Genomic DNA, 72089 nt, shown 5'->3' on the forward strand with positions numbered 1-72089 from the left:
CCCCTTCATACCCAATATCCCACCCCCCGAAGAGGCACAGCCACAACAACCGCAGGTGGAAGGAGAACTCGAAAATGAGACTCCCCCGCGACGGTCCAGCCGATTAAGGAAAACACCGGCTTACTTACAGGACTATGAATGGGGAGGAAGCAACAAACAAACACACGGGGGTGGAAACGATCCAGGGGAAGGGTAAGGGGTGTATTATATGTATATAGTTCATTTAAGTGGTTCGTAACATAAGGTAAAGCGTTTGACAGCCGGCCATGAGGTAAAGCGCTTGACAGCCGAACACGACTTACGCAGGCGCACTAGTTGACAGCTCTCAGCTGTCAAAGCAACACATGCCGCCAGCACGAGGAACCGAACTGTCAGGCGTTCCGCGGAGCTGATTGGAGCGGAAGCAAAGCGGGAAAAAGACCGGCCGGTGATTGGACCAGACGACCGGCGCCAGACTATAAAAAGCCGAAAGGCTCCTGTTATTATTTGCTCTGTTCTAATAAATCTGTTAAGGTTACCAGCTGTCTTGAGTGGTCTGTTCCAGCCACTTCACAGGGCAAACTGATACACAAACTGAAGCTGTTCAAAGGATAAAAGGCCCACCTAGGTAAGATTTCTATCTGATTTTCTAACAGAAGCCATAAATCCAGAAGCATACTCAGATGGTATGTCTGATTTCTGCAGAGGAGTTGAAACCTGTCTAATGTCATAGATAAGCTTACTCTGGAATCTGAAGGCTTCTTTATCAAAGCCACTCCATTTTGCTACGATAATAAAGATGGGAAATAGTCTATTTCTCCCCATTCAGATTCTAACGGCATCTAGCAATGGGTTATAACTTTGATGAGATATTCTATTCAACCTAGAATGAAGATAAATAACTGGGTATCTTCAACATATTTCCGATTCCTCATCTCATGAGGAAAAATAATATACACTCCAACCATTTTATGTATTGTGTAAATGGTAAGAATGACCTTGCAGTGGGGTGCCCAACAGTTTGGTCTTACCTGGCCACATCCCTACCAATTAGAACTGCCCACTCATAAAGGAAGAGAATCACTGAGGGAAAAGAAAAATTCTCACTTATTGATCAGGATACCAATATTAATGGGAGTGAAGGCAGCTTAGATGTCCAGCAAGTTTAAGCAGCTCACATCCCCCCAAACCAGGTCCTACTACAAGGCATCTTCAAGAGTGACCAGTGCTCCCCCATGCTCAGACCTAAATCTTTATTGAAAAGAATCCATATAATCAACTTCAACATTTTCTGTAGCTGCTGGCACATCACCTCAACAACTTTCCTTAAAGAAGGAAAGTTGGGGACAGGCTAAGAGTTATCCAAAACAGCTGGATCAAGGAATGAATGCTTTAATCCCTTTTTGTATTCCTTAAAACAAAAGGGCATCACCTTCTCCAAAGAGGCATTTACCACAGTGCATAAAGGACCTTAGGTTTGCCTGTGTCCATGTGTTCTTAGGCAGGGCAGGGCAGGGCAGGGCAAGGCAGGGCAAGGCAGGGTAGGGCAGGGAGAAAGAAAGAAAGAAAGAAAGAAAGAAAGAGAGAGAGAGAGAGAGAGAGAGAGAGAGAGAGAGAGAGAGAGAGAGAGAGAGAGAGAGAGAAAGAAAGAAAGAAAGAAAGAAAGAAAGAAAGAAAGAAAGAAAGAAAGAAAGAAAGAAAGAAAGAAAGATCTTGAACAGCCATTTAAACACTGGAAGTGGAGACCAGGTACAGAAGGAAATACTCACAAGGTAAATATTCAGTCAATGGGAAGGATCCTCCATGTGGATTATTTGCCTTAGCTGAGCATCAGCTTAGAAATAAAATAATAAACAAAATCAGATGACTTGTTCAAGGATAAGAATCTTTCCTTGTGCCCTGAAGGATGCCTGATCCCTTCAAGCCCTATGGCTGGGTTTTCTGATATAAGTGGTACAGATTCCTTCTCTGAAAGTCATAACTCTGCAGATGCTTTGCTTCCTGCCTATCTTTCAATACGCTAGAAGTACCAGTTTACACCTCAGCTGCATTCACACTAGAAACACTGCTCTCCTATAAGTGGTTTGCTTTTAGCTCAGTTGGTCAAGTGATTCCAGGCTTCATATTCATCTCCATCCATCCTGAATAAAATCTCAATGGTGAATAGTGGCCAGGCTGAATCACTCCTTTCCATTGGCTGCATCTTTCTATCTTGCCTTCCCAGGACTTACAAGCTCTGCGGATGTTGAGCATACTCCTCGCCCACATCCTCTACCCATCCAGAAATATGTGAATCCCCTTAAGTCAGGGGTGTCAAACCGCTAGCCTGCGGGCCGGATGCATCATAGCAAAACCGTGCCCACCCATGGCAAAAAAGTCCTGCTTGAACTATAATTGTGAAGCCCAGGGAATTGCAAGCCACAGTTTGAGAACTCCAGCATAATCAAATTTTCTGCTGATGTAAAAATGGGGTGGATCACATTTACTTAAGCAGGGCTTTTTTCCTCATAGAACGCTCAGAACGGAGTTCCGGCACCTTTTTTGGATGGAACCTTGTAGGGTAGGCAAGGTGGGTTGTATGACATGTGTGAGTTCCGGCACCTTTTTCTTTTACAAAAAAAGCACTGTAGTTAAGTAATGGCAAAAGGTCTTTAGCCTTTCTTTTTAGGACAAAGCTACAGCCTCTATGGATTTAGGGTTTTCGTTTTTCCCCCTTTTTCCTCATCTCTGCAGTTTCCACAAAATAACACAGCAAAATCCTCGTTTTTCCATAAAATACTTTTTAAAATACAAATAAGGGTAGGTAGTAGGTTGTTTCCACAATATAAAATTCTTTCAAACTTTCCAAAGCAGCTTTGCAGGGAAAAAACAGTGGATGGTTAATTTACAGTAGTATAAAAAGGAAAAAAATGTACTATTGCTCAAAAGCAGTATCAGAGGAAGCTTGCTTAATCAATCAACCAACAGACTTTAACGCTTCACAGAAGGGAAATAGTTGCAATTTCCTTTAAGATTTTCTAAAGGATTCACGCCAAATTATTTCCGAAGCCTGGCCAAGATTTTTGGTCTCTTAAAAAATATATATCTAAAAATGCTTACCCAAAATAAGGCAAGCTGGCACAAATCAGTATATCCTAGTATTTTGTTTTTCTTAACCGATAAACAGGAAATTCCAGAATTTTCCACTGTATCTCCTTCCTCAGATTTCTCATACATATCGCTGTAGCAAAATTATTTCTTATAAAACAAGCACAGGATTTTACCAGTAGAAATTCATCCCCACCTTGTATCAATATTAGCTTTGTTTCTCCCCCTCAATTCCACATTATTGGCTGGAGAAGTGCATGTAATGAATTACCACATAAAACTGACCAATGCTTTGATCTCCTGACAATCGTAGTTCCAGCTAGAAATGGTATAAATATGCCTGGGAACATCTTTTGGTCTGCCATGTTGCCATGAACTGGCCTCCATCTCATCCTCAGTCCATGAATAAGAGAGGCTTCAGTTGTTCTTTGTGTTGAACTGGTGCCTCCCTCATTCTAACACCAGTCAAGGATAGCCTCAACATGTGCAAAATCTATTAGATTTTACCACTCGTTACAGCTTATAGGGAAACCAATGTCTCAGAAAAGAGGCAGTAAAAGCAGGCGAGGGACCTTTGTTTCATGCTGGTATCATTTTCTGCAATTCAAATCTGGGTGGAGAGCACTTTAATTCAGGGAAAGGCTTAGTGAGTCAAACTGCTGTATTTATATTTACTGAATCACCTCCAAAACTCAAGACATGTTTGTGTGTGTGTGTGTGTGTGTGTGTGTGTGTGTATACACACACACACACACACACACACACACACACACATATATGGACCTTTGGTCATTCAGGTTTTTTCCCGCGTAGAAATGAAGGTGTAGGCGCAATTATTCAAATTATTCAAATTGCTAATAAAGGATTTTGGGAGGCTGAGATGATCATTTCGAACTCTTTATGTTCTCATCAGTCAGTCATACCCTTTATCTGAGATTCGAACCTGGGCTGATTATATATTAGGCAGTTGTTTTAACTTCCTGAGCCACAGGTTCTTTCTCTCTTTTATTAGCTAGAATACACACACACACACACACACACACACACACACGGAGGTGATTCAGTTATATATATATATATATATATATATATATATATATATATATATATATATATATATATATATATATATATATAATGTTTGTTAAGCATTCAGAATGCACTTGCTTAGTCCCAGACACGGGACAAATCTTATTTCCTGTTTCAGCCTAGCCCAAGGCCATCTACAGGCAGTAGCCACAGCAGTGGCAGCTCATATTTGTTTAAATTTTTTGGCTTGCTAACAAAGAATAAAGGGAGACCAATATGATCATTTCAAACTTATTTGTTCTCATCAGTCAGCCATACCCTTCTGAGATTCAAACCTGGGCCGACTGCGTCTTTAGCAGTTGTTTTAACCCCTAGGCCACAGGCTCTCTCTCTCTTTGTTAGCTGAGAAGCAAGGAAGATATGTGTTAAATGTTTGTTAAGCATTCAGAATACACTTGCTTAGTCCCAGACACGGGACTAATATATTTTGGGGGGGGGTGTTTTAGGATAATACAGGATTTTTTTTCTTAGCACATCACACACAAACCCTGATTATCACACAACAGACTGAAAGAGTAAGTTTTACATAGGTTTCCCTCTGCCAATCCTGTCTGATAAAAAAATATCCATATGGAAGGAGAAATCCCAGTATAGGTAATTCTTAAGTTTCTCCTGAGATCTCCCTCCTTGTCCTTTGTTTCACTGGTGGCAGCATCTTTCAGACATGTTTCTTTTTCATTTGTCAAAATTATTTTTTTAAATCGTGAGGAATGATGTCACAGCACCTTCCCCCCACCCCTCCACCTAGTAACCAGTCTCTCTGTGCTTAAAAATTTCCAAAGAAGCAGACACAGTGTTTGAGAAGGGTTGGCTCAAGTATCTTTTTCCGCTCCCCAATTGGTGAACTTTTGGTTGGCTTCTGAAGGGTTCTCAGTGTTTCAAGGTCAGCAGTAATGACAACGATGATGATGATGATGGACTGGATGTGTCAAAGCCTAAGTAATAATGAGGGAGTGGAGAACAGTGTTTAATGTTCACTCATCTGACCTGAAAGGTCTGTCACTCTGTGGTGTTTGGTGGTGTTTGGGAGATCTCTAAAGAATTCACAAAAGGGCAGCAGCAAGAAGGCCAAAGATACAGCTGCTGATTCAGAGTTTTGGAAAGGGTAGTTATTGAAATCCAACACAAACAACACATGATTATAGCAATCAGCATCTGCCTACAAGGCTCACACAACAAAGAGCTATCAGGAGTTACTGGAAGGCAGGTGAAGCTCCTAGCAAAGTGGATGGGGGAAGGAATGAGAAAGTCACAGGTATCTTATAATCCGGTTGTAGGTTTTTTTTAATGTAAGAAATAATTTAGAATGTAGGGAAAAGGGGATATGAGGAAGCCTATATTAGGTGCATTTCCCACTCTTTCCAGACTTCTTGTTCTGTCTTTATGAAAGAAGAGAAGAATACATTTTTTTTAAATTTGATCCAGTTCAGAAAACCCTGTTTCTTCATGAACACATTCTAAACTTGTTTTATGTCCACCCCTTTTTTTTAAAGATACCTCAGGATAGCATCAAAAACTTGGCTTTTAATAACTACAGTTTAAGAATAAAATCAGATCTGAAGCCAGGATTTGATCTTGGCTAGTTCTTGCTATTTATAATGAAAGATGCCACTGTGGGAATTGCAATGCCTTATAATTCACATAGTGCTAACATAAAACCAAATAGTTAAGATTCTTTCCCCTTTTTGAAGTATGTATGGGAAATAGGTGAGCCTGGGACATATTCAGTTTGTTTAGGATAGCACCAGAGCTGTTATTTCTGAAATGAGTCTGACTGTAATGGAAATCAGTCCAACAGCACTTTAAAATATGAAGATGATTTTGAGAAGTTTCCAAAGAGCATGTTTATTAACACAGTTTAGCACTGCCTCATCTCAGGCTGAATTCATACAACATGCTGATTCAAAGCCAAAAATCATGGTGTATCAACATGATACGGGAAGCCATTCATTGTGGTTTCTAAATAGAATCAAGATCACATGAAGTATTAGTACGGCTTTATAAAACCCTAGTAAGACCACACCTGGAATACTGCAGCCAATTTTGGTAACCATTATCACAAAAAAGATGTTGAGAGTTTGGAAAAAATTCAGAGAACAGCAACTAAGATGGTCAAAGGCCTAGAGACTAAAACATACGAAGAATGGCTGTGGGACTTGGGTTTGGCTAGTCTAAAGAAAAGAAAAAAATAGGGAAAACATGATAGCAGTATTCCAGTATTTGAGGGGCTGCCACAAAGAAGCACATTATTCACCAAAGCACCAGAGGGAAGGACGAGAAACAATGGTTGGAAACTGATCAAAGAGAGAAGCAACCTGGAATTAAGGAGAAACTTCCTGACAGTGAGGAGAATTAACTGGTGAAACAGCTTGCCTCCAGAAATCATGAGCGCTCCATCACTGGAGGTTTTTAAGAAGAGACTAGACCAGAGGTCTTCAAACTCAGCCCTTTTATGACTCATGGACTTCAACTCCCAGAATTCCTCAGCCAGGAATTCTGGGAATTGAAGTCCATGAGTCATAAAAGGGCTGAGTTTGAAGACCCCTGGACTAGGCAGTCACTTGTCTGAGATGGTACAGGTTCTCCTGCTTGAGCAGGGGGCTGGACTAGAAGACCTCCAAGGTTCTATTCTATTCTATTCTATTCTATTCTATTCTATTCTATTCTATTCTATTCTATTCTATTCTATTCTATTCTATTCTATAGTTTGAATAAATAGGGTAAAGTGTGATTATACTATAAACCATGATTAAGGAATATGTATTTTACCCCAAACATAATTTCAGTCATTGAAATATCCAGAAAGGGATTTTTCCTTCTCTTCATTAGAAATCTAATATAAAATTTAATGAATTTCTCTCACATTTTTCTCCATTCTTTTTTTTATCCTATCTAACTGCTGACATTTACACTTAATAAAACTTTTAAAAAGCATGGGTAGTGTCCTAATCCTCATTCTTCTGTATTAATCATAATGTGCAATGATTTTTTGGACAAATAAATACTGCCAAGCCCCGAAGCTCTCACACTTCAAATTTCAGTTAACAACTTGGTCAAAGTCAAAATTGTCAGTCTAAATCTCTGACCCATCCATTTTCAGAGTGATTCATTTCATTTTTGGACACAAGTGACCTTTTTTCTTTTTCAGTCAGAAAATGAATGCTGATGTGCTTGTCAAAAGGCATTAGCACATTAGAATGAAGCATAAGTAAAAGAAATGGGGGGAAAACTGAATACAAGTCTTGCTCATCCAAATGAAGTGTGTTTGCTCAATTATTCCAGTTTCTGAGCTGGCATAATACATGGAATCATTAATGAACCAATTTCTGTGTTTGCACAACATGCTACGTTAAAATAGTCTTCATGCAAAAACAGCCATAAGTAAAATATTTCCACTTCTCAATAGTAAATAGTCTCCTGGCACCTCAGAATTCCCTGTCCAAATTCATAGAGACAACCTGGCAAACAAGAGCACAGAACTGAAATAGCTTTGGAAGAAAGGAAATCTATTTACAGCGTTTTCCCCAAAATAAGACCCAGCCTTATAAAAAATTTTTGCCTCCAAAAGAGGTATTAGGTCTTATTTTCAGGGGATGTCTTTTCCACCGTCTTGCCACGTGGTGGCAGCACCAACAACCCCATCTAGCAGGAGCCTACGTGGCTGCTGGCCCACTTCTGTGGTCGCTCGTGCATCGCCCCCAGCCTCTGTTTCACCAGCAGAGGCCTTTAACTCGGGGCTCCATTCTCAAAATGGAGGCCGGAGGTGATGCGCACAAGTGGCAGCAAGCGGCCACAGAAGAAGTGGGTGGACTGCTGGACCGGACTGTCGGTGCTGCCGCCATGAGGCGAGGCAGGTGTCGGGTCCTGGGAGGCTGGATGCAGCAGTCCTGAGGTAAACGGGTGTGGGGCAGGTGGGGCAGCTCCACACCCCACCCCTACCCTAGCTTGATTTTTATGCATGCGCCTCACCCCACCTCATGCAACCAGATGGTGGGATGGAGTGGGCGGGGGTCTTAACGAGGGCTTATTTTGGCAATAGGGCTTATATTAGGCACACATGTAAAAATCAAACTAGGGCTTATTTTTGGGATAGGTTTTATTTTCAGTGAAACACGGTAGTACAATTTTAGTAACAAGTTACAGTTTTAAAAGATAGCCATATGTTATCAGCCTTTTGTGGGCTAGGAATTTTGACATGTCATAGACAGAATAGCTGTCCCAGAGAGCACACCCAATCACTCATTTACCAGGAATCTTCTCTCACCAAAACTTAGCAGTTCTGTTTTGCAACATGCTAGTTCTCTGTTCATTTTAATTAAAGAAGAAATGAAAATCAAGTGGCTATGGAGAGAGCCAACCTAGTGTAGTGGTTAAGGCACCAGGCTAGTAACTGGGAGATTATGACTTCTAGTCCCATTTTAGGCACAACACCAGCTGGGTGACCTTGAGCCAGTCACTCCTGCTCAGCCCAAAGAAGTAGGCAAGAGCAAACCACTTCCAAACCACCTTCCAAGAAAACTGCAAGGACTAGGCCAGGCAATTGCCAGGAGTCCACACTGACTCAAAAACACAATAATGAAAATAAATAAAGATTGCCAGATGCCAAGAGAAGATTTATTGGTCATACTGATGTGCAGGAATGCTACAATACAAACTTCAGGTTTAATAATAGCACATTAAAAAGGAATCTTTTCTAATATGGAGTTATTTTACTATTGCTGACATCTCAGCCAATGAACACTCATCTTGATTTTTACAAACTGATACAACTCATACTGGTAATGTAATAATAATTTACTCAAGTTATTTTGGTTCATACAACACAATGAACTACAGACTAATTGCATAACATGCTAGATTAAAATGTGGTTGGTTATTTTGTGCTTGGAATATCATCAAACACTTCTATTTATGCAGAAATCTGAAAGATTTCAAGGGAACTTTTAATCTGATAGTTTAATTACAGCATTGCATTCCAATAAACTGTGGTTAGTTTAACCATGTTTTGCTAAGTAAAACATATGTTTGGTTTCATACATACTGAATCACAAGCCACTGGTTACAAGCCATAATGGCTGGTTTCACAGAGCATGCTATGCCAAATCACATTATTGTTTAATGCAATGTTTGAAAGCAGTCAGCAGCTCAACAAAGTTACATCTCAGGTCTAGACAGAATCGTAGCTTTCAAGGCCTATTTTTATTCATTTCAAACCAAAATCCAGCAAATGACATTCAGCAACATCACAGATTTGAAAATGGCCCTATAGTAGAAACATCCACAAGGGAAGTATTGTAGCTCTCGCAGGGGTATCAAACCGCCGGCCCGTGGGCCGATTACATTATGCGGAAGCCATGCCCACCCCAGCTACGGCCATGTGAAAAAGGTCATTATACGTCACGATACATCACGTGATGCAGCGAATTTGACATCCCTGCTCTAGAGCCTTTAAAAAATGCCCCATTAAGAAATCTTGTTAATTGAAAGCCTGAAGAAGACCACTACACACTGTGTACGCTAGAGCTTTACTACTGACATAGTTAACTGCTTAGCATTTCGGCTTCTGATGAAAAGATAATTTTAAAACCACTGACAAGTTTCTGCCAGCTATGACTGATTAAGATAAAAGAGCTGATGTGTAATAGGTGTGAAGATGAAACACTATTTCTAAGTATCGAAGAGCAGCCTGGCTATAAAAGTTTAATATATAAGGAAAACCCACGTAATGAAAGTTTCATATCAAGCTGCAGCAACGCTCCCCTTTAGCGGGCCAATCCAGTAGAAGAGAAATATAAAACGAGATAAAAGCACAGCTAAAGCAACAGAAGGAAAATATGCACAACTGAAACACAAGCAAAAATCCGATACTAGCATTACCCTTAAACCCAATTCAAAAGGCCACGTTGAAAAAGAGCATCTTTTGTCTCTTTGTCGAAACACGAAGAGAGCACGAACAATATTATTAAGAGGGTCATTAAGGTTAACCACTAGCCCAGGGGTAGGCAACCTCGGCTCTTTTATGACTCATGGACTTCAACTCCCAGAATTCCTGAGTCAGCATAGCTGACTCAGGAATTCTGGGAGTTGAAGTCCATGAGTCATAAAAGAGCCGAGGTTGCCTACCCCTGCACTAGCCAGACCTTCCCCACCCCTGACTGCTACATGCACACGACCCTCAATTTCCTTCCTCGACCACCCGTTCTGTAGTCCATTCTCTTTCAACTAATCATCTTTCTTTTCGCCTCCAATTGGACCAGAGAGGGTCACATGCTTGCGACGCACGCTTTCCCCCACCCCCACCCCCACCTCGTCGGACGCTTCTGGATCCAGGAGGCGACTCGTAAAGAAGCGCCCGGGAGGTGGGCGGGAGCCCAGAGAAGGGGCGGAGCGAATGCAAAAGAAACAAAGACGCTGCGTCTGCTTTCACCCGCGACGTCGTCGAGCGCGCCACGTCGGTCATTTAAAAAAAAAAAAAAAAAAGGAAGCCGCTGCGCGCGCAAGTCGAGAACCTGAAGGGAATCGGAAGCGTGCGCACGTACGGGCTTTCCTTCATCGGGGCGGTAACGAGCGCGTGCAGGCGCGCGCGCGCGCGGCGGCGGTGGTGGCGCTGCTGCTGCTGCTGGTGCTGCCGCTGCTATCCGCCTCCCTAAAAGCAAAGCTAGCGGCGCTAAGGGCGACCGGCCTCGGGCAGGGAAACCTCGCTTTTCCTCGGGAAGCCTCAAGTCAACAAATACCCAGACCCCCGCCCTCCCCAACTAGAAGGTAAATGCCACCCTTTCTCGGTGTTTTTTTTCCGGGGAAGCCGAGAGCGAGGAAAGAGGCAAGAAAGAAGGGCTCTCCTAGTTCAGCCTTTTTTTTTTTTTTAAAAGGCGAGCCAGGCTTGCAGCTCTGGAAGAGGGAAGAAAAGGGGAAGCGAACGCGGCGGGACCGCTTTGGGGTTGGGCGTTTGCTTTTCCATTTTGTGGCATTGCAGTTGGGAACGGAAAAATAAAAATAAATACCCCTCCCTCCCTCTCTCCCTCCGGTGGTGGACCTGGAAGAAGCCCGCAGGCAAACGAAAGTACTTTGTTGGTGTAACTAATCCATTCGAGGGGACGTTGGGGTATCGTTTCCCTCTTTCCCTCCCAATCCATTCTTACCCTGTAATGGCGGCGGAACTTTTACGTGGTTCGGATGCCTTTTTTCCCCCTCCTCCTGGATACGGATGGCTTTCGCCTTGGTTTCTTTTTGGGGGTGGGGTGGGGGGGCGGAAAGAGAAGGGAAAGCCTTTTGTGTACCTTTCGCGGCAAGCCGCTGCTCGTTCGAGGGGCTGCGAGAGTGTGTGTGTGTGTGTGTGTGTCCGTAAGGGCAACGCCACTGGCGATCCCTTGGCTTAAAAGAGAATTTTTCTCGTAAAAGGCTGGGAGACGTGGGTGTTTTTATTGATCGGAGGTAAGAAATAGTGGGAGTAGTCGTGCATTATTAGGCAAAAGACGAGTTGCCGTGCGGGGAGAAATGTCGCTTTTTAAGTATCGCTTTGGAGGAAGGAGCAAACGATCTGCAAAAAAAGCTTTGACTTGGGTTATAGAGAACTAGTCCAGCATAAAAGTGGGGTGGGTGGGTTTGGATTTCTAGCAGACCTCCCACGTCAAATCTCGTTTCCACTTTTAGTGTGTTAGGACGTTGTAGCAAATTAGCATCAGTTCCCTTCCTTTTCCTTAAGGGTGGACAACGATACCGTGTTACTATTTTCTGTCCTTAACCTAAGGGAGATAATATTAACCCCCTGCGAGAATCTGAGGTGACGATGGGTAAATTCTTTATGGAAGTGTCAACAGATCGTATATTTGTTGCTCTCCCGATTCCTTTCTGGATCCCCTTGAAAAAGGCTCGCCTTTCTGAACTGTCTTGCTGTATTTTCCGTATTAAGCTGGATTGATTTAAAGGCCTTGTTAGAATATAGAGCATGGTTGTGCGATATATTTATAGAAGGAATTGTTCATTTTTTTTTAATTAATATAGCCGCCTAGGTTCAAATAGCTCTAATCTGCCAAAAAACATTTCTGACTTGTTCATTTTATATTGTCCAATTCTTGGAGATCAAATTTGGATAAATACAGTGCTTGAATTGGAATTCCTTGGTTGTGTTACTCTTATTTAAACAAAAAGTAGATCTCTGTTAATCTCAGTACAGATTCCTAGGGAAAGGCACTATTTGCATTCTTTCCTTTTTTTGTTCTCTAATAGATATCTATCTATATAATGCCCTCTCTTATTTTATGACTACTAATTATACACTAAAGAATGTTGTCGTCAAGGGATGCTGGACCTTTTTTTTTGGAAGACCAATAAAACATTGTATAAGATTATACCTCTACTTGTGAAATTTAAAAAGAAAAAGGGTAGCAAGACAAGGTTTTTCTTTGCAGAAATCATGTTAATATCTGCTCAGTAAATGCTCCACTAATTTTGGTAGAAAAAGTTAAGATAATCAACCTTTAATTTCCTAAATCCTTCTAGGTTCTACATCAGTGTTAAATATGCCACTTTTTGGTAGAGATTTTGGGCATATATTTTTATTAGGGCTTTTTTCCCCTAATTAGAATTCTCAGGTCAATGCCATCTAGGTCAAGTATTTATTTTGTTTTCCCCACTCAGTTTCTTACTGTTATTTGTTTCAGCTATTCAGGCTTCCTTGAAGGTAGCATTTCAAGCATGGATATCTGCCATTTATCTTCAGCAGTGAAGACAGATACAAATCATTCCTGCATTTTCTCTGCAGTCTCCTTATCCTTCTTCAATAATATTTGAATTCCCTGGTTTTCCAGAGGTTCAGCTGTCTTTCTGGCCAGTTTCCTAATTCTGACATACAGTATTTAAAGGGCTATTAATATATGCCTCAATATTTTTTTAGCTCTTTTACTTTTTTCTTACGTTCTTTTGTGCCATGAAGTAACATTTTCTTTCATTTATTTTGTGCCATTTCTAGTTGGAATACCCCCTTCATACTCCTCATTATAGATCCTGCAAAACACAGACTTCATCATTATGACTTGTTTCTTGTATGTGCTGAGACATGTTAGCTAATGTTACACAGATGCTTAATGTTGATCTACAGTAAGTTGAGAACACAAAAATGCTAGATAAGCAAAAGATAGGGAAGGCTAGATCAGGGACTCTCTTGCCATTTAGAAATAAAGAAGGGATCTATTAGATGAGGTTCTAATGTTTCACTGAAGAAAAATATGGAAATCTGAGGTTTGGTATATTGACTACAATCTTGTTTTGTCAATTTTTGTCTGTTTAGGAAAGCAGGGTATAATAGATTTGATTGAGCATATAGGAGACATGGTACTACTAACTGATATCTTGGTATATATAAATGTTTTGCAGTTATATATGTAACCATGGAATATTTAATGCTACTGTGGTTTTTCTTTCAGAAATTACTGTTTGGAACTTAAGAGAATGACAGCGTTTATCTACTTTTCATGTACTAGAGATTTGTAGTGTAATTTATTTTGTGTGATTGTGGTTTAGCTCAGCCAGTAAATGACAGACACCGCAACCATCATAAATAAAAGACAGTTTTGATCATGTGACCCTGGGGATGCTGCAACAGTCATGTGAAACAGTCATAAGTCACATTTTTAGTGACTTATGCTGTTGTAAACTTTGGTCACTAAATGAACTGTCTTAAGTTGAGGACTACTTGTCTGGAGGTAACATTTTCTTTCATTTGTTTTGAAAGAAAATACCATCCCTATCACCACTATTTTTTTTCTAGTTCATTCCAAGTGGGTTTATAACCCATTAATATTGATCTGGTTCAGTGATAATGCTAAAACAAAATGTTGGTGGTTGTGGAAAAAAAAACAGTATTTTTTTCAGATCACTAAGAATGGGTTTGTATCGCGTGCACAAACACAAATCTCAGCAATCTTGCAATTTTCTACCTCTGGAATAATTCTCCATATTTCCAAGTATTTAATAGCATTCTGGAAAACTACATTTCTACTTACAGTCATTTTGGGTTTAGCTACAGTTCAGTTTGTAAGATGTGACATTAGTAACTTATATTGTGCCTCAGAATTATTGCACTTATAGGATAAAGGTAAAGGTTCCCCCGCACATGCGTGCTAGTCGTTTCCAACTCTAGGGGCCGGTGCTCATCTCCGTTTCTTATAGGATAGATTCATTTAAATGTAATATCCTATTTAAAATTCATATTTCATAAGGAATCATGCATATTAGAAAAATTATTAGAAAATTTTGTCATTATAAAATAGGCTTGTTATAAAAGAATCCATATACGTTCAACACTTTAGAACTTTTAGCTGCAATTATTTTATATTGAAAATGATCCTCTTAGAAATAAGAAACAGACTGTTATATTCTCAAGCTCTAACCCTGGGGTATATTTCAGGCTTTTCTTGAGGTTCTCCTCAAATGTTTTGAGCTTTTATCTTGCTTAAAGACATGAAAGAAGCAAATTTCATTGCTATTACTTGAATCCAGGATGATGAGATACTTTATTCAACATTTAGGTTCATTATGTGCAAAGTGCCAAGGCAGCTTCTCTCAACATGGTAACTTTCAGCTGTTTTAGGACTATGATTTAATTCAGTTTGGGAATTTGGGTAGTTATTTTCTGAATGCATCTTGAGAATATCTGATTGAGGAAGACAGATTCTTGTTGCTTTAGATGCAAATCAGTATATTATTTTATGTGGAAGAGTAAGAAAATATTCAGTAAGAACGTGTTATAGGTATTGCAATTTTCTTCCCAAAACTTGTTTTCTGTAAAATCCATTCTTTATAAATTAAAAAAGTCTTGCCGTTCAGAAGTTCATTTTTATGGTAGGACAAAGAAGTTAATATGCTTTTTCTATCATGGTGTTATTCTCTGTGTGATTTACTAGGATCTTCCAGTTTTCCCCACATGTTTAAAACTAGTAGAATCCAGAGGAAATTTATTTTCAATTATTTCAGTAGAGATAAATAATATTTGCCACACTTGGCATTCTTGTACAAATTTGTATTATAGTCTGATGTTGGGGGGAATGTTGAAATCTTATAAGATTAGAATGAGAATTTGGTAATTTTAAATGTTCTATGGCAGGGGTATCAAACTGCCGGCCTGCAGGCCGGATGCGTCATGCCAAAACCACGCCCATCCCATTGCTGGTAATGGGAAAAAAAGTTACGATGCAACACGTCACGTGACGTTACGAGTTTGACACCTCTGTTCTATGGGGATGGAGGGACAAGAGTATTTTGTTATCCAACATTGCCTATTGCTGGCAACCTATGATCTAAAATTCTGAAGTCTCTAGATTTGTATTGAGTCATTTTTAGATTGTAATTATTTACCATGTGTCCCCATCACGAAGATGTCAAGACTGAGTGATTGATGGATAGAAACCTGAAAATATGGTTACATTAACACAAAGTGTTACTTGATTATTTGAGGCTGGTTTTGTGGATGTCAGTTTTTAAGTTCTTGTGATGTTGATGGTGCTTAAGCATGTAAGCTTGTTTTTCCTCTTCAGTGTGCCAATTCTGATTACATCGCTAATGAGTTGTGAACCTGTATCTCATTACACTTTTGGGTTTGGTCACTGAATAGGCTTAGCCAGGGGTAGGCAACCTTGGCTCTTTTATGACTCGTGGACTTCAACTCCCAGAATTCCTGAGCCAGCTGCTGGCTCAGGAATTCTGGGAGTTGATGTCCACGAGTCATAAAAGAGCCAAGGTTGCCTACCTCTGGGCTTGGCTGTTAATGCCTATACACAAAAAGGCAGTATGTGTCTTCAGTTTTGCTGAATAGCATTACGGTTGTAAACTCAAGGCAAAATGACAGCATGTAGCCATGGCAACATTTGTGTGTAGGTTTTTAAATGTGGAAGCATGCAGGTACTCTTGATTATTGCTCATCATTTTTATCTCTCAACGAGGAAATTTGCATTTAAAGCAACTTAAACTTTGAGAAAGAATTGAGGTATTATGTTCTTATATCAAAGATGCAGCAAAATCAGGCAGAAATTGGATTTGGATTGTATAAAAAGGATTTCTTTATATTGAACGGAGTTCTAAAGGAAGATACCGTATTTCTGTAGCATGAAATATAGTACAAGAATAGAGTTGCCTTGATGCGTTTAATTTATTTCATGAATGCATTCTGGTACATAAAGTATTACTGTTATTAATGTTCTGAGCTATTCAAGATTAAGTGATATGGGGAGAGAAGCAAAAATAGCTCTGCATAACTTATTTAGATATATTGAGCACAAAAGAAAAATTGAAGTACTACTTCCACAAAATTAAGTAACCAATCATTATATAAATAGCAATCACATGACTTAAATTTAATGGTTTGGGACCAGCAGCATGACCTAAATTGTATAGTTTTCTTCAAATGGATCACTTTAATAAATGCAGTGCAACTATATATACATGTGAGACTGTGAACTCTTGCTAATGCAAATTATATTGCTTTGGAAATAATGGTCACAATAAACTATTAATAACCATAGCCAGAACTGATGTTGTCAGTTGCATACAGTCACATGACTTTTCACTTTATATTCATAGCATTAACAATGGAATGTCTTGTCCCAATTGTGCTAAGTAAATGGGGACTACCTGTAGTATGCTTGGTCACTGGTAAAGCTACAGTAATGTTAAGCTAACTAGTTACCAAAAATCTCAAAATTAAACTACTTGTATACCTATCACTGGACACCTTTGGATTGATTAGCCAGTTGTTTTTGACCATTTGCTGATTCTTATCCCTCCTCAAAACTCATGGTAGCCTGTTGGTCACATTTCCTCATGGTTTTCAAGTAATCTGCATAAAGAGAATGCAAAATTTGGGTTTAAACTCTACATTAAAAAAAAACTTAAGATCATGGCATCTGGTCACTCCCTGGCAAATAGAAGGGGAAGAAATGGAAATAGTGACTTATTTTATTTTTTGAACTCTAAGATCACTGTAGGTGATGACTGCAGCCATGAAATTACAGATAGTACTCAATTACAACAATTCATTTAGTGACCAAGCAGCGCGGTGGCCTAGAGGTAGAGCTCTCGCCTCACAATCAGTTGTGAGTTTGATCCTAGGTAATAGCTGATATTTCTATCTTTGGGCACAATGAGTAATTATTTGCTGCAAACTCTGATAGGTGTCAGGAAGGGCATCCAGCCAGTAAACGCTTGAGCTCCATTCTGTCACCCTGACTCCACAAGGGATTAAGGTAAAGGTAAAGGTTCCCCCGCACATGCGTGCTAGTCGTTTCCGACTCTAGGGGCCGGTGCTCATCTCCGTTTCATAGCCAAAGAGCCAGCGCTTGTCCGAGGACGTCTCCGTGGTCATGTGGCCAGCATGACTAGACGCCAAAGGCGCACGGAACACTGTTACCTTCCCACCGTAGTGGTCCCTATTTTTCTACTTGCATTTTTACGTGCTTTCGAACTGCTAGGTGGGCAGAAGCTGGGACGAGTAACAGGCGCTCACTCTGCTACGCGGCACTCGGGATTCGACCCGCCAAACTGCCGACCTTCCAATCAACAAGTTCAGCGTCCTAACCCACTGAGCCACCGCGTCCCTTCTCCACAAGGGATTACAGGGTCGTTAATAGAAAAAAAAGTGACCGAAGTTACAATGGTACTGTGAAAAAAGTCTTATGCCTGTTTTCACACTTACAAACGCTGCAGCATCCCCATAATCATGTGATCAAGACTCAGATGCTTGGCAACTGACTCATATTTATGATGGTTGCAGTAACTCAGGGTCATGTGATCATCTTTTGCAAGCAAAGGCAATGGAAAAGTCTGATTCACTTAACTGTGTTACTAACTTAACTGCAGTGATTGACTTAACAACTGCGGCAAGAAAGGTTGTAAAATGGGGCAATATTCACTTAACAACTATCTCGCTTAGCAACAGAACTTTTGGGCTCAATAGTGATCGTACGTTGAGGACTACCTGTAAAAGATAGCAAACCTAGGCAGCATATTAAAAAGCAGAGACGCCATTTTGCTGACAAAGGTCCGTATAGTAAGAGCTATAGCTGTGAGAGTTGGACCATAAGGAAGGCTGAGTGCCAAAGAAATGATGCTTTCCAATTGTGGTGCTGGAGAAGACTCTTGAGAGAGGGGATGAAATCAGTCAATCTTGAAGGAAATCAACCCTGACTGGTTTTTGCAAGAACAAATATTGAAGCTGGAGTTCAAAATACTTTGGCCACCAAATGAGAAGAGAGGATTCCTTGGAAAAGACCCTGATACTGGGGAAGATTGAAGGCAAAAGGAGAAGGGAACGGCTGAGGATGAGCTGATTATATAGTGTCAATGAACATGTATTTAAGCAAACTCCGGGAGATAGTGGAGGACGGGGGAATCTGGCATGCTATGGTCCATGGGGTTGTGAAGAGTTGTTCATGACTTAGCGACTGAAAACAACATTAACAAGAAGGTGTAACACTAGGCAACACTGAATATGAAAAACATCCTTGCTGTTTTCTGACTGCAAGGAAAGTTTAGAGTAGACACGTCAAAGACAAGGCCTGGGGGCCGGATCCAGCCTGCGAAGTTGTTTCATGTGGCCCGCGAAGCCATCCTGGAAACAGTGAGGGAACGGCCCTCGCTGCCTTGGTCTCGGCCCCGGCTGGCTGGGAGCCAATGTACAATTTTGTGGTGGCCATCTATACTGAAATACATTCAGTCTTAGCTCCACAAGGCCATTTGGAAACAGCGAGGGACTGGCCTCTGCCACGTGGGCACTGACCTCTTTGTAAGGAATTAAATGCACTATCGGCTGGAAGTGGTCAGCGCATGGCCCTGTTTACTTAGGGCAGGCTAGGAGCTGGGCAGCGTTGCGCTTCTCTTCAGATTCATGCCACCCGGCTCAGCCTCTCGGCACTGGGAGAAGAGCACCCCGCTGCCTGCCAAAACTGGGCAGGCTGGGCAGCATTGCGCAGGTAACATTGACTCTCACGCTGCTCATGGCATCCCCTCCCCCAGAGTCCACCAAGCCGCATATGTGAAGTAGGCAAGGGCCATGTGCTTGCCACTTCCAGCCGATGGTGCATTTCTTCATTCCTCACGAAGGATGACACTTCCCCAGCTGTGTTTCTTGCCTGTTTTTCTTCCTCCCTCATCTCAAATATTTTCCCACCACTCTGTTGAAGGAAGGAAGAAGGGAGGAAGGAAGGAAGGAAGGAAGGAAGGAAGGAAGGAAGGAAGGAAGGAAGAAAGGGGTCTGAGGGAAGTCCTGCCTTAGTTCTGCCCTGCTGCCCTTTCACCATCCCCTTGCCCCCTCCTCCTGGCCCATCCTGGGGCGTCTCCAATCCTATTGCTAAGGGAAGCTTCGGATATAAAGCCAGGTCTCCTCACATGGAGAGGGAGTGGGCCTCCCTCTTGACTTTGCCCTCGTCCCCATCATGAGCAACCTGGCTAAGGAGAGCAAGTACAGCAGCAGCAGCCTTGAGGAGGAGGTAAGTGCAGCTGGGCACCCCCTTGGGAAAGTGGGGCTGGGCTTAGTGCCGCTGGGCTGGGTATTTGACCTCAGCACCACCCTCCAGCCCCCCCCCCCCCGCATGGCCTGGTCCTCCAGTGGACAATGCCTTGGCACTTGCCCCGGTCCCATCTCCTTCTGCCAGAGACCCTCAGATCTGTCCCACTCCTGCCCAGGCCCCCATAGGCACCCTTGACGCGAACGATGTAGAGCTGGCCACGCCCACCCAGCAGGCCATATGCACTCCAGCTACGCCCACCCAGTAGGCCACGCCCACCCGGGCCACATCCACCCGGCCCCCCAAGGGCAACTGCAATGCTGATGCGGCCCTCAATGAAATTGAGTTTGACACCCCTGGTTTAGAGGGAAGGGGCAAGAAGAGATTTACTATTCTTGTGCTAATAGAAAAGGTTTTGAATTGCCACAATCATGTCTTAAAGTTTAATATCTCAGTATAATTCTGAATATAAGATAAACTCTGAATCATTATGATGCCTATAATTGAGTTATCTAAAATATTATAATCCATTTGGCTTCATACTTTTATCAGATATATATTATGAGAAAATAGAATTCATATTTTAGTTTTGCAGTTTCTGATTTCATGTTAACCGTTAAATCAGACTTAGAAATGGAGTACTAGAAGGCTTTTACAAAAGCGTTCTGTCTGTATATAAATCAGTGGCCCAGACTCTGTTCTTAAAGAATGACCGCTTTCAGTTGCAGTCTAGCTGGACAAATCGTGGAATGCCAGCTGCATGGCAAGTAAAAGGAGAAAAATTGTATCTGCTTGCTTGATTAGAGTCAATAATAATAAAAGTAGAATTTTAGAAAAGTTCTGAGCAAATCTGAGGAAGGAATCAAATTTGAAAGCTATTAAATATTTTATATCTATATATCTTCTATGATATTAATTTAAAACTGTATCGTGGTTATTTCATTATTTAAACAAACATAGAAGCCACACTGTTCCAGACAAATGTAGCTAACCTATACTCTAAAAAATAAAATAAAAATAAAAGGGGGGGAGGAATTATGTTTGGGAAAAACCATCCACAACAAATCTACACTACTGCAAGGACTGGGAAAGCAGTCAGGTTTGACAAGGATTTTTGGAATGTAAAGTAAAATAGGAATGGTATGGATCTCTAAAGAAATGCTATTCTAGTAGACAGGCATCACAATTTTCTCTGTTGTGGTGCCTGACCATGCTGTATAGGCAAAAACAATATATTGATTATCCACTCTGAGCTTTACATGGCAATTCCTAAAAATCTAAGGTATCTCAGGGAGATTTCTATTAATTGAAGAAAATATTCAAATCTGAATAAATAGTAATAGCACTTAGACTTATATACCGCTTCATAGTGCTTTACAGCCCTCTCTAAGCGATTTACAGAGTCAGCCTATTGCCCCCCAACAATCTGAGTCCTCATTTTACCGACCTCGGAAGGACGGAAGGCTGAATCAACCTTGAGCCGGTCAGAATCGAACTCCTGGAGTGAGCAGTGAATTAGTCTGAAATACTGCATTCTAACTACTGTGCCACCACGGCTCTAAATGTGGAGACAATTCTAAGAATTTCAAAAGTATTTTGCTATTCCTGGGTATCAGATAGGCCTGAGAAGACTTGATAGTCTTGCAGTCTGAAAGAGAACACTTGACCTGTCTGTATATAATACTGTATGGCTAATTTTGGTGTTAAGATTTCTTTCAATTAACGAGCCTCACAGAAGATAAATACATTGTACGAGTAGTTGAGTCTAGAATGATGGGCTTAAGTCATGCCAGTCATTGCGTGGGTCGCCATGTGACCATACCTGACTTTACAATTTTTGTTGTGGCTGTTGTTAGGTGAACCTGGCAATCGTTAAGCAGATTCATTGTCCTCTGGGTATTACTATTTTTTTTGCCAGAAACTGGAAATAAAGGCCAGTTTCTGGCAAAATGCATCATAAATTGCAGTTACATGACAAACAGCTGTAAATGTGGGCTGGTTGCCAAGCATCCAAAATGTTATTGGAACTTCAAATCTGGGTCATCTCTAGCCCTGAGAAATCTGACATAACTTTAGTTTAGTGACTGGCCATATGTTGAGAACTACCTTTACATAGACGAGAGCATCAAACCTCTAGTATAACCCCTCTTCTGTTCCTCTTGTAATACACATTATGTTAATATTTGGTTGGCAGAAACTTTCCAGCCTTTTGGGCACAATTCATTGATGAATTTCCATGATAGATAATGTAGTGAAAATATTTTCACATCTTCCCAGCAATCTCCTCTATGCCTTCAAAATCTGTTTTAGGAGAGTTCTCCAAACTTTAGGTACCAAATGTTCAGTGTAATATGAGCAAGCTTCAACCTTTTATTTTTATTCTTTTCTGTTTCATCGTATTTGTTTCTAATGCCAATGAAATTACGAAGTTAGCATTTTAACACAAATTAAAATTGCACGTTTCTTAACATCGACCTGTTTACACACTATAATTGAAGCCAAACTTGTGTCTTTTCAAGTGAAATTATAAGTTTGCTATTTGAAAAGGGAAACAGAATTTTGCACAAACTTATTCAAAATTGTACTAGAATTATAGGAAAGCCTAACAATTATTCATCATATTGTGTTCTAAATTGATTCAATGGTGTATCCAGATGAAATTGTGGTTAAAGCGTCAATGCTTATTTTGTTCTTCTCAAAGGTTGTGACATATTTGAAATTTTGTCTAAATTGCATCATAGAATTCTGTCATTCTGATGATTAAATACTTGATCTATTTTTTGGCTTCTAGCTCATCATTCTGCTCGGCTCATACCTGACAACTATATTAAAAATGGCTGCTAGTAAGGCAAAAAGTCAAAGCTCTCTTGCCCTTCACAAAGTAATCATGGTTGGTAGTGGAGGCGTTGGCAAATCAGCACTTACACTTCAGTTTATGTATGATGAGGTAAGATATTGGTTGTTTTTCTATTTATAGGTATTAAAATGATGTGCTATAGGGTCTGTACTAAACTGCTTTTACTGTGCATTGTGGGACATCAATGCAAGATCATAAATTTGTAGAGCCTTTTTCAAAAAGAAATAATTTTATTTTGTTTTTTCCTGTTGGTAGTTTAAATTAGATCTCATGGTTTTAAATATAAGAAGCCTTCTAGAATAGTCAGTAAAATAACATCTCTTTATAACTTTTTATCCACAAAACTAATTTTTTTTCCTTTCAAAACCAATATACCACTTCATGCATTTATTTTTTTCTTTAAACGTCTCCCTTCTCTTAAGAATGTAATCATATATAAGAAAGTGGCAGAAATTCTTAAAAGAGCCATTTCCCATCTACATCGGTTATCCCTGCAGCCTTACTATTTTCAGCATTATAACAGCACATTTTACTCCATTTTCACCAACATTTACAGCATTCATTTCAATTCTAGCCTCAGATAAGTTGTAATTAGGTATGTTGTAAAGAGAGAAGCAACCTGGAATTAAGGAGAAACTTTCTAACAGTGAGGACAATTAACCAGTGGAACAGCTTTGCCTTCAGAAATCATGGGCATCACTGGAGGTGATCTTAACCATTCCTTGCTCTCTGGCTACATACTGTATTTTCAAACTTTTGTTCCTGTCAACATACATGCTGTTTCTCTTGTTCTCTTTTGCAGCAGTCATTCTTTGCTGGGCATTTTTCTCATCCATGTTTTTTTCCATTTAATGCTTCCACTGTGAATTGTTTTTCATACTTCTCACTACTATTTCGTAATTGCATACACCTAGAGTAATTCCTTATATTCTGTCCAGGGAGGTTTTCTTTCATTCTCTTTCCTTACATTCATTGTATTAGGAGATTAATTGATCTTCTACAATTTTTTCCACATAAAGCACTTTATTTCCCCCCCTCTCCCTATGTTCTACTTTGTCTCTTATTATTTTTACTTTTCTGGGGATTTTTATGCCCATTTTTTTGAAGATCTATTGTTGACACTGCCAGAAACGATGGCCTGCCTTAAACTGAGGACCTCTTATCCCCTTTATTTACTGATATCAAAGTGGTCATACTTAATTCTTTCACTTTCTGTGTGTTCGTGTGAATTGACTTAAACTATATATTTGAAGCCTTTTTCTAAGCATATATTTACCAAAGGATCACCTTTATCATTGTTCATGGGTTTTAGAAAATTCATTTAAAATAGTGTACAATTTTTGCAGTTCTTCCTGAGTCTTTTGTTATCAACATTTACCTGAGTGATAACTACCAGATTATAACACAATTATCACCAGCCTGCAATTGTACGCATCCGCAACAGTGTAGATGCTTTCAGCGTATGTGTTTTTATATGAATATCAAAATCATACATTTTACTTATTTTATAATTCCATCTATACTTTCATTTATATCTTTTCATCATCTCCATTCCATCAGTTCAACTATGCATTCGTTCAAATTTATTACATCTTTCCCTTTTATCCTAGTTCCACAACACAGAACATAGTTGTTTGATTCATTGCATTAATTCATGCACTTAAATACCATTTATTCCTCTTACAGTCAAGTTGTCTTCTACATGCCATGGTTATCAATAGATGGGGTGCATAAATCTGTCATCCAATGTGGCTTTGATGACTTGAGGCTCTCACATAAGACTTTTCAGAAAGACAGGAAATGTTATTGGCTGTCTATGCTGCATGCAGTATTCCCTGCTAATAGTAAAGATGCCTACTGATCCAGATCAGTTTTTGACACATTTTGACTAGTATGCCACAAGCACAATGAAACCCAGTTTTTCCCTAAACATTTTCCTGTTGTATGGTAGGATTTGTAATATAAAGGCTACCTTGCAATTTCCAGTATCCCACCACGTGTTGAGTATATACAAATGCTTATTAATAGTAATGCTAAGTTTTTACCCCATTTTATAGATCATGCTAATGTAGCAGAAGCATAACATGTGACTTGCTTGCAATCTTACCTCTCAAAAAAGAATTACATAATGCTTAGGATTTCAAAGGTAGGCTTAGAATTGCTTGAACAAATTCTGATGGCAATTTAATAGAGTCATCATGAAGTCATCTGGAAAATGAAGCTTCATTTCAGAATTGTTATTTGCCTTTACTCACAATAAACAGAAGCAGAATTAATACAATATTTACAAGGGAATTTTTTTAAAAAAAATAGAGCACATTGTTTTAGACTGTCATATTTTGATCCCTAGATTATTAGTTGAAGCAGATCTTTAACACACAAGTGAAGGAAATATTTTGATTTTGGTGCTATACACCCCAGAACTGCAAATTGGCATTATTGTTAACTAGATAATTTTCCATAACTTAATTTGCCATCCAAAGGATGCAAGAATCCTGTATCTAACTATTGTTTTATGCTGTCTAGTTTGTTGAAGACTATGAACCAACCAAGGCTGATAGTTACAGAAAAAAAGTTGTTCTAGATGGGGAAGAAGTCCAAATAGATATTCTGGATACAGCTGGGCAGGAAGATTATGCAGCTATTCGAGACAACTACTTCCGGAGTGGAGAAGGTTTTCTCTTAGTTTTCTCCATAACTGAGCACGAATCCTTTACAGCCACAGCAGAATTTAGGTAAATATGATCTCTAGATGTTTTCATCGGGCTTTGATTTTTGATTGAATCTACAGTGTGGTCCAAAAGAAAGATGTCATCTTTCCTTTTTTCCCCCCAGAACACATTATTTTGAGCTGCTGCTAAACTGAACAGGAAAATGCTTAGCATATTTGAAGACGCAAAGGCTACCAATTAAATGTGGCTGTGGGGTTTGCATTTTGGTAGAGCTAATAGTTTTTACTATTTAATTCTCCCTCTGTTGATATGAACATTTGCAATAGCTGTAACTGTACAAAACACAAATTCGTTTTATATCAGTATATTAGTTTGTGAGAGCCAGTGTGGAATAGTGGTTAAGGTGCTGGACTGGGAGACCTGAGTTTTGACCTTCCTTAGGGATGGGCCATTTTGTCTCTCAGCTTTACACTGAGAAGTTAAAAGCCTCTACAGTGGGCTTACATGATAAATTAAGGTCTGTAATCTTGGCCTTCATGCTGATGTTTATTGATTTGGCATAACGGTAATAATAATAGCTGATTATGCTAATACAGTGTTATGCTTTGCTAATAGTTAGCATGGTGGTGACTATAATGTGTACACTTCCTACTTAATCTTATGTAAAGTCTATTTAAATGTACATATGTATATGTGTATACATAGGTAAAGGTTCCCTCGCACATGTGTGCTAGTCGTTTCCGACTATAGGGGCCGGTGCTCGTCTCCGTTTCAAAGCCGAAGAGCCAGCGCTTGTCCGAGGACGTCTCCGTGGTCATGTGGCCGGCATGACTAGACACCAAACAGCACGGAATGCTGTTACCTTCCCACCGTAGTGGTCCCTATTTTTCTACTTGCATTTTTACGTGCTTTCGAACTTCTAGGTTGGCAGAAGCTGGGACAAGTAACAGGCACTCTCTCTGTTACGCAGCACTCGGGATTCGACCCGCCAAACTGCTGACCTAACCCACTGAGCCACCACGTCCCTTATGTGTATACATATATACACACATATACATATACATGTATATATGTTTAGATTGATTAGATAGATAGGTAGGTAGGTAGAATAATAGATACAATAGATTGCATCAGTTACTTGCAGTAAATATTATACTTTGAATGGAAACCGGAAAAAAGAGGCACATTATCTGGTAGTGGGGATCTGCAACCTGCTCTTCTGCTTAACCAGTAAATGTAATATGCAGTAATAGCATTGCAGTTCCTTTGGCATACCACACTTATTGTGTCTGACATGCATGCATTTTTCACCCTAGCAGGAAATAATGATTAAGGCCATATCTACTGTTTTGCTTTTAATATGCTATACTAGAGAACAGATCCTCCGTGTAAAAGCTGAAGAGGATAAAATCCCATTACTCGTAGTGGGGAACAAATCAGACTTGGAGGACCGTCGACAAGTGCCTGTAGAAGCTGCTCGAAGTAAAGCAGAAGAGTGGGGAGTACAGTATGTAGAGACATCAGCAAAAACAAGAGCAAATGTAGACAAGGTAAAGTAAGAGTTTGTTTTCAGCAATATTTCATAGATGAGGCTGTCGGATCACTATTGACATTTGTTTTAATTACACTTACATATAACTGTAAGGCAAAATAAGTTGGCACTTTGTGAGTTCTCCACGAAGGATCACTATAATAGTTATCAACCACTTCAATGTAATGAAAGAATTTGAGCAAATGGTGACCTAATAAAAACTGCCTTTTGTAAATGGATATCTTGGCTGCCAAATTTTCTCTTCAATTATTCCCCAAACTGCAAATTATACATGTTAGCACAATACTGGTAACCCTCGACTTATGACTATAATTGAGCTCAGAATTATGGTAGTAAATCATCCCAGTAGTACGTCAAGATATCATGTGACCAGACCACTTTATGACAACAGTGAAGCAAACATGGCAAAAGTTCCCAATGGGCACTTTGTTGCTGGAAAGTGGAAATAAATGCTAGGAACCACAAAAAATGTAACAAATCCTGGTCACCTGACTGTGGGTTGCTGCTGCAAGTGGGCATAAAGGAATATTGGTTGCTAAAGCTAGCCTTAGCTCCATCAGTGCTAGCAGAGCTATGCCTGTCGGTAGAGAGAAAAATAAATCCTCATGGTTTTCTTTGTTTCGCTAAAGCTAGCCTTTGCCAGCCTAATTCATGTGGAACTAAGTCTAGCTATGGAATTGGGTATGTGTAGTTTAATGAAGAGAAGGGTGAGGGGTGACATGATAGCAGTGATCCAATATCTCAGGGGCTGCCACAAAGAAGAGGGAGTCAAGCTATTCTCCAAAGCACCTGAAAGCAGGAAGAGAAGCAACGGAAGGAAACTAACCAAAGAGAAAAGCAACCTAGAACTAAGGAGAAACTTCCTGACAGTTAGAACAACTAACCAGTGCCTGAGCAGGGGATTGGACTAGATGACCTCCAAGTTCCGTTCCAACAACAACAACAACTTCTTCTTCTTCTTCTTCTTCTTCTTCTTCTTCTTCTTCTTCTTCTTCTTCTTCTTCTTCTTCTTCTTCTTCTTCTTCTTCTTATTATTATTATTATTATTATTATTATTATTATTATTATTATCACCATCACCATCATCATCATCATCATCATCATCATCATCATTGTGAGGAAAAGAAAACCGAGAGCTTCTCCAGCATTATTTTTTATTCAGGAAAAAAAAATCCTCTCGTGGGATTGTGCCATGTGGCCCAGCAACGAAGTGCCTTTTCTGTTGGATTGCCTATTGCCCACTTAATTTGAGAATCCTATAAGCATGCTTAGCTCTGAGAAATTATTGAACTGGGCAGATTCAACTTGTCTTGAATAAATCTTTTATATTTAACATTAGCATGTACATGTGCAGGTTAGATTCCAGTCGAATTTTTTTGAAGCTCTTATTAAATTTTGCTTTAATTCCCTGAGAGTTCCTGTGCTTTTTGCATCAAATTCAAATAGTTAAAAGTGAAAAAAGTGATTTAGGACAGTCTTTCACACTTACGACCATTACAGCATCCCCACGGTCACCTGATCAAAAATACGGACGCTTGGCAACTGGTTCATATTTGTGAGGGGTGTGGTGTTCATCTTCTGCATCTATCCAACAAGCAAAGTCAATGGGAAAGCCAGATTCAGTTAACAACCATGTGTCTAACTTAACTGCAGTGATTCATTTAACAATTGTAGCAAGAAAGGTCATAAAAGGGGGCAAAACTCACTTAGCAACTGTCTCACTTAACAGAAATTTTGGGCTCAACTGTGGCTATAAGTTGAGGACTAACTAACAAATTTATGACGGTTAAAAAAATTAGCCATTTAAAATCACCTTTGTGAATAAACAGTATGTTTAGGGATTTATATTTTTTTCATAATATGTTGCACTAATTTAAAACATGCACTATTTCTTCATGCAAGCCAGTTTCAAATGCTGATAATGTTGCCTACTTTTCTTTCTTCTTAGGTATTTTTTGATTTGATGAGAGAAATTAGATCCAAGAAAATGTCAGATAATAAAGACAAGAATGGCAAAAAAAGCAGCAAGAATAAGAAGAGTTTTAAAGAACGATGTTGCTTATTGTGATCTTTAAGAGCTACACTTATAGGTGACAATACTAACAAGACATTTTACTACTAACAATAGAGGACTGAATTAATAAGAAGAAATCTGAATTCAATACATTTTTCAACTCACATTGATATAAGAATTGAAGTTCAGCAGATCCATGTATACCAAGAAGGATGATTCTTGAAAGCAGCTTTCACTGGTAAACAGTAATGCAAGCATTTTTTCCTTTTATCATAAGCAATTTACCTGTTAGTCATATGGTGCACTCTGAATTTACCTCCGGATGCTGCTCCAAGGGCACTCCTCAACAACTCTTCACCACCCTTTTTTTTTTTTGTTTAAATGGCGTTCCACCAAAGTTGTAGCTGTCTTTCTGACTTCATTTTGTGTGGTCTTAAAGGCTTAAGCCTTCGGTGATTTTTTTTTAAAACCACAAGTTGTCAAAATGAGCTATTTCTAGCCTTTAAAATGTATAGTGCTGCTTAAAATAAGTTATGGTGGTGTCAGCTTTGCTGTTTTGCCAACATATTAGATGGACAGTGTAAGGCTTATCTTTAAAAAAAAAAACAGAACATTGAGCATTTCCATAATGACTATAGTAAATTTCAGAACATTAGTAAATATATTGTGGCAAATTAATACTGTCTTAAATCAGGAGTAAATTAACTAAGAACCTTGATGCAGAGGAGTTTTCTAAGATTAACTCAATTTTTCAGTACATTTGTTGAGCATTTTAGTATTTGAAATCTAAGACGTATGAATGACATCAAGCTAGACGTTTTTGGTTTATTCCATTGAGTAATTCTACCCTTCCTTCCAAAGAATTGGTTTCCTCCCTAAACTTGGACATTTTTACTCATGGTGTTGTGATGGTTTGGAGTCATGTATTGAAGCCATAGTGGTTGCTACATTTAACAGAAGAAGGGTGTTTTTTTTTAATGTGAAAGTTCACATTATGTAGTTTCATGAATTGGATACAGCCCTTGTTTTGAAAGTGGGTGGTTAAAAAAAATCCACCAGTCCTTATCCTGCACTTACTCCATTTGAACTGTAAAAAAAAAATTAAGAAACTTGTACAGAAAATATTTCTAGTAGTTTGTTTGAACCAGAGAAACTTAATGATGTATTATAGTTGGCTTTACTTTCTTTCTCCCATCAGAGTTGTTGGTATCTGCCTAGGTTGACAACAAGACATGAAATTCCACTCCTGAGTGAGCACGCACTAGTGTTTTCCACACTGTGGAGCAGTGGTGGCTAAATTAAAAAGACGGAGATGTGCAATCTTTTCATATATCTATATATCAAGTTAATAATGAACAGTTGCCAAGATGTCTGACTCTTGGTTTCCTTGTACAAGAACTTTTTATAATTATTCACTGGATAATGGGATAAAGTTTGTAAAGACAGCTAAATTTATTCAGTTAACAATTGTTTTTCTTCTTTTGTCACTATTTGATCATTAATGGGGTAAATAAAAATGGCATGTGGAAGTATATCATTACACTTTTAAAAAAATAGTTCTGGCCAATTCATTAAACCATTCTTTCTCAATGTGGCGCTCTTTTAAACGGTATTTTATTTTTCCATTTCCAAACAGGATGTGAGAGGAATGGTCAAAAAGCACCAAGCTGGAGAAAGTTCTGTTGAGCAAATATACTTTATATAAACGCTCTTTCAGGTTATAGAATACTTTCAAAATTCCAAGAATAAGCAAGTCTCAGGATGCTTTGGAAGGTTTACAGCACGAGTGTCAAGCGTGTCACATGATGTGTCATAACGTTTTTTGCCTTTGCGGGTGGGTGTGGCCTGCGTATGACGCATCTGGCCCACGCGGGCTGCTAGTTTGACACCCCTGACTTAGAGTATCTAGCTTAGCTCTGGGTATGCTTTAAGAGCGAGGGGGGTTTACGAATTGAGGTTATGAGACCACATAAAACCCAAGTCACATAAATCAATGAGCCGGGATTCTGTCCTTTCACTTGTCATTTTTTTCTTCTTACAAACTTTTGAAATTATTGTATCTATATTGGAGTATATACACTGTTTTCATTTAGTATGCAGCATGGAACTGCTTTGATCATTTTCAACAAAAGCTCCGTAAGGCTCCAGAAAAGAGGCCTGTGCATTTCATATGGTCCTATATACCCGTGACTTGGAAAAGTGATAAAACAGCTGCTTCATAGATAAGCTGCTTCAGTTTTTCAGAAATTGAAAACTAGGGGAATAAACAGGTAGCAGTATGAAGAAGAAAAATACAACCATGTCTGGATAGTTAGAAAGTTGAAGTTTATATCTGAGGATAAGGATTAGATTTATCAATTAAGAGTATTTGAAAAAAAATGCCCAATAATGCTAAAATAGGAAAACTATAAAGGAGTTTTATTTGGATTATATTGTCATAGTAATAAAACAGTACTAAATGATATATGAATATAGGCTGAAGCAGATAACCAGTTCACATATTGTTACTGTGTGTTAAAGAAGACAGAATGTGACTAGATATGTTTATTGGATCGGGCAAGGCAAATAAAACGCAAGATTGCTCTTCTAACAATCAAAATATGGGCAAGGTTCAGTGTCACCTGTCCTAAATGCAGATCGAGATCTCATAATTTTCAGCTATGGAGCTTTCAATAACAAAGCATTCTTTGGGGGATATAGTTTTGATAGGTACTGATTTTATGCAACATAAAACAATTTGGTACCTGTGGATTTCATCTTGAACAGAGATGGGCAATATATAACTTTCCAGATGCTGCTGAATGTCAGCTCCAGTAATCCTAAGCATATGCTAGCAGGAAGGGACACAAGGATGTTGCAGAACCCTCTTTGGAAGATCAAATGTTGCTCAACCCATGGTAGATATTTTATTTTGATAATACATAGAAGCTTTCAGCCATCACGAAGGATTCACAGAAATCTCTAAAATAGGTAAACATAACTTCAATAAGAAACTTGAACAAAAAAATGGGTTGTTTTTTTTAAGAATAAGGAGTTTTATGCAATAAGAAAGCAAGCAAAAAGATACAATTCATGTATCTCCAATTTCTATTGAACATAATATTGCATGCCTTTTAGCATGAAGGAACTACAGAAATTTACTGGGGAAAATAACTTGCATAGTTTAGGCATTACTTTAACATTTTGTTTTTAATCTTTGTAAGCTGCTCAGAATCACTTGCGTGAGATGCATGGCCATATACCGGTAAATTGAGGCATACACACAGATTCAGGGTTTAGAATGGAATTTGAAACATCCACATGAGCCTTGTAGTTACAGAACTGTTGAAACTCTTTAGAGAGAGATGCTACTTAGTATAACTTACAAACCACTTCTTTTCATGCTTTGTACAGCCTTAATAGATACTCTAATCCTTTATTCAGTGGAAATTTATTCCTATGTCAGAACTGCTGCCTAAATTCATTAAATCAAACTTATTCCCCTGTAATGTTTTAAAAATAGAGCAATTTATTTAGAAGTTGTTTACTTTAAAAGACAGCCTATGAAATCGGTGTTACTTAACATTGTTTAAGAATTAAGCCATGATGTTGTTTGGGTTCTTCAGTTGTTATTGAATTAGAATTCCCAGCATCCCTCATCCTTACCTATGCTGCTTTGGTGTGTTGCTAATTCAGATTCTGCACTTCCTGGCATAATTGCTTGGCTGCTTATACTCAACTGTTTAAATGAACTTCTAATCGCATACGGTGCACATTCTTCAAAGGATTTGAAATCTGATAGCATCAATGACTGTATTCACAACAACTGGGGACAGTAAACCTATAGGAAGCTGTCTCACAGTGACTCACATCATTGGATCTAACTCAGTATTAGCCCCTTTGATCAGTAGCAGTTGTCCAAAATTCTTAATTTGACTTTTCAGTCTCTTGAAATAAGTTGAGTTATGAAATTTGGTATATGTAGTGGGTTGTTAAGTATATAAATGAATGCATTTTTCTCCTGCTTCTGATTTCTATGTAGTCCATTATTGCCTATAAACCAGCTGTTGGGAATCTGGATCTTGAGGAACATAGGACCTATTGCTAAACTATCCATTCTAGGAATTATAGGAGATGAAGTCTACTCATACTTGGAAAATCACAGTCATACGTGTTTGAGCTGTACTTGTAAAAGCATCTGCAGAAATTGGACTCTACATACATGGCAATTAATAAACCATATATGGTCCCATGCAAGTCATTTTTGCATTTAACTATTATATAGTTTGAGTTGACTTCTGTGCTTATTTTATAAATATCTTACAGACCAACACCAGTCAGGCAAGTCTAAATAACAAAAAACAGGTTGCGAGCATGACAGTCATTCCACAAAATAGTTGATCGAAACATTTGGGATATTAAAAGTTAGCTTTAATTGGGAAATAATTTATAAAAACCCCAAAATTATTTGTTCAGAAAATTTTTAGGAGAGAGAACTCAAAAGTATATATTTTATTGTAATAAAAGAAAATAAACTATGAGCTATATTAGAGGGAGAAAAAAAAACTAACGGATAGCTTATAAACTGACATTAATTACAGTAATTTCTAGTGAACACTCTGCTTCATTTTAGAACCATAAAATAGACTTGGAGACTATATGTATCTATAGCTGGTTGTGCAAAATGGGAACTGAATAGAAATGAAATGTGAACAAAAATAATAATCTCTAAGCTTTAGGTGTAAAATATTAAATCAAACCTTTTGAAATGTAACCCTCTATAGTTTATATCTTTTCAAAAATCCAAATTACAATTCTGTTTTCATTCTCATGCTTATTCATATCATTAAAAAGGAAAACAGCTATTGTGAACAGAATGTAATTTCTATCAAAGCTCACAAAAATATTATAAAAGCATTCCATTAGAATATTGGAAAATTCAGACTCTTAATTTCTATATATACCTTATACTGACACTTATTAACAACTATAAAGTATAAGCTGCTTTTATTACAACCTTGCTCCTCCAAAATATTTTCAAGTCTCCTTGCAACTCTTCTGGTTCACAGATATTAGTCTTTTCAATGTTATGTGATGTAGCTCTACCAATGATGATTACATTATGTGTGAATGAAGTTACTCTGGTTTATCTGCAAATGATGGTAAAGAAACCCTATTGATATGAAGGTTACTTCAGGATTATTTATGAAATATGGTGTTTTTAAGTGTTTGAATTATCTTTTTTCCAACTTTTAATGCAAACTGCATTTAAAAAAACAAATCCTGGATGCACACCTGGAAAATGTACATGTTTGGTTCCATATGAGAATGGAATTGAAATGAAAAGTGACACAACTGCATAATAAAATTCTAATTTCTCTTCTGAGAAGGCTCTGTTAAACATCAAAGGGAGTATGGTTTCTTGAAAGGCCCAATTACCATAATCCCTTGTCATACATAAACTAGGGTATGACAGCGGCGACGGCGACGGCGAGTACCCCGCGGGGCCCTAGCCTGTCATCTCCCCACGGGCCCGAACACCGGCGGGGGCAGTGGCGATGGGGCGCCTCTAACACGCCCCCGAGCCGCTGCAACTGCTGCAGCCATCCAGAGTGGGGCCGGTGCCTCCATCCTCGGCTCCCTATTATGCCTCCCTGGACAACAGCGACGTCAGGGATGTTCAGGAATCAGGAAAGACCCTGCGGATCAAATGGATCAGCTAGGCGGCGGAAGAGACAGCCGCAGCAACCGGGACTGGAGTCGTTGCCCTGCTTCGACCTCCTGGCCTGCTCCTGATCAACGGCGGCTTCTCCCTGGGATCAAGGAGATGCCGCAGGCCGGCTGTACGGACCCGATCGACCACCACCGAGGGGCCTTTGACAGCGGCGCTATACTTCTCCAGGCCCCGGTCACCCAATCTCACCGAAACCCCTCGACAGCAGCACCACTAGATGCGGCGGGGCGTCCACGGCCCGCACCCTGGGTGCCGACACTATCTCCGTGCCGATCAACACCCCTAAAGACGCCAGGATGCAGCTGTTCGTTGGAGATGACGGCGACCAGACAACCGAGGCCATCAACATCTGGCCTCCTCCAGCTCCGAACCCCCCCCTGCCCTCCCTCGCCCCACAGGCATGATGGGCCTGGGTGCAAGCCACGGTGGCAGAGTGGCCTGTCCTACACCTGCAGCCCCATAGAGGTGAGAGCTCTATGGGGTATGCTTCACCCAGAGTGGGTCCTGGACCACCCCCAGAAGCAGAATCACAACCCATCGTGAGAGGATGGGGGAGTGGCCTGCTTCTGCGGTTCACCCAGCCAAGTGGCAGTGGCTGGGTGACGGTCCAGATACCCACCTACCCGACTAGACCCTCCTTCTAATGCTCCACCCAGGGGACCGCCTTCCCAATGCTCCCCGATGCTCCCTATGCATCTTCAATATTCTTGCATAGACCTTCTCGCCCTCAGGAGTTCCCCCCTCTCCTGGGTTCGTCCTGCCTTCATTACATCAAACCTCGATGACGGGCCCGACCTTTGGGCCTCTGAGAGATGGCCAGGCAGGGTCAGGGGCCTCCATTACAAGACCAACAAGAGGCCCCTGGTTAAGTTTCTTGTTAAGTTTTTTGTTGGGTTAGGGAGGGGGGCGGGAAAAGAGTATGGCTGCTCGGGGAAGGCAGGCCTTCCGAGTGCCATAACGCAGGCCAGGCTTGGTGAGAAACGAGGGCCAGTCGCCGACAATATCCAAAGGTGCACTGACGAACATCCTATTCCCAGGATGGTGGGGAACGGCAGAAGGTGCACAAACAGAGGGCCGCATCATCACCGGGAGTGTCATCTCCGCTCTGTACAAGCGGTGAGACGCTCCGACCCTCTGTACTTCCCCGGAGGACCCGGGAGCGAAGGTGTGCAGCCTCCTATGCTGAGGCTGGTCTACCTGAATGCCAGGTCCGTAGCTAACAAGGCACATCTTGTTCGTGACCTAGTGGAGAGTGAGCACGCGGACCTGGCTTGCATCACGGAAACCTGGCTGGGCCAAGAGGGTGGTGTCCCTCTGGTTGACCTCTGCCCGCCAGGTTTCCAGGTGCTGCACCAGCCTCGGACCCACGGGAGGGGCGGGGGAGTGGCAGTTATCATCAGGGAATCCCTTAGCCCGCGAGAGATCACCGTCCCTCAGATGGTCGGGTGTGAGTCTCTCCTACTGAGATACGGCCCGGGAGCGCAGTTGGGCCTGCTGCTAGCATACCTACCACCTAATCGTGCAGCAGCAGCCCTGCCTGAGCTACTCGATGTCCTCTCAGGGTTGGTGGTTGAATTCCCAAGACTCATGGTCTTGGGCGACTTTAACCTACCGTCCCTGGGAGGATCGTCCGATCTGGCTCGGGAGTTCATGGCTTCCATGACGGCCATGGACCTGTCGCAAATAATTTCTGGACCGACTCATGAGAGAGGCCACACCCCAGACTTAGTGTTCTTGTCTGGACGGTGGCGCGATGATATCGGTGGGGGTGCCACGACTGTTATGCCCCTGTCATGGACCGATCATCACCTCGTGCGGCTAGACTTCCCCTTTGCCACCCCCCGCCGTGGGTGCACGGTGCCAACCAGATGGTACCGCCCTAGGCGCCTAATGGACCCTGATAGGTTCCAGGCAGCGCTGGGGGACGCACATGCACTCCCTGCTCACAGCTCGGCAGATGCCTTAGTGGAAGCCTGGGAGAAGGCAGCCACGGAGGCTCTTGACCGAGTTGCACCCATGCGGCCTCTGACCCGGCGCAGATCCCAGCGAGCCCCATGGTTCGCCGCGGAGCTCCGGGAAATGAAGCGTCGGAGACGGGGCCTAGAGAGCCATTGGAGATCCAGTCGATCCGAATCCGACCGATTGCGATTAAGAAGCCTCACCAGGTCTTATCTCGCTGCGATAAGGGTGGCAAAATCCAACTACTTTTCCACCCTCATCGCGTCCGCAGATAACCGCCCGGCTGCCTTGTTCAGGGTGACTCGCTCCCTACTGAACCAAGAGGTGAGGGAGGAACCCTTGCAGGGCCGAGCCGAGGAATTCGGTCAATATCTGCTGGATAAAATTGCTCGGATCCGAACCGGCCTGGACTCCAACTGGGCTGAGTTGGAAGAACAAGGCATGGACAGTCTTGTCGACGTCACCTGGGAGGAATTTGATCCTGTGACTCCCAAGGAAGTGGACAGGATTATGAGGAGGCTGAGCTCCTCCACATGCTTACTGGACCCGTGCCCTTCATGGCTGGCATATGCAGCTCGAGAGGGGACACGAGGCTGGTTCCTGGCGGTCATCTCCGCTTCTCTGAGTGAGGGTCACTTCCCCACCGCCTTGAAGGAGGCGGTGGTGAGACCTCTCCTCAAGAAGCCCACCTTGGACCCATCCTCATTGAATAACTTTCGTCCAGTCTCCAATCTTCGCTTCCTTGCGAAGGTTGTTGAGAGCGTGGTGGCGCACCAACTCCCTCAGATCCTGGATGAAGCGGTTTATCTAGACCCGTACCAATCGGGCTTCAGGCCGGGGTACAGCACGGAGACGGCATTGGTCGCTCTGATAAATGATCTCTGGAGAGCCCGGGACAGGGGCCATTCCTCTGTCCTAGTCTTATTAGACCTCTCGGCGGCTTTCGATACCATCGACCATGGTATCTTGCTGCGACGCCTCAGGGGACTGGGAGTGGGAGGCACGGTTCTGCGCTGGTTCTCCTCCTTTCTCCAGGGTCGCTCGCAGTCGGTGTTGGCAGGAGGACAGAGGTCGACCCCGAGGCCTCTCGCTTGCGGAGTACCTCAGGGGTCGGTCCTCTCGCCTCTCCTGTTCAACATCTACATGAAACCGCTGGGCGAGATCATTCGCAGCTTTGGAGTAGGGTACCATCAGTATGCTGATGACACCCAGCTTTTCATCTCAACTCCAAACAACATCAGTGATGCCCTCGACGTGATGTCCCGCTGCCTGAAAGCGGTCCGGGAATGGATGGGGAGGAACAGGCTTCAACTGAACCCGGACAAGACTGAATGGCTGTACGTACCGGCTAGCCAGGATACTCAGAACATCCCATCCCTTAACATCGGGGACGAGTTACTACCCCCTGTTGATAGGGCCCGCAACCTGGGTGTCCTCCTTGACTCGCAGCTCTCCCTGGAAGATCACATAGGAGCTGTGACCAAGGGGGCCTTCTCCCGGGTTCGACTAGTTCGCCAATTACGGCCTTATCTGGACCTGGATGCCTTACGTACAGTCACCCATGCGCTTGTGACCTCTCGCCTAGACTACTGTAACGCTCTCTACTTGGGGCTGCCCTTGAGATCCACTCGGAAGCTTCAACTGGTGCAAAGTGCAGCGGCGCGGACACTCTTGGGAGCCTCCCGATACTCCCATATCACACCTCTCCTCCGTGCGCTGCACTGGCTTCCAGTTGCCTTCCGTGTGAAGTTCAAGGTGCTGACAATGACATACAAAGCCCTACATGGCATGGGTCCGGACTACCTGCGGGAGCACCTTCTGCCAATGTCAGCGCCCCACCGCCCTGTGCGCTCCCACAGAGAGGGCCTCCTCAGGGTGCCACCGCTCAAGGAATGTCGGCTGGTGGCCCCCAGGGGGAGGGCATTCTCAGTGGGTGCGCCAGCCCTCTGGAACAGCTTGCCAACCGAAATCCGGATGGCCCCCGACCTCCGCACCTTCCGGCGAGAATTAAAAACTTACCTGTTCCAGCAGTCCGGCCTGGCCTGATAGCTCTTATTGGGGTCCCAGTTTGTATTTTACTAGTGTTTGTTTTTCATTACGGTTCATTCTGTATGCCTATCTTATTCTGTACACCGCCCTGAGTCCCTCGGGAGAAGGGCGGTTTATAAAAACAAATAAATAAATAAATAAATAAATAAATTTGGTACTCTGGCTTCTGTGCTAACAATATGGGGTAGTCATTGGACCTAGCAGCAAAGGCTTTTCAAGAACTTGCTGCCACCATTTGTAAATCAGGAATTGGTGGTGGGGTACCGGAGGTCATGAGCCATCATGGAGAATCATGGTGGGCTTCAGATTCAAAGGCAGAAAAATGCATTGGCATATGCAGAGGTTTGCATGTGGCTCCTGTCTGCAGTTCTTTAAATTCCAACACATTTGTTTTTGAAAAGTGGTGCAGCTTCGGAGGACAGCTGCACAGTCTTAGGAAAACTGGAAAAGCCACACTAATAACACTGTGCATTATTCATTCTTATCCTGAATTTTACTGTGCCAGTTTTAAATAAAAGAATTGCGAATAAAAACTGTCTTTTGCTGTGAATCTGCTGTATACCATTACGTAACTCTTAAAAACAAAAGGAAAAGGGTTTAAGTACAAAAGTGGCTTGCAGCCGCCTTATTTCAATTTCCTTATAGCCCTGGGATTCCTGGAAGATCTAAGTGTTAATGAGCACAGTTCCTGCTTATTTTCTAACCTCTGCCAACATAGCCAGGTGCTGCCACCTGCTGAAATATGCCAGCTTGTCTACTAAGGAGGCAGTATAAATAAAGACATTGTCATAAGGGAGTTACACTTCAGCGCTTGGAGTTTCCTTAAAATCTCTATCTGGGCTAGAATTTAAGAGCCAAGCGATGGTTGTGGTGTTTTTCAATCATTTCAAGTGAAAATGTTCTTGGAACACAGGAAATGAATGTCATCAGAATATGTACATTTACTTCAAGATTGAGTTTCTAGCTAAAGGTTCTGTTTTTATATCATCAGAAGCCATCACTGAAAAGTGAATAGAAGCACTGCAATATAACTGAAATTCTGAGTACAATGTTCGATATTGTACATTGCTGGTGCAATTACACTTGTGTGGAAGAACCTTTAGAGATTATAAGCAATTTACTTACAAAATTGAACGGCCGCAGAGGAGACGGCAGGGAATGGCTTGCTCAAAACAAAGTCTACAGTATTCTCCAAAATCTTGGATATGCAGCAGTGTTTTACCACAACATGACAATTAGTAAATACTAAAAATGTATAGCGGACAAATTGATGTTTGAACATATCCATTCTGAAGCAGTCAAATCCATCTCTTTTGTCCACTCAATTTCATCAACCAGAGCACTGTTTTTTATCAGGGCTAAAGTCACGTGGTTGTCACTTTATTTGCATTATAATTCAGTTTGGTGTCCAGGGATTTCAGTGTAATTTTGAATTCTTGCCTTACCCATAGAAAATGTCCTGCCTACTTCGAGATACCTTTCTGAGTTGAATTTAACTGGCCACTCTTCATGAAATATTTGACATAGTGAAGTAATATTATACATAGAACATTTAATATGAGTATTAAATATAAGGAATTTGTTTTACTTTATCATGACATCTCATTATATTGCCTAACAGTGCTTTTAGTTAGGTACAGGTGAATAGCTTAGTCCAAAGAAAAGCAGGATTTTGATAATGGCTTATCAACCCATAACCATATTTGTGTTACAAAAGCATAAAAACAAACCATTATAGTATACCTACACTAAAAAATCTACATTGGTGGCTTTTAACTTCAGAAGGCAATAAAATGCAGCACTCATTTTCCCCCTTTACACCAGGAGCAAGACTACTCAAGTGCACAGCAAGTTTTCACTTCTCTTTGGTCAGTCATCCAAATACTCAACTAAACTTCTAAGGCCATTCATTTAGCTAAGTACTGCCACCTGCTGAATCACAGACAAACAGGCTGGTTCACAAAGATTGCTCTCTGCACATCTCCAAAAATTACTACATTGCTAAAGCTTCATTCAACACTTAAATCTGATTGAAATTGAATCAAATTTAGCTTTTGTTAGGGACCACTATGCTTACAGTTGGAGAAGAAACTGAGATTCAAAGTGTGGCGTTCGTCTGAAAAAAATGACTTACCCGTTCACCAAGACAAAAGATGGCAGAGGGGGTCAGGATCACACCATCTGCTCACCCCCCCAAAAAATTTACAGCGTGTGTCACCTGCTTTTCATATGCAGAGTGTGATGTGTAAATGAGATATATATATAAATATCAGCAGAACAAATAAAAGGTTCTCACTTGGAGAAAAGTTCTCCAAAGCATACGCACACACACGAATGCACAGGTAGACTTGAGAGGCAGGGCAAGTAAGGTAAGCAACAACAAAGAGAAGTCTGCTGTGTGCAATCTGGTTTTCTTGATTTGGGGGTTTCTTTTAAAAAAACTTTTAAGGGGCTGAAATCAAACTAAGTACCATATAAATTCACCAAAGATAGATTATGTCCCCAAATCAAACACTTCTCTGATCACATATGTTCATATGCAATTCCAAACTTGGATGAAATTGAAACAAATCAGAATGCATTGATTTGTAGAAAATAACTAGATTTTGTTTCCCACGACTGCTTTTCACTGGTTTTTTTAGTTCATAAAATACATAGGAAGTCAATTAATGCAAAATTTGAGCAAAATACTGTAATTACATAGCCAAATAGGCAAAAAAGTAACATCTGCCTACATAACAGTCAATATTCTAAATACACTGAGCTAATAAACCTTTCAAATACATTTATGAACATTTTTACAAAATGCTTTATGCTTTTTGTTCATGATGGTGGAAGCTAGATGGCAGAATAGTTCCATAGGTAAAGTACATTTTTTCACTGAACAGTTTTATGAATCTTGGGAGAAACTACTATAGTGTTTTGGTAATTAAATGGTTATATGTTGCCTGCAATAAACAAGCTGCTACAATAAAATAATTGATTAGTAATCTGGGACTAAAGAAATTTGCTACAATAAATAAATAACTGATCAGTAATATGGGACAATAGAAATTTCCTAATGGTTCCTAATCTTAGAATGTACTGCCAGGGTACATTTTGTGTATCTACGGTACTTAATTTTGAGGCACTTTGAAATAGGAATGTTTGCCTGTATCCATGATCAAACTGTATCATAAAGATTTATAAGACAAGCAGCTCTTTTCATAAGGAACTCTATGCCTGAAACCCATATGCACGATTACTTGAGGACTACTAAAAAATGTAAATCCCCAACAGACAAGCAAATAATAGTAACTATCCTAAATTTGATCATGCTGATTCAAATTTCCATTTGCCCTAGCCAGAATTGCCATGATCAATCACATTTAGAGTTATAGTCCAATGAACATACAGAAATGTGTGGGATACATTAGCTATTGTATTTGTGGTGGAACAGTCCTTTTTTAAAATCTCAGTATTGGGTATCTCATGATGTTGCTGAATCTTTTTTCTTTGCATTTCACATAATTCTCATGTGATTCTGCAGTTTCTTTTCAGAGTGCAAAGTAAGCCTCTTTTTTTAAAAAAAATGTTTCTTTTTAAAGTTAATATTTTTAATTCTGCATCTATGGTATTATTATTATTATTATTATTATTTATTAAATATGTATACTGCCCTTCTCCCGAGGGACTCAGGGCGGTGAACAGGGCACATATAAATAGAAAATACAAAAATTAAAAGAGAATTAAATAATCGCCCAGATAAAACAATAACCATATAAAAACCCATTAAAAACCCTAACATCCCCCATCAGGCCAGGCCAGCTTGTTCAAATAAATGGGTCTTCAGACCGCGTCGGAAGGAGCGAAGGTCCGGTGCCGTCCGGAGCTCAACCGGCAGCTGGTTCCATAAAGCCGGAGCGCGCACAGAGAAGGCCCTCCCCCTGGGGGCCACCAGCCGACATTCTCTGACCAGAGGCACCCTGAGGAGGCCCTCTCTGTGGGAACGCACAGGGCAGAGGGAAGTTGACGCCGGCATCAGGTAACGGCAACTGTAAATCACGACAAAGCCTGCATCTAGCCATAGAATTAGTACTGGCGCAATACTCTACCCTATTCACAACAGACAACAACCATCTTTGCCTTGAAAGCCAGTGCAAAAAGGAAACACACATTGTCAATGTTCGCTCTTTCACCTGAGATGCTGGAGTGTCTCTTATATAGATATAAATTCAGCCATAATGATGAATGAACTTCCATGTGTGGGTAGGCAGCCTGGCACCCTGCAGAAGCTTTGGGTTAAAATACTCATGATCTGTCTTTTGCCATGTTAGCTGGGGCTGAAACTTCTGCAGGATGTCATCTCTCCTCGCCTTTCTGCCAGTTCAGAACCAGAGTGTAAAACTAAGATACAGAATGAATGTGAAAAGTCAATAGTTTAGGATTAGCAACAAAGGAGCAGAGATTTTATTTCCACCAGTGCCCCCCTGTGGAAAATTGAAATAAATCTCTAGTTTTGCATTTGTGGAATTTTGCTTTTTACCAAAATTCTGAGATTATGAAGAGGAGTCTGGAGAAAATGGCATATGCTTGGATGAGCAAATGCATTTGGTTTATATATATTATCAGGCCTGGTTTGGCAATGATGGCAACATTGCCATCTTGGAGATTTGCCTTTCCAAGCCTCTTAAAAGCTCTTCCTTGGATATGGTCATACCTGAAAAATATCTTCCAGCCCTTAATCTTCCTTTTCTGGGAAGATTGTTAAATGAGAATCATTTACAGAGTGTGATAAAAGAAATTATACCAGTCTGGTCCTACTAAACGTCTCAAATGCCTTCAGTATTATTGACAATGCTGTCTTTTTAGATTGTCAGTGGAGGAAGATAAAGATTGGGAATATTGGTCTAAGTGGCTCCTCTCCTTCAATGGGCCATTCCAGTCTATGGCCTTAAGGGAAGGGAGGTCAGCCTGACCACTAATAGAATAGCTTAAGGTTTGTCCTCTCCTCAATACATCATGACATCCAGATGAAATCCCTGGATGAAAACATCACTGTTTCAAAGAGCAATATCAGTATGTTGGTACTTAATTTTTATCACCACCCAGGTTGAACAAATGGTGATTTGAAAGTCTTATGCCAAATCTTGGCACCTCTTGGTATCCAGGTGGCATGAAAAAGGCTGAAATTTAACTTAAGCAGATGTGTTTGTTCGTTGAAAGTCTCTGTCTGCTCCCATGTTGTCTCGAGTTACTCTGGTCCCTAGGAAGTAGGAAGTAATTTTTAAACAGTAAGGCATCATTTCCTAAGTCTAATTTCCTAGTCCAAGACTGACTATTTTAGCAATTTCAATTTATTGAGTTGTTCGAGTGATGTGGGTGCCAAGAGTCAGTATAATGTATTTTACTCAGAATCACTTTTCGCTTTAATTTCTTGTTTGATAATGCTTTTAGTCCTTGGATTTCTATGGTCCAAAACACTGCTTACCATGTCCTTCAACTCTTTAGTCCAACAATGGACAACTTGCACCCTACCAGATGTTGCTGAATTATAATTTCCAGTCTTTCTCACCATTGGTAAAGCTGGCTGGAATCACATCGTTGCTTAGAACAAGTGCAACCATTAGAACAAAGGAAAAGAGAGCAGAGGTAGTATATAGCCTACGAGAAATTACTATTTAAGTAAGTAGATGTTCCATTATTTATCCCAAGGGTGGGCAATCTGTAGGTCTAGAATTCTGATGCTGGCCTAATTTCAAAAATCTTCTATAAGCAAGCAGTGAATGGATCTCAGAAGAACAATCTGCTTCCTCTTTGGCAGGAATTCGGATTTTTAGTCTCAATACATCTGGAAGGCATCGGGTTGAGGCTGCCTGGGTCCATGTGCTTTATTTTTAATTCTTTCTAATATTTTGCTTAGACACAGTGTTAATCATGACTTGTTTAATATGAAATGGTTGAGCTCATACATCACTAAGTCATAAAACACAATCTACAAAGTACTGCCACTAGGTTTACATCTTGTTCTAATCAAATATTTGCATGGGTTAATCCAACGTGTGAATCCAGATATTAAGAAGTTGCTCAAAATTGTTGCATTATAGGATACAAAAGATGTGATTTTTGCCCACGTCTGAGGAAACTCCAAAATGGCCAATCTGATTAGCAATATTTGAGGAGGTGACTGTCACAAGCTATATGGATGATCCAAGCAATATCTATTGAAAAACATTATTCTGTACCTAACTTAAGGAAGTCCAAACTGATGATTAGGGCTCTGAACATGTGCCACGAGATTAATTATAATGATAATATGCTATTTATCGAAAACTTTAACCACATGACAGATATGACACTGAACTGAATAACTGCAGACCAGTACTGATCAACTACATTATATTCTCCTGATTTACATGACTTATTTTCATATCAATATGGATGAGACAGAACTGATAATGCAACTGTTTGTTATACATGCTATAAATGATACCTTTTTTCCGGTAAATCTGTTTGTAGAACATTTAAATTTGGTTTCTTTGTTTGTCATTTAGCCAAGATAAGCAAGAGTCTCCTAGTATTTCAGCTTAATTAATTGTTGATATTTTGCTGCAATCTCTCCAGGCTGTAACAGCATTGCTAACTAAAGAGCTACATTTATTTAGGTTTTATTCTTAAGTATTTCAGCAAGTTTATTTTAGCAAAGCATATCTGATCTTGGTTTGAGCAGCTGTCAAAGTCAGTCCCATGATTTTAACCACAAGGGAAAGTAAAAATCAAATTTTGCAGGATGGAAAAAGGGAGTATGTCTACAGTCATATCAAGTTGTAATAGGATTTTATATTTGGATGAATGGATGGACATACAGATAGACAGAAGCTATATTCACTGTGTTAGCTCAGAAGAATTACTAACACCAATGCAAACCTAAGTAGAATTCTTCTTTAGCTCTCTTTGTTGCATCTGGAGAGTCTTGACCAGGATCAATATTGACAAGGATACTACAGTCAGGACAAATAAGTGTGATCTTATTTCTCTAAATCCTCTGATTTCTGGGGAAAAAATGGAATTGAGTTTTAAAACTTGCCTGCTTATTTATTTTAAGGCACTGTTTAAAATAAGAAATATTTTACAACCTTCTGAGTGACATGCATACATATTATAGATATAATAAAATTAATATAAATATAAGATCAAAATGGTTCAAGCTAATAAGGAAGATAAAACAATGTAATTTAACTGCATTATATAAAGCAATAAAAGAACTATGTACAATAATAACATACATGATAATGTTAAGAGCTCATTAAATTCAGCTCATTAAAATGCCTATGAAAAGGCATTCTTTGCTTCTTGATGAAAATACCATAATGTAAGCACTGGAGGTTTTAACTGACTCAATAATTATTAAATAAAGCTCTAGAAGATTATAGGCAAGAGTTGGTTGTGGAGACAATCCAATTAACTAGTTGATCATAACTGTATCTATGGTTTTGAGATGCGCCTAATTGTAAAAATAAGGTACAAACTATAATTAATAACTGGATAGGGAAAAAAGTAGTAGAAATAATGAACTACATAAGAATTAGGGAAAGATGATGTAAAATAGCTTTTTAAAAAGAACTATACTTGTAAAATCTTTACAGTAGTCAAGAAATTCCCTCTTTTTTGTTAAAAGCAGAAATCATAATCTTGGTAGAACTCTTAACAAATCAAACCTCTACATTAGAATTGGAGAACCTGAGGTCTCTACACTAGAACTACAATTCCCAGCATCCCTTATCCATGGATGTGATGATTGGGGTGCCTAGAATTATAGTTTGGGGAAATACAGGTAGTATAAGATAGTATAGAAACTATAGTTTGCAACTTTTGGGGAATCATAGGTTTTCCCCCTTTGAAAATGAATGTCATAGTCAAGATGGTGGGAATTGGCAGCTGCCAAGTGACTGGAGGAAATTAGCATAGTGTCATTATTATATAAATAGTATAAGGAGACAAGTACATAATAGTGGAATTTGCATGATTGTGTGATTGTCCTTGTATCATCAAGATTTTCTTTAGATGCCACTGATGGCTGCATCTTCCGAGGCAGGAGCAATGAAGGTATTACTAACAAAGAATCCTAGAATCAGCACCTGAAAGTCAATTGGATAACCAATTTAAATTTCTCTGGATTCCTCAGCCAATGTTTGGTCATGCACATAATATTTAATTAGCACATTCAGTATTGATTAGAAAAGGTGTATGATAAATGAAAGAAGCACAAGATCTACCAGCTTCTATTTTAAAACTCCTCTTTGAACTGAAAAAAGGGCAGCTAAAAGGGTGTTGCCCATATGGTAGGTAACTTACATGACAAGCTGAATAATATGCCATCTGCAATTAAAGTTTGAATTTACTCTGCACACCAATTAATCTCTCGTCAGTGGAATATTGGATGAATAAATCATGTTTGAAACACTGAGGAAAAGATGTTTCAAGATATTTCATTAATAAACATTCTTCCATGACTTAATCAGGATGGAATGTCAGTAATGGGTGGTGTTTGAGAAACTTGCTCCTAGCTAATCTGGATATAGGAAACGCAAAAGGGGAACTGAGCTAAGATTATGAGCCTCAAACTAAAAATGATAGATTAAAGCTCTGTACTTTAATCAAACCAGTGACATGCTGTAGTTGCCTTAAATTTGAGGAGAATAATACAGTGGCCGTAGCTTCTGGTTAAACAAAAGTTTTGCTCCTTCACAATAAAACAGATTAAATATAACATGGTTCGGATGTTATCTTTAATTAGATGAACAAGCACTGTGACATGAGAGTTTACTTTATTTTCCAACATAGCTCAACTTAGTTTCAAAAGGAAAAATCAAAATATTTTATTATGGTTTTCACCAAGTGCCTCTTCAAGAAGGAAGCAAGCAGCCTTTGAAAATGAAAAATGATGAAATTTTATGCATAAGAAAAATATATATTTTAATTTATACTTCATCTGGGCATCAAGGAAGGATTTCTGCTTCCTTTTGTTATTACAACGTTGAATGTTGGCTAACATGAGAAAAGTGAAGGGCCCAGAATATTTTCAAGATATTTGTTAGTATTCACGGAAACTAATTAAAGAGTTCCTTACACAAATCTGGTACATCTAATGGAACAGTTTCATTATGGAACAGTAACAGACCCTGAAGGCACACACATTGCACTAAAGCATAAATTGCTTTGTTTGGTTTTAACTTAGCATTATATACAGGTGAAACTCAAAAAATTAGAATATCGTGCAAAAGTTCATTTATTTCAGTAATGCAACTTAAAAGGGGAAACTAATATATGAGATAGACTCATTACATGCAAAGCAAGATAGTTCAAGCCGTGATTTGTCATAATTGTGATGATTATGGCGTACAGCTCATGAAAACCCCAAATCCACAATCTCAGAAAATTAGAATATTACATGCAATCAATAAAACAAGGAGTGTACATAGAACAATATCGGACCTCTGGAAAGTATAAGCATGCATATGTACTCAGTACTTGGTTTGGGCCCCTTTTGCAGCAATTACTGCCTCAATGCGGTGTGGCATGGAAGCTATCAGCCTGTGGCACTGCTGAGGTGTTATGGAAGACCAGGATGCTTCAATAGCGGCCTTCAGCTCTTCTGCATTGTTCGGTCTCATGTCTCTCATCTTTCTCTTGGCAATGCCCCATAGGTTCTCTATAGGGTTCAGGTCAGGCGAGTTTGCTGGCCAATCAAGCACAGTAATCCCACGGTCATTGAACCAGGTTTTGGTGCTTTTGGCAGTGTGGGCAGGTGCCAAGTCCTGCTGGAAAATGAAGTCAGCATCCCCATAAAGCTCGTCTAAGGAAGGAAGCATGAAGTGCTCCAAAATCTCCTGGTAGATGGCTGCGTTGACCCTGGACTTAACGAAGCACAGTGGACCAACACCAGCAGATGACATGGCTCCCCAAATCAACAGACTGTGGAAACGTCACACTGGACTTCCAGCATCTTGCAGTGTGTGCCTCTCCATTCTTCCTCCAGACTCTGGGTCCTTGGTTTCCAAATGAGATGCAAAAGTTGCTCTCATCAGAAAAGAGGACTTTGGACCACTGAGCAACAGACCAGGTCTGTTTTTCTTTAGCCCAGGTAAGACGCTTCTGACGTTGTTTGTTGTTCAGGAGCGGCTTGACAAGAGGAATACGACATTTGAAGCCCATGTCCAGGATCCGTCTGTGTGTGGTGGCTCTTGATGCACTGACTACAATCTCAGTCCACTCCTTGTGAAAGTCCCCAACACTTTTGAATGGCTGTGGTCATCCCTACTGCTTGTGCACCTTTTTCTTCCACACTTTTCCCTTCCACATAACTTTCTATTAATGTGCTTTGATACAGCACTTTGGGAACATCCAACTTCTTTTGCAATTACCTTTTGAGGCTTTCCCTCCTTATGGAGGGTGTCAATGATGGTTTTCTGCACAACTGTCAGGTCAGCAGTCTTCCCCATGATTGTGATTCCTACTGAACCAGACTGAGAGACCATTTAAGGGCTCAGGAACCCTTTACAGGTGTTATGGCTTAATTAACAGATTAGAGTGGGACACTTTGAGCCTAGAATATTGCACCTTTTCACAATATTCTAATTTTCTGAGATTGTGGATTTGGGGTTTTCATGAGCTGTAATCCATAATCATCACAATTATGACAAATCATGGCTTGAACTATCTTGCTTTGCATGTAATGAGTCTATCTCATATATTAGTTTCCCCTTTTAAGTTGCATTAAGTTGCATCCAGTTGGGTATGCTGTAGCGCAGGGGCCTTCAAACTTGGCCCTTTTATGACTTGTGGACTTCAATTCCCAGAATTCCTCAGCCAGCCTGCCTGGCTGAGGAATTCTTGGAGTTGAGTCCACAAGTTATAAAAGAGCCATGTTTGAAGATCCCTGCTGTAGCGCAATACCCTTCCCCTCTCTTCCAGCCATTGTGATTACCTTGTACAGCCATTTTATTTTAGGCTGCTGGGTTGATGTGTTCTCAGCTGGTCAGCAGCTTCCCCACCCTCTCCGCCTCCTTCTTCCAGTTCAGGGTAGGCAATTAATTTTCCCAAGGGGCCATATGAGAAACTGGGACAGTTGTGGAGGGTCAAACCAATAGGGTTGTGAAGGTGTGTAGGAAAACACACACATAAATTGAAAAAAAACAACAACCTAACAGTCACCTTCAAAATAAAAGCAAAACAGTTGTATTGTGTGCATGGCAAATGTTTATTTATATTTGATTTCTAATTTGGCAACTGACTCATATTTATGATGGTTGCAGTGTTCAGGGGTCATATTTTGTGACCCTCTGACAAGCAAAGTCAGTGGGGAAGCCAGATATACTTAGCAACTCGATTACTAACTTAACAATTCCAGCGATTCACTTAATAACTGTGGCAAGAAAGGTCATAAAATGGGGCAAAACTCACTTAACAAATGTTTCATTTAGCAACAGAAATGTTAAAATCAATTGTGGTTATACGTCGAGGACTACCTGTACGTGTGCACTTTTAACTATTTCACCTCACAAGGTTCACACAACATATTAGGTTAATAGGTGGTAGCCTAGTTCATGATCCAATGTGTTGTGACAATACAGCTGGTTGTCTACCATAGACAGCTGCCTGTCTGCCTCTTTAGCTGCATTTTTATTCCGGGCTTTCAAAAGCTACGACACTGCCCCATCCTTTAGATCATGGGTGTCAAACTCGCCACGTCACGTGACATGTCGCGACGTATCATGACTCTTTTTGCATTGCTGGCAATGGGATGGGTGCGGCTTTGGTATGATGAAACCAGCCGGCAGTTTGACACCCCTGCTTTAGATACTGTATTTATAACAGGAATGTGGAGATGTTTTGATGCTCTGTGAATTATTCTTAGGCTGGATATGGTTGTAACTGCCAGGGCAGAATCAAGAATGGTCCATTTGGTTTGTGAACTGAGCTACTGTGAGCGCACCTTAAAATTTCTTCCTGGCAAGAAGTATTCCTGGGCCTCACCTGACCATTACCTCTCTAGGACATAAAGGGCTATAAAATTCTCTTGCTTGAACTGAGAATTTCTTGAAGAAACAAAGCATCTCTCGGTTTAGATGTGTCTGGTAGTCTTATAATAATTCTTCTTTGCTTGTAGATCCCACGGGTGGAATAGTTATTTAATTTTTCATGCCCCAATTACTTTTCCTCTCACACTGACATTCATCAACCACAACCACACCTATGGCAGTAAGTATCTGAAAGGAAACCTGGCATGTTTTGTTACAGAAACATTTCATGCACCATAGGTGCCAAATCTTGAACCTATGGCCTTTCCTACTTGTTTCTGCTGTTGGCAGATTTTGATTAGTTTAATTTTCTGGAGGGTCTTTTTCCAACTTGCATCTTCCAAGACATAGACTAAACTCCATTTTCCACACTTCGGGTTTCAGATTGCATGTCTTCATGTATGAGGAATTTAGGAAGTATCTAGATTGACCACTTTTGTCTTTTTCACTGAGGGATTAGCTGAACCAGATTTTTGATTCTGAGGTGGAATGCCATTTGCAGTTGAACCCAGCTCTACCTCTAAACCACAACAAGGCCCTTATAAACACCCTGGGCCTCAGGCATTTTGTTGAACAAAGCTGCATAAGATTGCATTCTTCCTTCACTGGACCAGTGAAGTTACAGTGATTTTGCAACTGAGGAAGAAAACCCCTCATGCTTTTCTCTCTCTCCTTCTTTGGCATTACCAATGTGACAATAACCCATTCAAATAACTAATCTTTGTTTTATTTTATTTTTTTCATGAAGGCTGAAAACCTCTTGAGGCAGTTGCTTTTACCCCTGTCTGCCTGACTACCTAATATTCAAAAATCAAGCTGCTTAGTATTTGGTTGGAAGACCATCAGAGAATCACAGAAAATTGGAAATCATCCTAGAATAAGTCAATGGCAAACCAGTTCCACACTGTTGCAAGAGATAACCAAATGCTGAGCTGAAAGGACATTAAATGTAATAGTTACTTATGATTCCAGAAAAGAGCTAGACAATTTTTTCTTGTTTAGGGGCTATCCTCTTTTTTTCAGACACCAAGGTCTGTAGGGGGTATTTCGAAAGATACAGAGGAGGTAGACCCCAACGTTCATACTGTTTTCCCCAAAACATGCCTGCTGAGGCTTAAGGATAGTTAATGTTTACAACATAGTTTAAACCATTAAGATTTAAACAAAAATAGACAAAACCCGCACCATGTCAAACCAAGCATTTCTCAGTCATTACGTTTTATTACAGATTGCCTTTAAAATGCATGGATGTTTTTATTTTGTTTGGGTTCCTGAGCTCAGAGTGATAGTAATCATCATTATCCTCCTGCTTTTGAGGAACATATAATAGCTGTGTGTATCTCTAATCTACCTCTTTATGGGTCTCACCCATTACGCTAAGCCACACATTATTTGGTTTGCGTTTAAGACATTGTGAACATGGTGGTTGGTGTCCAGGGTTTATAGTTCACAATGAAATGTGAACCCTGCAGATCATGGGTTAAATAAAAGACAGCTTATTGTGACAAGTTGAATAAAATGTTAAAAAAATTTAAAGGGAGAGGAGGCAAATTTCATCTTCTAAAATAGCATTCTCGCTCAGGAAAAAATGTTGTCTTCTAGCAGTTGTATTCCAGTGAAAGAATAAAAGAATATTTCCTGTTGAAATATTAACCACCTTTGCTAAAAAAGAGAAAACTTTTCCGGTCACTGGATGTTCACTGCTCTCAGTCAGATTCTTCTGATTATCATTCTTTGCAGCAATAAACTTGTGCTTTCTTTTTTAGCCTGCTTCCCAAATTAAATACAAATACGTCTATTCATCTGTCACAAATATGAACCTTCCCTATTTCCATTTAATATCTTTTTGTCTCCCTAGATTGCATTTAATGAATCAGGCAAGCATGACCCTGAATAAACTAAGCATTTAAGCAGCTTGAGACTCTAAGTGTGAAAAGAGAGAAAGAGAGAAAGAAAGCATCCATCCTTTCTCAGATTAGTATAGCACAATGAGCAACCTAGGAAAGTGAAAGGGTGTTGGGGAGAGAGGAAACACCAAGAGTGTGAAGCACTCGTCCTGCTAATAGTTCAGTTTTTGTGCATATGCAAGAGGTAGAGTTGTCCCTAAGGGAAAGAGTTGCGAATAAGAAAGAGCCAGAAAGCAGCTTTTTAAAGGGCATTCTCACAGTTTAATATATCAAAGTGGGTCAATCTGGGCTGGAAATATCTCAGGTTGCTACGCTATAGAATTAGAAAATATTGATGTAAAAGCAGTTCCTTGGTAATCTAGTCCTTAAATCTAGGATTTAAAATCATTTTTTTGGCAAGCTGGAAATATCTTTACTCTTGATAAAAGTTAATTTGCAATGCTCTCACTTGTTTCTATGTTGGGCTTTAAAATGGAAGGAAAGCTCTGTATCAGAAATTCTTTCTCTCCCCTCCCCCTGATTTGCCATTTTGCCTGATAAAAGAGATCCAGTTAACTCAGAAGCTTGCATTCTTTTTTACCCTCTTAACACTAATATTCTTCGATCATTTGGAATTGTTGTCTGTGAGAGACTTCCATATTGATAAAGGACATAATTATATGTCTATAGTCAATAAAGCTAAACTGCAGATAAATTAATCTGTTAAATGTTATTTTCCAATAATGAATATCCTAACTGCATCACTCGCTGATATGCATTAAATGTTATTATTTTGATAACCTTTTTCTTTGTAAGATATTTATCTTTGAAGTTTCAATTACCGGTATATGCAAATTCACCTAAATTCTTCTAATCACCACTTTATTCTAAGTGTATTCTAGATGTATAGATCTATAGTTAGTCACTTTACTCTAAAACTGTAGCAAATTTGGAACAAGAATTACACTCATTTTGATACCAATTCATTTATTTTATTTGGAGCAATTAAAGTAGAAAATACATAAAGTCAAAAATATATATTGGACTGGGCTGGACTGCCAATGGTATAGTGTTTCCTGCTTGAGCAGGAAGTCGGTCTAGAAGACCTCCAGGGTCCCATCCAACCCTATTATTCTATGTTCTATTTCTGTATAGAGGAAGATTATAAATTGCACGCCCTTCAGTGATAAGATTTTATCAATATGTAAATAACATTTATTTATTTATTTAATCAATTCATAAAGGTGCCCATTTCAACAAGAGGTTCTCACAGGAAAATTATGTGCATGATATCAACTATGTGTAGATTGTCTAATTTATATAATTACTTATATAAATTAGCCTTTTCTTTTTCATTCCCCAACCCTTTATTTTTTATGCCCTAGAAGTCTTTTATTTCTTCTCAACTTTTCCCTGGTCAATTAATTGGAACATAAAGGGTTCTAGCAATGCAGATTCAAGAATCTAATACCACTTTACAATGCCTTGGTAAGGCCACACCTGGAATACTGCATCCAGTTTTGGTCACCACGATGTAAAAAAGATGTTGAGACTCTAGAAAGAGTACAGAGAAGAGCAACAAAGATGATTGGGGGACTGGAGGCTAAAACATATAGGGAATGGTTGCTGGAATTGGGTATGTGTAGTTTAATGAAGAGAAGGGTGAGGGGTGACATGATAGCAGTGTTCCAATATCTCAGGGGCTGTCACAAAGAAGAGGGAGCCAAGCTATTCTCCAAAGCACCTGAAAGCAGGACAAGAAGCAATGGATGGAAACTAGTCAAGGAGAGAAGCAACCTAGAACTAAGGAGAAACTTCCTGACAGTTAGAACAATTAACCAGTGGAACAACCTGCCTCCAGAAGTGGTGAATGCTCCAACACTGGAGGTTTTTAAGAAGAGACTGGACAGCCATTTGTCTGAAATGGTATAGGGTTTCCTGCCTTAGCAGGGGGTTGGACTAGATGACCTCCAAGATCCCTTCCAACTTCTTCTTCTTCTTCTTCTTCTTCTTCTTCTTCTTCTTCTTCTTCTTCTTCTTCTTCTTCTTCTTCTTCTTCTTATTCTTATTATTATTATTATTATTATTATTATTATTATTATTATTATTATTATTATTATTATTATTATTATTATCAATTGAAGTCCCTGGGAATACTGCTTCAGCCCATAGGCTGGGGACAAAATAATTGCTGCTTCTGTGTAGACATTATTATAGTGTAACACTATTACACTTTTTCCCCCACTAATCATCATGTGTAATATTGGAGGTGAAGGCTATTAAATGTGGGCAACACAAATGTGGACAAGATGACAGCAGAGATAAGGAAAATCTTACTTTTATGTTATCTAGTGGTCATCCTATTTTTTGCAGTCTCACAATATGTTTATAAGTAACTTTGAAGCTTTTTTCCCCAATTGGTAAATCAGAGTAGAGTTATAACTAGGAAATAGAGCAAAGCTGAATAGTTTCATGAAACAGGAAGAATTCACTTCTGAACTAAGTTGGAAAATTGTTGCCGTAACTTTACCTCAGAAACCTTGACACTTATGTAATAGTTTGTTCAGAAAACCCTACTTCACTGTATCAAAGGCACTTGTTCTTAATAAATGCAAAAAATCCATTGATAAATAATAAATTTGCCATTTTATCCCCCCATATTCTCTTTGAAAGACAAGATTAATAAATATAATGATGTATATGAGCTTCAGGTACTTAAAGGAAAACAAAGAGACATAGAGTGAGAAACTATTTGAATTTCCTAATGGTCCACCCCTTTCAGTGATGTATTTTAAAGAACTGTGGGTTGGAAAAGTTCTAACTTGGGTGTTTAAGACTGTAGTACTTTATTTTATTTATTTATTTATTTTATTTTAATCCCATTTATATCCTGCCCTTCTCCGAAGACTCAGAGTGGCTTACAATCTAAGCACAAATCAAGTGTGCTTAGCAATAGCCTTCATTCTATGTATATGCCTGCTTATTAGGGCTTTCGCCCCCCCCCCCAGCAACATTATTACAAAGTCAGCTTATTGCCCCCAACAATCTGGGTCCTCATTTTTCTTAGAAAAAATGATTTATATATTTGCTATTGAGCATAATTAAAGGTACTTCAGTTCTAACTGGTCTGGAATCCAATTAACTGAAGGAATACCTTCTCCTGTAAAGCATCCCTTTCTTTGTGTATTAAGATTATCGACTTCCGGTGGCTGCGCGGCGCCGGAGACAGCCTTCCCGGGCTGCCTGCGGCTCAGCTGAGTGATTTTCGCCCGAAACAGCGCCGATCAGCTGTTCGGGCGAATTTGAAGCCCCCTCCTCGGGAGAAGAGGAGGGGGTGAGGCCCCAGGTAGGGGTCGAGTTCTCCGGGGCCGCCTGAGCTTGGAGCTTGGGCGGCTGAAGGATCGAACTCTCCCGAAGCCTGGGTCGCTCCCAGCTGGTCAGCGTCTCTGCTCCGGATTTCTTGGAGCAGAGCCAGGCGTCTGCGACCACCCCTGCCTGAAGGAAGGACTATGGAGTAATAAGAGCAGGCAGAGCGGTACAAGAGGAAAAGGTGAAGAGGATTATTTTATTTTACTCTCGAGCTTGATGAAAGTGCGTCACAATTGAAAGTAAAAGATGGCGGCTAAACCTCCCCCTAAAACTCTTCGGAGTGGTAGAACTTCTCCGGTGCAACAATCATCATTGCAGGCGCTGCATCCTCCTGATGTATTGACACCGAAGGACTTACGAGATGCTCTTGAAAAACATGCCCAGGTAATTTTGGAATCAATGGGTGATAAATTTGCACAGATGGAGGAGAAATTGGAGAAATTGGAGGAGAGAATGGAAGAGAGGATGGAACAGAAGTTCAGTGTGATGAAGGTAGACATTTTGTCTTCAGTGCATAAAGTGGCGGAATGTGTGGAAGATTTGGATGAGAAAGTGGAAGATTTGACTCAAAAGAATGCCATATTAGAAGCAAAAGTACTGGAGAATGAAGATTTAAGAGACAAAATGGAAAGAGAATTAAGTCTTGCTCAATATTACCAGATGCAGTTTGCTGTTAGAATCAGAGGCTTAAAAGAGAATATTAAGGAAGATTTAAAGCAGCTGGTTTCTGAGGCTCTCGAAGTGGTATTGAATCAGCCAGCATCTGAAATAAGAGGAGGTATGGATAAAGTGTTCCGTGTGAATTCATGGATTGCTAGACAGAGAAAGTTGCCTAGAGATGTGGTGGTTTACTTTGCAAAAAGGGAAATTAGAGATGAAGTTATACAAGCTGCCTATGATGCTAAAGTTGTGATTGCTGATCAAGAAGTCTTGGTTCTAAAAGAAATTCCTCCAAAGATTTTAAGGAGAAGGAAGGATTTTACATTTCTTGTGCAAGAGCTCAAGCAATGAGATATAAGGTTCAGATGGGAGATTCCAGTTGGGTTGATGGTGATGCATGAAGGTAAAAGGTACCGGCTGGTTACTGTGAAGCAAGCGCGTGATTTTTACAATAACGTTTTAAAAGCAACCCCATTAACACTTCTGGAAGCTGCAAAGGGATCTGGAGAAGGAGAACATCAAGAGGCTGAAGCAGAGGAAAACGGTGCTGGAGGAGATCAAGTTATAACTTCTTTAGATGATCCTAGAGAGCAAAGGGTAACGCGTGCTGCTTTAAAACGATCAAAAAAAATAAAAGAACAAGACCAGCAAAAGTCTTTGGAACTTCCACAACGTACTTACAGCCAAGCAGTGGGAGGAGCACGGCCTAAAGAAGATAGTCCTATCAAAGCAGTGCTCCAAGAGCTTTGGGAGGATATGCATGGCAACTAAATTTTTAACCTGGAACGTTAATGGACTAAATTCACCACAGAAGAGGAAGAAAGTTTTTCAATATTTAAAACAATTCAAGATAGATGTTATATGTTTGCAAGAAATGCATATTAGGGTTGTGGATCAAAAGTATTTATCGAACTCAAGGTTGGGTACGCAATTTGTTGCTTCTGCAATGAATAAGAAAAATGGAGTGGTTGTTTATGTTAAAAGTGCCTTAACAGCAGACTTAATTGAAGCAGATAAGCATGGAAGATACGTTATGATAGAGCTGCTGCTAGAAGGTAAAAAGACACTTTTAGTTGGATTATATGCTCCTAATCAACAACAAGCTGACTTTTTTAGTTTACTTCATACAAAGCTTACCCAGTTGGATTATAAATCTTTTATTTTTATGGGGGAGTGGAATGGTGTTTTGGATGTACAGATGGACAAGGCTGGAGCTTTTAAGCGCATCCCAAGTCATGCTAGACTGCCTAAATCTTTTTTTGAAATGAAGGATGACTTGGAACTGCGAGATATTTGGCGCGAGAGACATTTGCAGGAAAAGGATTATACTTTTTATTCTGACAGACATCAATCTTTTTCTAGGATTGATTTTATTTTGTTGACTAATGATTTTTTTTGAGGACTAAAAAGGTGAAGATTTGTGCAAGAACTATCTCTGATCATAGTCCAGTTTGGCTAGAGATTGATAAGGAGAATAGAGACAGGCGCTCGTGGCGCGTAAATGAGAATTTGTTCAGAAATCAGAGAAATGTGGAAGAATGCAAACAGCGGATGAAGGATTTTTTTGAAATTAATATGAATAAGGGCACCTCTATGGATATGGTTTGGGATGCTAGCAAGGCCTACATGAGAGGGGTGTTGATATATATGAATAATAAACATAGATGTGCTGTGGAAGCTAGGAGGAAAGAACTGGAGAATGAAATAAAGGAAAAAGAAAAGGCTTTGATTTTGAATTCAGAGGATGTGAAGACTAAGGAGGCTATTAAACTGTTAAGAGGACAATTTGATAAATTAATGGCTGACCAAGTGGCAACCAATTTGCGGTTTGCCAGGCATAATACCTTTTGCAACGCTAACAAACCAGGTAGATGGTTAGCTTATAGATTGAGGAAAAAACAAAGGGCTTCTAATATAGACAAAATTGAGCATAAAGGAAGGGTTGTGTTTCAACAGGACCTTATCAAGGATGCTTTTGTGGATTTTTATTCTAAATTATATGCTAAGGAGAAGATTAATGAAAAAGACATTGATATATATTTGGAGAATGCTAGCATCCCGGTTCTTACGCAAGCACAAAAAGAGGGGATTAATCAATTGATTACAGAAGAAGAAATTTTTACAGCAATTAAGGAATTGAAGGTGGATAAAGCACCAGGTACGGATGGTTTGACTGCGGCTTACTACAAAAATTTACAATTAGAGATGATAAAACCGTTAAAGGAACTGTTCCAGACAATCCAGAGGGGGGGAAAGGTGCCACCGTCTTGGAGAACAGCTTTTATTTCCTTGATTCCGAAGGAAGACCAAGATGCTACTCAAGTTAAAAATTATAGACCGATATCGCTTTTAAATACAGATTACAAGATATTTGCTAAGGTTTTGGCTAATAGACTGATGAGGGTTCTGCAACAGGTGATTCATGGGGACCAAACGGGGTTTATTAGTGGTAGGCAAATGAAAAATAATGTGAGGCATATAGTTGATGTGTTAGAGTTTTTGGAAAGGAACAACCAGATCCCTGCGGCGCTAATTTTTCTAGATGCTGAAAAAGCTTTTGATCAATTGAATTGGCAATTTTTGATGAAAGTTTTAGACAAAATGGATTTTGGGGAAAATTTTTTACAACCGATTAGGGCATTATATCAAAAACAAACTGCCCGAATTATAGTTAATAATAGTTTGACAGAAGCATGTAATATTGAGAAGGGCACAAGGCAAGGGTGTCCGTTATCGCCCTTGTTATTTGTGTTAACATTAGAGATATTATTGGTTAAAATACGGAATTCGGAAAAAAATAAGGGGATACAAATTAGAGATCAGGATTATAGATTGAGAGCATTCGCAGATGATCTGGTTGTTACAGTGACCCAGCCAGAGAACTCTGTTGTGGACCTGATGGAGATAATAACACAATATGGGAAGGTTTCTGGATTTAAAGTTAATATACAGAAAACCAAAATTCTGGCCAAAAATATGACAGTTTCGCAAAAGGCTCTCTTAGAAGGATTAACTGGATTTGAGATTGTTAAAAGGGTTAAATATTTGGGGGTGCTTTTGTCGCTCTCTAATACAAAGTTATATAAAAATAATTATGAAAAACTATGGGGGAAAATTCAAAAAGAATTGGAGAGTTGGGAAAAATTGCAATTGTCTTTGTTGGGACGGATCACAGCAGTGAAAATGAATGTCCTGCCTAAATTTTTATTTTTATTTCAAATGATACCAATTCTTAAGAAAGATTCTAATTTGGAGGAATGGTGGCGAGGTATCAATAAATTTGTTTGGGCAGGGAAAAGGCCACGAGTTAAACTTAAGATTATGCAGGATACTCGTGAGAGAGGTGGTCTTAAAATGCCCAATCTTAAACTATATTATGAAGCTGCTGCATTAGTAGGAATAAGTGATTGGATTAATTTGACACAAGAGAGATTATTAAATCTTGAGGGCCACGATTTGTTGTTTGGCTGGCATGCATATTTGTTGTATGACAAGAAGGTAGACAATGTGTTTAGAGTGCATATTTTAAGACAGGCATTGTTGAGAGTTTGGAAGAAGTATAGACATAAGCTAGATTGCAAGATACCACTGTGGGCAATTCCAAAACACGCAATAGAAAATATACATGCTGGTTTCAAACATGATGTGACTACGTATAAGGAGATCCTAAGCTTGGAAAGAAATGTCTGGTGTTTGAAATGATATAGCCTCTTGTGAGAAGAGAAGGTTGTTCAAAATTGGTTTCAATATACTCAGTTACGGGCCAGGTGGAAAGAAGACCAGAAAAATGGTTTTACAATGACTGATGAAAATTTGATAAAGCAAATTAGAAATCAGGGACCAGCACATATTAAACGGATATATCTTGCGTTGATAGAGATTGATTCAGAAACAGAACTTGTTAAGGATTGTATGATAAAATGGGCCCAAAACATCCAGGAAGTTATCACAATGGACACGTGGGAAAAGATTTGGGTGAGGAACGTAAAATTTACACAAGCTCAAAATCTAAGAGAGAATTTTTACAAAATGTTTTATAGATGGCATTTAGATCCTAAAAAGCTTGCAAGTATGTATCCGAATTATCAGCCTAAATGTTGGAGGTGCGGTGATGAAGACGCAACATATTTTCACATATGGTGGACTTGTAAAAAGGTTAAGGCTTTTTGGATAAAAGTCTGGTGGAACATGTAGAAGATTTTTAAACAGAGGATAAAGTTTTGTCCGCAACTTTTTTTGTTGGGAATAATTACAGATGCTACAGTTGTGGACACCAAGTTGATGCTGAATTTAATTACGGCAGCAAGACTTTTGATAGGTCAGTATTGGAAGAAAGAGGAACTGCCGACCATAGAAGAGTGGACTTTAAAGGTTTCCGACCTGGCAGAGATGGCGAAGATTTCGGCCTATTTGAAAGATCACTCGCAAGAACGCTATATTATGGAATGGAGAAAATGGATTGAGTTTATCCAGAACAAGTATAGGGTTAAGAAGTTTCATGTAGCATTTGAATAAGTCTTCTTTCTTTTTTTTCTTTTTCTATTTTAGTTTCTATATATATATTTAATATTAATAAGGTCTGTTTTATCCTATATAAGCTAGAGAGTGATGGATTTTAGAGTTTATGGTTGTTAGTATATGGTTGTTTATGATTGTTTTTTTATATATACCTTGTATTTAGCTCTGGGAAGTCGGGGGGGGAGGGGGGAGAGGTAGGGGGGGAGGGAGAAGGGAGGGGGAGGGGGGATTTTTAAAGAAAAATTGTATATTAAAACTTTTCAATAAAAAAAAAGATTATCAGAGGACACCCCTTCCACAAAGGAAAACAAATTTCATCTACGAAAGAATAATGTTCTCTGTGGTGATATCCCACCTTAGAAATAGTTGGGTTAACACCATATCAGTCAGGCATGAAAGACCAGAACCACATGTTAAGTTCCAATTAAACTGATTTATTGCTCATACCTATGTACAGGAATCTAGTTAACTAACAGCATTATTTTGGCAGTAAATAAGGATTAAGGAATTCAAGAAGTGTTGGATTTTGTCTGCTTGTGGCAACGTAAAAACTCTAGGCTGATTCCTCTTTTGACTCTGCCCCCAAGCTCTGCCACTTCTTCTCCTACAATGGCTTAGATAAAATATTTTAATACAAATTATGTGACTATTTCAGTCTGATTCAGTTTTAAATCTCTAGATTATGATATAATTTTAAGCTATTTTGATTTATATAATTTTACCTGTCTGGGTATATTGCTAGAATGTCTTGAGTAATTTCTAAAACAAATAATAAAACCTTGAGAAGATACACAAATGATTCTGCTGAAGTTTTCAGCAGTAAAATTCAGAGCTTGACTCTTCTTAAATCAGCCTGTTTTTATGCATGTTATTCAAAATTAAATTCTATGGAGTTTAAATTATTCCCTAAATGCACTTGTGAAGGTTTAAAGCTATGCTTTCAATATTTTTAATACTCTAGTTAGATTTAAATAATGCACAAGATTAAAAAATAAATAGTTCCTAGTAATAACTAAATTATTGACATTACAGCAGTGTCCATAACCTTATGAGTTTGTTTCATAACATGTCCATTTTTATCAATGTGTAAAAAGTTTCTGACATTGATTTATTTGGATATTCATGTTGGTATAAACTGCCAACTTTTGTACTTGCTATGAGCTGCAAATGAGATTATAAATGTGGAGCTGCAGAGGCTGTTAATACTTGTAAATGGGGTGTCAGGAAAAAATATGAAAAAAGATCACAAGTCCTCAACTAGACTGGAAAATGAAATCATATTGAATGATATTAGAACCTGCAGCGTAAGTGTTAATGTTTTAGATATACCAATATATAATAGAGTTACAAGAGACTCACCTTCCTCATGTTCCTGACAAATCAGGTGCATTTGATGCTGCAATTATAGAAGAAGTTGCCAGATTTAAATAAAGAAATCTTACTTTACTTTCTGCATGAGATACTGGCATAGTTGAGTTTTCAGTGATAAGCTCAATTGCTCTTATGTAGTATGAATTAATTAATATCTGATACTAAACATATATATTTAAAACTAATAAATGCATGTTGAAATGTGTGTGATGAACAAAAGCCAAATAATATTTTGTCAGAATTAAGTTGCAATGAATATAGGCCACTCCAGCCAAATCTGGGCAGTGTACACCTCCCTAAATTCAGAATTTAGGTTAAATTCTGTCAGTCAATGTTACTTGGAATCACAGCTTTAGAGACATACCAATTCTAATTCTTATGTAAAAATATTTAAAATACAAGCATTAATCAGTGTTTAAAGTGGAAATGTTTCACGGTGCTCAGAAATTTCTCTTCATATGCTATCGCAATGCCCCAGGATTTGCTATATCAAATATTCCCCTTCTCATTTTGAAAGACAAATGCTCAATGGATAGCTGTGGATATATGTATGTGCATGTGTGTGCATATATCTATATACTACTAAAAGTATAAATGTCATCTATTTTTTTATTTTATTTGGAGAATTTATATGGATGCCCACTCGCTGTCAGTGACTCTAGGCAGCTTACAAGAAATGAAATTTGGGAAAGTTGTGGCTGTTTCAGTGCTACTGGCTGCTGTTGCAGTCATGTGATCTTGTCTTCCCTGACAGTTTCCCAGCCAGTCTCGGAATCCCTCCCTCCCTGTGGTGGAATGTGCACCTGTGGAATTAGTGGATAGGACTTTTGGCAATACAGAGCTTTCCCAGGGAGGAGACAGTGAAACTTGTCAGAGAGAGGCCCAGATTAAGACACTGTGCAGTCCTGAGCTGGAGGGGAGAAGGGGGAAGAGGTTTAACACCTCAGAAACTCTTAGGATATATCTAGCAGGTTAGAAAGTTATAGCTTCAGAACCAGGAGTTGTGGTGGTGCCATGGTTAGCATGCAGTATTGCAGGCTGATTCTGCTGACTGCCAGGATCCTCCCCGGCTCAAGGTTGATTCAGTCTTCCATCCTTCCAAGGTCAATAAAATGAGGACCTAGATCGTTGGGGGCAATATCTGTAAATCGCTTAGAGAGGGCTGTAAAGTACTGTGAAGTGGTATATAAGCCTGAGTGTTATTCCTATTTAGTTTGGTAAGACTCTAGCCATTATGGGTAACCAAATAAAGGCTAGGTCTCGATTGGATTGTCTGTATTGTCTTTGCGTTTGGGCCTGACACCAACCCACTAGCACCCAGCAGCAGCTACTTACCTGCTTGTTGGAAGGGAAGGGAAAGGGAGGGGAAAGGAAGGGAAGATTTCCAATGCTCCTTGCCAGATTCCCACAATGAAACTCAATGGGGAATCCAGCTTCTGCTTTCCACTGCTTTTTTATCCATCCTTGGTAATTTTGTTTCTCTATTTAGGTAAGGAAATATCTGAAATGATTATCCAGTGGGAAATGGGAGACTAATGTATGTATAGAAGGCACTCATATAATGTTAGGCTTTTGAACGGGAAATAATTTTTTATAAATTTTATGCAGAATTGACTTGCAATTAGTTCACATGGTGTAATAAGATGGAGGGTTTGTTGTCACTGTTAGTTGGGGGGTGGGGGCACGAAGGGAGATTCAGCCAATCTCAATGTATACATGGTTGTACTTTGACAATAAAGGTTCATTCATTCATTCAATGAATTTCAGGAAAAGACCACATCTTTTATAAAATAATGCTAAGTTGTGGTTTAATGATGTGGGAACAATTTTATAACATAAAACTAAATTATGGTTTAATGATGTGTGAACAAGTTTGTGGGGTGATATGACAGCCACTTGTCTAAAAGTTGCAGAAAGTAGATCATCTTAAGCAACTGTTGATATTTGTGATATTAATAGAAATCTTGATTGGAGATGGGCAACTCACTCGGATTTACACTGGGTGGTCTCTGCACTTGACCTAATTACTTCATGCAAGTAGCATTTCTTAACTAAGTGCCCACAAAGCTCTTTAGCAAACGGAGAGGAAGACAAACTATTCGATTTGTCTGCGCTGCCAACTGGAAACTGGCAGTTGTTCTGCAGAAAACAGCTCAGGACACACAAAAAGCGGGGAAGCACCCAGTTTAAACTCCAAACCACGTTTTTGATCTTGAAGCATTCGAACGTTCACCTTTCAACACACCTGCAGGAGCTCCCTCCAGTTGCCAAGTTATTCCGATGTTAAGGCGAGGTGAAAGAGGCAGGCTAAGCTAGTGCTTCCAAATCATGTTATCATTAATGGATTAATGATTAGCTCATCTTTTTCAGGGCTCATGTAAAGTTCGGCAAGAAGCTGCACTAAGGCCTTACCAAGGCCAAGGAAGCACAAAAGCAAAAACAACTGAAGCAGTCCATTTTGTCTGCCACGACACCTCCTCAGAAGGCTGCGGTGGTAGAGAAGGGAGAAAAGGAAAATGGGGGGGGCGAACCTTTTCAGTGGGCAGCTGGCCCTTTTCCAGCAATAAGCGACAGGCGGCGCCATTTGCCTAAAGTTCCCTGGATCTTCTCCGGCCTGCTGTAGAGAGGACCAGGGAGGCGCCTGACGGCGACGGCGCTTCTTTCGCCTACTTCGTAGCAGACTCCCCCCCCCCTTCGCGTGGCCTTGACACCCCCCCCCCAGGAGAGAACACCGGTTCTGCCCTGCCTGGAGCGGGTGGCCAAGCGGCTCTTCTGCCAGGGGAGGCCTTCCATGAACCTGCCCGCCGGCATTCTCGGCAGCGGCGAAGCCAGACCTCTTTTCTGCTGGCGGTGCTTTTCCCGCGCCCCTTTTGAATCCCGCTGTTACGCGGTAGCCGTTGAAAGGAAGCGCCGAGGAGGGAAAGCGGGTGGAAGATGGGCGCGCGTGGGCCCCCCCGATTCTGTTCATCCGAATCAATGGAATCCCCCACGCGGGACGCCCGCAGCGCTCTCAAAACACTTCGACTCAAAGTAGCCTCCAAGAAGCCAATGGCCCATCGAGTGAAACCGAGCTATCCGCAAGCAAGACTGGCGTTCCGCGCTCAACTCCTAGTTGGAAGCGAGCCGCTTCGCACTGCCAAGTTCCGGGCTGAGATCCGGGACCTAGAGGAAAAGCCCTGGAGGTCTGGCTTCCGACTCAGATTGCCCCCCCCCCCCCAGAGATATCGGCGGAATAAGAAACCTCGAGAAGTCAGACCCGAGACCAAGCAGAGCCACCCGGCTCGCTGGAGAAAACGTGTTTGATTAGAACGTGTGAAGCCGAGAGGCGTGCGCGCCTTTGGAAAGGCGTTGGCGGATTTGCCCCCCCCCACTTCGTGGGCGCCTCGGAGGCCGCTGGTCTCCGCTCTCAAGGGCCCCAGAGCCGAGGCCTAACCGTGGGGGGGGGGAGGAGGGGCGCAGGAAGGGGTTTGTAAGCAGCGATTCGCATTTGGGCCGCCTGCGTTTCTGCGAGCAGCACGTTAAGGCCGCAGGGTCTCGGGGTGTGTGTGTGTGTGCGTGTGTGTGTTGGGGGTGGGCTTCAGAGTGTAAGGGTGCGACGTTGTCCCGACCTTCCCTGGCGCTCTCTTTCCATTGTTGCAAAGCGCTCGCTTGGTGTTGCTGTTTGTTCCGCCTCCGGCGAGCGTTTGGCTCTTAACGGCGTGGTTGCGTTTCTCTCTCTGTGCTGTCTTCGTGCGCTGGGTGGCTTTATTTTGTTGCTTTGCTCTCTGTTGCCCGGGATAAGGGCAAGATTCCCACTGGCAGTGCCAGGTGCAAGCTCTATTCTCTCGACCCCCCCACACCCCCCCTTCTTCGCCGCCTTTGGAGCCTGCGGCTGCCTATGAAAAAAGCCGCGCCGCGAGCCAGAGCGGCTGAATCAAGGCCACCCCCGTCCCCACGCACCCCCACGCCAGGGGGGACAAGCGGGAGAGCTCCTCCTCCCCTCTCTCCCTCGGCGAGAGCGGATGAAAAGGACGGACGCTGGATGGCGGGGAGGTGGTGGAAGCCAGGCCTTAAGGGAAGCCAGGGATTTCCCCGATGAGAAGCCCGCCAGAGGCGGCCGCGACCAAGCCGAGCATGCCTCCGGAATATCAACAAGCGGGGAGGCGCGCAGGGCACCAGCCAAGCCCCCTTGCCTTTTGTCCTTCTCTCCCTTCCTCTGCCCATCTCTTAGCGGCAGCTTCCCCGCTCCGCCTGTCCTCCCTGTACGACGACCTCCTGCTTGATGTGGCCGCAGAGGGGCAATGATTCCCCTGGCAAGCTGCCCGCCTTTGATTCTCCTTGCCGCTTTACATGCGCGCTATCCTAAATGTTTGTGGGCGTGGATAACACGTGAACGCCTCTGTTTCAAAGCCCTTTGACCCCTTAAGACTCCAGAGTACAGGGCCTCAATAGCTCAGACCCTTCTTTAGAGGGGCTGATCATGAGAAGCACCACCTGTATACCTACCAACATCTGTCCTTGGCACCTTTCACCACACACCAGCCTGTCTCATGAACTGCATGCATACTCCCTCAGCTCATCTATGTGCTGTGCAAGAGAGCAAGGCCTTCAGGTAAACTCATCCAGTTCTTCGGATTGCTCAGTTTGCTCCTGCTTTCTATGCTTCTTTATAGGGCAAGTTCCCCAAACTGGTTGCCTACCATTCATACTCAAGGCTAAATCTGCTCTAGACTTGAGTCCTAAGGAACCCAACCTAAGGAACACAGCAATTTTTACTAGTTAGGAGGCCTGACTAGCCCCAGGTAACCCCCAAGACATCTCTGAGCTAAGTGATCCTCAGGGCAGTGCCAGCCAACTTTGGCTGATCTTAAGAAAAATTAAGCAAGCTGGACCTTGTTTATTCTTAGACCACAAACTGGGTTGAAGTCTGGGTTGAAAAAAAATAATGTATGTTGTAGAGGGTGAGAGCATAACCGCTTCAATACCAGTTCCATGGCAAACTACATGTGGACATTTCCATGCAGTCTCCAGGAGTCCAAGGGCACTCACGGTCTTACTCAGTGGAAGCCCATTTGCTGTATCTTCTCACATTAGAATTTCTTTTAGTACACTGTTTCTCTCAAGCAAGGTATGTTATGCTTATGGACCATACTTCCCTACCTTGTCACTTCTCCAAAAGATGCAGCAGTTACAATTTGTCTGGGCGGTTTATTTATTTAATCCCCACAACAATCCAGCATTTTCTACTGCTATTATCTCCACATGGTAGGCAAGATCTGGAGGAGAAAGCTGTGCACTTTGTCTAACCCAAAGGTGCTTTTTGGCTCGTGTTTTTTTTTCTTTTTCTTTCTGAAAACATTTCGCTTCTCATCCAAGAAGCTTCTTCAGTTCTGGCTGAAGAAGCTTCTTGTATTAGAAGCTAAACGTTTTCAAGGGGAAAAAAACAGAAAAAAGAAAATCCAATTGCCTTTAGAAAGGCACCTTTGGAACAACCCTGTCCTGGATGACTGGGAATCTCTATAGGCACTTTGTCTAGGGTCGCCCCTTGCACGAGCTCTCCTCTGCAAACTGTCCCCCCAAAAGACTAGCAGCTTGGCAGTTATTGCCCTGCAATTAAGGTTATTCTTCGTAGACCTGCAAGGGATATAGCTTTAACCGCCAACTTTTGCTACACTTTAAGTGTGTGAGCGCCCGCCCGCGAGCGCGTATGTCAGGGAGGAAATTAGGGGTAGGGGTTCGTTCAAGAAACTAAGCAGAGATATTATTTCCGCGTCGAGAAACTTGCTGCAATCCGTACAAAAGTTTTCGAAAGAGAGTGGCCCAACGTTGCGACTTGGCAGGTGAAGGAAGGAAGGGGAGGGGGGGAGGAGGAGGAAGAGGGGTGGGTGGGTGAAGAGCGCTTTTCCAACCGAGACCTTTTGCTTGGAGAGCGGGGGCGGAACGTCAGGTTCAGGAGCGGAAGCGAGCTACAGAGAGGGAGAGAGAGAGAGAGAGAGAGAGAGAGAGAGAGAGAGAGAGAGAGAGAGAGAGAGAGATTAAAATACGAGGCACAAGCAAAGATCAACTGGCAGAGGGAGGCAGCGCTCTCCGTCTGCGCTTACTCATAAGAAATCCTGGTGCCAAACACTAACCGGGACAGGATTGCTTGAGGCGAAGGAAGAGCCTCGAGTGAGCGAGCGAGCAGCTTCGAGCAGGACCCACTGGCTAGATTTCTTCAAGTTACTTCTGGAGCTTTTTTTTCTTTCTTCCTCCCGCGGCTTGCTTTGATATCGTTTGTTTCCAACCGCGTTTTGACTTGGAAAGCTTAATGCTCGCGGGACCCCCCAGGAGAGGGACCCACCGGCTGGACTGTAGCCCCCATTTGATCCGAAAGGGACTCAAAGAAGAGAAATCCGTCTGGGAGAAAGGAGCGGCTGCTTGCTAAAAAAATTTTTTTGTTAGTTTGTTTGTATGTTTGCAACTGACCGGATCTTTTCAGGATCCTCTCTCTCTCTCTCTCTCCCTTCTTGCCTCCGGTTCTCCGCTTTCGGGTTAAGAGGCTTTGTCAAGAAGAGAGGAGCGACCAAAGGCGCAGACCGGAGAGCGCGCCCGCCGCGCTACAGAAGGACAGCTGCAGAGCGTATCAAGGGACCGGCTTGGCGGGTTGGATTTGGCGAGCTTCCCCCACACCCGACCGCCTCCTCGTGTGGCGAAAGATAGGAAGGCACCGTTGATTGGAGTGTCCCCCAGCCCGTCGCTATTAAATTGGATTGACTCTCAAATCTGCCTCGTGGATCCTCCACGCCACCCCGTCTTCCCCCTCCCCTTTGGCCCCCCGACGACTCTTGGCTAAAAAAGAGCGCTCTCTCCCCACCTCCTGCCTGCTTTTGGCTGGACGCTGCCTGCCTGAAGGCAAAACCACTGACATCATGACAGAGGAGTTGGCTGCTTTGGAGCTACCCGCTGGCAAGTGACCGAGTGAGGCCGCGGGGGGGACTCCGATTGCCCTGGGGAAAGCGGCTTTCCCGATCGATCCTTCTTCGCCTCCTCCTCCTCCTCCTCCTCCTCCTCCTCGCAGCCCTCTCCGCCGGAGCTCCTTCGACTGGCCTTGTGCCCCCCGGAGCTGATTCGGACGCCGCTCTCAGCAGATCGCGCCCTCGCCCCGCTGGCCCTCTTCTCGTGGGGCTCGTCCGTCGCCCCTACCGACCGCCCTGAGCTCCGCGCGTCCGACCCGGCCGGCTCCCCGGCTCCCATCTCAACCTCAGAGCGGAACTGCCCGGCGATCGGCATGGACGGGGCGGATCGGAGGGGCCCCCTGACCGTCTGGCTTCTGCTTCTGCTGGCGGAAGCGTGCTGGCTGATGCTGAGCGCCGGAGCCTCGCCGACGCCTCCCGGGGCAGCTCCCTTGGACACCTGCACCTCGTGCGGCTTCCGGCGACCACCCGAGGAGCCCGGCGAAGTGGACGGCGATTTCCTGGAGGCCATCAAGAGGCACATCCTCAACCGACTCCAGATGCGCGACCGGCCCAACATCACCCACGCCGTGCCCAAGGCGGCTCTGGTCACGGCGCTGCGCAAGCTGCACGCCGGCAAGTTGCGGGAGGACGGCCGCGTCGAGATCCCGAACCTGGACGGGCAGGCGAACGTGGGGCCCGCGGCTCACCAGCAGGTCTCGGAGATCATCAGCTTCGCCGAGACAGGTGGGTTGCCCGCCTCGCCCACCCTGCTCCACCTGCCCGCCTCCCCCTCACGGCCCCGAGCATCCGTCGCCTCCGCCTCGGAACGACGGTCCGAGCATCCCGCCTCGCCCCCAGCGAGCCACTTCCCGGTCTCTTGCAATCCCACCGTTTCCCTCTGGAGGTCGCCGGTCTTTCCTTCTCCAGACCCGCGTCCCGCCTGCTTTCCGCTGCTGCTTCTCCCTTGCGGGGACCCCCCCCCACTTCCCTTCCGCTGCGCATCCTATGCGTTTCCCTCGCACCGGCTCCGTCCTAGCTCGGCCCTTCCACGCGACCCCACCCGTCGGCTTTGCACTCCCCTTACCTCCCCGTTTCCGACTACTTGCCACGCCCGTCTTTCTTGATTTCTTTACCGTGTGGGCTAAATTCCCCTCACACCTTTGTAACTGCTGCTCTGCTCCGATTCACCCTCTGCATGATGTGTTCCGCACCCCACCGTTCCCCCGTCCATCCTTGGTTTCTGTTCCACGGATCAAGTTTGATCCTCCGTTTAATGGCAATACTGGCTCCATTTAAATGGGCATGTATGGGGTATGTAGTTTAAGATAATGGGTGTGTACTACAAAAATCCCATCTATTTGCCACCCATCCTCCAGGCTCTGCTGATCAGATCTCTTTGTCATATTTTCCTCCCAGAGGCTATAGGTTTATACATGCTACTCTCAGAAACCGGTGCCATCCCCATGGCACAGATCCTTACCGTGAACAGCCTAATCACAATTTTTCCTGCTGTGCATTGGTTCCATTCTGTATAACACTGAATGTTCCCTGTCCTGTTTTTTTTTAATCTGGTGTCATACAGAATATCTGTCCTCCTAACCTCTTCGTCCAGGAATCCATTTTCATCCTTCAAGTCCCCGTCCTTCTGCTCCACCCACCTCCCCGGCCATAGATTCTTCTTCTCCTTTTGTGCTGGCCGGGTATCAACTAGTAAAGTAAACTTGCTCTACTTTATTGACCTATTTTGCTCAGTAACCTTTCTATCTTTCTAACTCCCATCCTGCCTACCACTTGAGTTTCTTCTTTTCCCTCTTCTTCTTCAGCTTCAGACAGGGTCTTCTGGTTATTCACATACATATATCCACCCACTCAGTGACCTCTAACTTCTTTTCCTCACGTACATGACCCGTAAACCTTTGGTGATCCCACCCATATCATTTGTGTATGCATCCTTTATTCTGTGAGTCTTTCCACTTCCATTCCATATGCTTCCACTTGCATATTCGTTAAACAAGAGTATGGAGCTATGAATGAGTAAAAATGATCAGATATCACCCTGTAATCTCACCTATTAGGATTAACTCACCCATAAGAATTGCACTTATGAAAGCATTTAATCAATTCCCCCCCCCTCATTTCCCCAGTCACAATATTATCTTGTATTTCTTTCTCTAGTGCACAGTCCACCTTTCCCCCGCCACACACACACATACACTTCTATGCTTCTCTATGCTTGTATTGCTCCTTCTATCTTAATAGCACCATGTCTATCCCACGTCTCCAGTTTAGCTGATCTAAACTGCTGAAGTTACTTTCTTGCATATCCAAGTGAGATATTCTCACTCTTCTTCATAAATCATACTGTATATGTATATCTATCCCTCTTCTCTGATACTTTACATTAACATTCCTGTGTTCTACAGCTGCCAACTAGTAAAACCACCAGTGTAAATAACATTGTCAAGTATCTTATTCCTTAGAAGTTGATAGGGTACTGTCAGTGAAAAAAATGACAAACAAGCTTACCTTTCCAGAGAAATATAAAAGAATATTAAGTGTGTTCTAAATCACATCCGGTAAGCACAGAACAATAGTGTGGCGAATGGTGTCCTGTGTATGAGCTGAGTGCAGTGGTTGGATTCAGCCGGTTCACACCACTTCAGCAGAACCAGTAGCTAATTTTTCATTGCCCAGGCCCAGAATGGACTTCCGGAAGTGGCATCCATGCAGAGAACTGGTTGTTCACATATTTGAATCCCACCACTGGCTGAGTGTGAATATGACGTGTGTTTCTAAATTAATTGCAGCAGTGCTGGATTCATAACAAACTTTCAGGGGTTCCTCAGA

At 41.2% G+C, this 72089-nt stretch overlaps 2 protein-coding genes across 2 annotated transcripts in view; both read left to right on the forward strand.

Moving 5' to 3' along the window:
- Window positions 1-10654: 10654 nt before the first annotated feature.
- RALB (RAS like proto-oncogene B) lies at window positions 10655-34188 on the forward strand. Its single transcript, XM_083349898.1, has 5 exons — window positions 10655-10917; window positions 22441-22596; window positions 25033-25241; window positions 26551-26728; window positions 28679-34188. The coding sequence occupies exons 2-5, from the start codon at window positions 22483-22485 to the stop codon at window positions 28796-28798; spliced, it is 621 nt and encodes a 206-aa protein (XP_083206024.1). The 5' UTR covers window positions 10655-10917; window positions 22441-22482; the 3' UTR covers window positions 28799-34188.
- Window positions 34189-69574: 35386 nt separating this feature from the next.
- Window positions 69575-72089, forward strand: part of INHBB (inhibin subunit beta B) — a gene marked incomplete at both ends in the record, with an annotated part of 5229 nt that continues 2714 nt past the window's right edge. The window contains one exon of the mRNA XM_083350317.1: window positions 69575-69986. Within this exon, the coding sequence (XP_083206443.1) occupies window positions 69575-69986 (412 nt within the window). The remainder of the gene's footprint in view (window positions 69987-72089) is intronic.

Source organism: Vipera ursinii (assembly GCF_947247035.1).
Source record: "Vipera ursinii genome assembly, chromosome: 1".
In the NCBI taxonomy this organism is placed as follows: domain Eukaryota; kingdom Metazoa; phylum Chordata; class Lepidosauria; order Squamata; family Viperidae; genus Vipera; species Vipera ursinii.

Coding starts and splice junctions, on each gene's coding strand:
- RALB (XM_083349898.1), top strand. CDS start 22,483: ATGGCTGCTAGTAAGGCAAAAAGTCAAAGCTCTCTTGCCCTTCACAAA. Junction 22,597..25,032: donor TTCAGTTTATGTATGATGAG/GTAAGATATTGG, acceptor TATGCTGTCTAG/TTTGTTGAAGACTATGAACC. Junction 26,729..28,678: donor CAAGAGCAAATGTAGACAAG/GTAAAGTAAGAG, acceptor CTTTCTTCTTAG/GTATTTTTTGATTTGATGAG.